At 37.3% G+C, this 72,089-nt stretch overlaps 1 protein-coding gene and 1 long non-coding RNA gene across 2 annotated transcripts in view; both read right to left on the bottom strand.

Annotated features, from left to right (window-relative positions):
* The window catches only part of RASD2 (RASD family member 2), a 12,375-nt gene extending 4,635 nt beyond the window's left edge, over positions 1-7,740 (bottom strand). The window contains exon 1 of the mRNA XM_039353072.1: positions 6,983-7,740. The gene's annotated coding sequence lies outside the window, so the exon portion shown is untranslated. The remainder of the gene's footprint in view (positions 1-6,982) is intronic.
* A 43,395-nt stretch (positions 7,741-51,135) lies between these two features.
* LOC120312422 lies at positions 51,136-71,337 on the bottom strand. Its single transcript, XR_005557894.1, has 3 exons — positions 71,204-71,337; positions 57,208-57,329; positions 51,136-52,482 (listed from the first exon to the last, which is right to left on the bottom strand). It is a non-coding gene; the product is annotated as an uncharacterized LOC120312422 (long non-coding RNA).
* Between the last annotated feature and the right edge of the window lie 752 nt (positions 71,338-72,089).

Below are 72,089 nucleotides of genomic sequence, written 5' to 3'. Positions count from 1 at the left end.
ATTGAGCCAATTGATGGCATTGCTGGTCACTTCCCATTGCAAAAAAAAAAAAAAGAGTTGTACAAATTCGTACAAATTCTTCCAATGCAAATCAAGGCCTTGTTTGGAAATGCCCTTTGTCTACTTTCACAGTTTTAGAACATAGAATTAGAGATGAGATAAAGAATAAAAAAGACAGTTGACTTCTGTACATAACCAGGATGCAAGCATGCTGACCTCTGAAAATGACAAAGGCTCTATGCATAGCATTAATAACAAGATAAATGCAGAAGAATAGTTGTAAGAAGTCACAAAATAATAATGGTATTTTGTTTACCAGTACTGTTTCCCCCCAAAGCTATCATTTTTTTCATACTAATCAACCACAATCAATACTTTGCAAATATTTGCTCACAGAGTGGCCTGTGACATCTGAAAAAGTAGGTGATGTGTTACTTCCTCCCTTCTTCTGATGTACAGTAAAATATAATAGACATATGTCTCCTCCTCTTGAGGATAACCATATGAAAGCAGTGAGTGAGTGCATTTGAAAATTAAATAAAATGTTATGAAAGACAATCTTGTTCTTCATTTATTTTAGATTTTATTTTGCACTTTTAAATTTTGCATTGTTGATGTTCCCATTCTGGTTGCCCACTCTTATTTATTAACATCTTAAAAATACAAGCAAACTTTTCAAATGTGTAAACTCATATTCTACCATTTCTAAGTATCAGTAGTAAAACAGTAATCATCACTAAGGGAGGAAAAAGAAATCTTAGCAAATGTCACTTGGGGGAAAGAAAATTCATTGGATGGCACTCTAAGCATTGTTTATTACCCCTGAATAAATTCAGAATGTTACTTAGATATTTTTGGCATAGTATAATACCTCAGTTAATGCTATATAAAAATCAGAATATGTAAGGGAGGGACAACTTTTGTAATTCTTATTTCAGAGATGCTTCCAGACTACATTAGATTCACAATGCGTTGTGAATTGGATTGACTTGGGTTATATAGACTTTCAGGTAATTAAATTTTGTTTAAATCAATTGCATCATTTTCAACATTTTAAAATGCAGTATGAGACAAGAGACAGTCCCTCGTTTTGAAGTGGGCTTGAATGATCAGTCAGCTAGTATTTTAATATTATGGAAAGGCGTCTGATTGCTAACTATTCATTTATTGTCTTTTTATTGATAGGATTGAAAATAATTCTTGTCATGCCAGCTAATTTAGGACATTTCCACAGTCACTTCATCAGTACACAATCAGTTCTGGATATCTGCAAACTTTAACTATGTTTAGAAATTTATTTCTTTTTGCATCAGCTACGGTGTATCTGGAACTGTAATGCACCCAAAATGCACATGCAGGATGATCTTCTTCTGATGGATCTCTTGATTTACTGTATCTCCTGCTTCCTGGACTCAGTCCAACCATTGCTTCCTTCCTTCCTTCCCCACAGAGTTTTAGGTGTCATAGCATCCAAAAGACATGTTACTAATTTAGTATGATTATATGCCACTAAGTTGTTGTCAACTCTTAGTGACCACATAGATAGATCTTCTCCATAATGATCTATCCCTAATCTGTCTTTTATTTTATGGGTTTTTAAAATGCAATAGTGTCACCTCCTCGTAAATCCTCAGATTTTTTTTTCATATCACCTGACAAATTCACACGGCATGAAATAAAACTATGGGATGTAGAATAGAGAGAGTCTTTCCTTTCTTTGTAGGGAGGTTGCTTCTTTTATATAGGAGCAGAAGAAATTTGATCTAAGGCACCAATTGAATAATAGTTTTCATACATCAACAGTTGACTGGGGAAGGGGTATTGATCAGCTCAAGAGGTTATTTGCCAGTTCTCAGTGTTTTGAAGTCTACAGAAGTAAAAAAGAACACATGTCTATTTCAAACAATTTTGTGAGGGATTGGGAAATAGAAATGTACTATGATCATAGGAACATATGTGGTAAGCTGATTGATTCCAATGATATGTATATATGCCATCCAACCAAGGAACAGCCAGTCAGTGGCATAACGGATGAAAACTAGTTTGGTGGAACAGTTAAAGTGCTGAGCTAGAAACTGAGAAATGGGGACTTCTATTCCTTTCTTAGCCATAAAGGCTGTCTTGGTGACTTCAGGTCATTTGCTCCCTCTTAGCCCAATTTCCCTCAGAGAGTTATTGTTGAAGGGAAAATAGATGGAAGCATCAAATATATATGCCACCTTCAGCTGACCAAAAATCAAGGTGGGATTAAATAAATAAATAATATATTGAAAAGTTATCCTATAAAAATGTTATCCTAGTCTATATTGAAGACAGAATCAAGAATCTTCAGAGTTTTCTACTAGGTGAGCACCAAGCTGTCCATTTAACAATTGGGGATTTGTCTGAGGAATGATAGGCAAGTTATCCTGATTTACTATTTGTCTTAGTTCCGCCTACCTCTTGACTCATCTTTGTACCTGCCTACTGCTTAATTGAAACAATCTGACATGGATGGGAAGAGTACAAAGCTAAAGTATATTAGTGTTTGTGCATGCTTACTTTCTCCCTCTTTCAACATTTGTGTAGGAAAGCTTCCATAACTCATGTTTACTAATGGGAAGACATGTCATCTGGGTTGTACTGATCAATCCTAGTTGACTGAGAGCAAATATCATATAGTTAAATCCCTTGAAACAAAAGTCGACCTATAGTCATCAGTCCTAAATAGATTTGATTGAACTCTTTTAATTGCAAAGAACCCAATTATTGCCATGAATTAAGGAAATCAATGAGAAGCCATTCAAAGTATTAAATAAAATGGTCTCTTCAATATGGTCTCAAGGAGAACCGTGTTTATTAAAGAAATTTTCTTTTAGTCAGAAGCATGTTCATTCAAACAAATATTTCCTAATATTTATTCTTTTCAACTGCACTGAAATATACAATTATTATTTTTAATTTTGAATGTGACCTTTTAGACCACATAAGCTTTTGGGGCTTATGGACTGAGTGTGGAATGGTAGAATCAGGCAACATCCAAATTTAACTTAATGCAATTTTAGTGAAACATATGCATTAATTGAATTCCATTACTATGAATAATCCTATACATTTAGTCATTTCCTTCTTTTGCATTGAAGTTATCAATCTGTAGCCACTTTTAGAAAGCTTTGTGAGTTTTTGATGGATGCTTTTAGAGGAGCAATAGACAGTTCTCTGACCACAGCTTGCGCATCCTCAATGCAACATCAGATTTTATAGTAGATAATTGTAAGGAGAAATTTGGGAATAAACTAACTTCAGGTTAAAACAAAAACAAAAGGTGGTTAATCACATTTGCTATGGGTGGCATTTCCATGTCCTCCTGCATGCATTTCAATAGTAGCAGTGCCTTTTCCTTCTCATTGCATATTTATTTAACAATGTAGATAAACTTATTTTCAGTATAGTATAGTATGCTCTCCCTGCTGTGGCCAATAGCAGTTCTTCAAATTTGAAGGTAGCTTCTTTCTTGAAATTCAAGCTTCTTTGCTGACTGGTTTCTCTTAAAGAAAAATGCGAACCCTTTTGCTCAAATCTTTTAATAAGTATGACAAGGAATCAGGGATTAAGCATATAATTTTCTCCAAATTTCCAAGTCCTCCCACTTTTTGGAGCACATGCAAAATTCTCATATTACAGACAGAAATTTATTCTAAGAAGTTTCTTTTGTGATTGGTGTATCAACTTGCAGCATCACAGTACTTATACAGCCTTTGACCTTTTTCTTGCTAGCAGGGTCCCCTGTTTTTAGATCAAGTGTTGATCCTTTGGGTGACTGGCTTATTGCCTAAGCCTGGTGTTGATACAGCCTTTGAACTGGCTGGAAACATTTGATGAGATTGAAGGTGTGGAAGAAAAACCTAGATGCAGACAATAAAACATCTCTAAAGAAGGGGTCCCCAACCTTGGCAACTTTAAGACTTGTGGACTTCAACTCCCAGAATTCTGGGAGTTGAAGTCCACAGGTCTTAAAGTTGTCAAGGTTGGGGACCCCTGCTCTAAAGAGTGCAGACCAGAAAATGTCAAATAGACTTGGTAAAACATGTTTATTTGGAAGGAGGTCCATTTTAGTAGATCTACTCCTCAATCAATATGCATCTGATTGCAACCTCAGTCCCAATTAAGTCCCAGTGTGCCTAATTTTCTTCTTAAGAAGGGCCCTCTCATTGCTCATAAACAAGGCCATCAGATAATTAAAGCTTTTAAAACTAACCATTTAATCACCTTAATTACTTGTAGGCAATCTCTCCCTTACCAAGCTGTTTTCTTATTCAAAAGAAAGAAGCAGTTATGATAACATGGGCTTGATTAGACAAACACATCAATATTCTTCAGAATTTAGAAAACATAAGCTTTCTGATCCTAATAGACCAGGTGGAGATTTTAGACCCTTTGTTATTTAGTCTTTGGCTGTTTTGTATAGTTGTCTTTGCTATAGTCTGTTCTTTAAAAATCATTTGCTATCATATCTGTTAGTTTCTAGTCAACATGTAGTGTGTTCCCACATGAAACTTTTACAAACCCTTATTCATAAAGCGTTCTTAAGCAACAATTTTGTGGTTAGGCAATAGCTCTCAGAATTCTGTCTAACCCTCAACCAATAATTATAGAACCCAGCTCTTACATTTTTAGATATATGCATCTAAAATGTATTAAATGTACAATTAAAAATATAAATATTACTATGCTTATCAGAAAACCATTTTTTTAAGAATACAGCCAACGGCAAACACCTCCATATTATTTGTAAATCTATTCATAGGTCTCTCTTGGGATTTCTGCCTTCTAACTATGATCTTGCATAATGTTTTATCCTATATATTTATAGGAGTGATCAAATTTCTGAATAAAAATATTTGGATCAATATTTTTCTTCCTTCCCACTCAGGTTTTTTTTTTTTTTTCTAGAACAGTATTTTATCCCTGTTTAAATTTACACAGGGTAGGTTTCAGGGGTCAGATCTTAAGATTATAACATCTGTTCCAAATACTGAGTCCATTTTGAAGCTGTTTTTTGCTCTTCAGCCCTACTATAACAATTGTTTGTGCCTTGTTTAAAATACTTAACACATTCATCTAATCCTCTTGATTTGAAATGTTCTCTTCCTAGATACAAAATATACAGATTAACAGTATATTCTGCAGAATTGATGATTACATCCTAACCAGCTGTTGATATTACTTTCATCTTCATGGTTTGGACCTCACATTGCTATAAATACATTTCAGCTCAACAGCAAAGTGCTACATTCATAATTTAAACATTTTGCACCACCTCATGCAGTTTTTAACCTGCAGCTCTTAAAAATAATAGAAGCAACTTATCCCTTTTCAACATTCCTCTGTGATATAATTTTTAGTTTTGCGAAACAATGTAATAATGAATGATTTGCCCTAGGTCAGTAAAGTCAAAGTCAAAGTCAAAGTAATGGTATTTAGCTATTAAAATGAGATTGTCTGATTCCTTTCAGTGTCTAAGCACCAACTGTACTCCTTACTATCTTATGAGGTATAGCATAAGTAAAATATTAAATAAAAAATAGAGGGATCCATGCAGAAGGGGGGGGGAAGCTTCTTACTACAATTTAGATTTATTAGCATTGCTTTGTACTCATTTTTGTCTGTCCAATTACATTTGCTCTGTTACTGATTCCAAAAGAGATCCTGCCTAAAAAAGCAATTCAGATCCTTCAGCACATTGAATGCTTTTTGTGTGGCCTCTGAAAAGTCCAATAAAAAAATGAGAAGCCACACTTGAGGGATAGCTTAGTCTTTCTTGCACCATGCCTATCCTCCCATTTTTCACTTCTCTGTTTTTTTGCTTTTCTAATTAAGTGATTCAGGTAATGTTTTGGGGGGGGCTGGGTGTGCATTTGTGATGCATTGAAGAGATAAAGGAAGAAGGCTTCAATATTTAATTGCTACAAGTTTAACTTCTGTTTTTTCCCCTGCTCCTATTTTTAATCCATTAAAATATGCTTCTTATTTTCAGTGGCAGTTTATTAGATCACAACCTTTCCCACATGTTGAATGCCAGTATTTTCTTCCAAATATTTCAGCTAGTTTTCTAGGAAACACGAAGATGATGATGCAAAAAGAGAACAATTCTCAGTTGAGTTACTCAGTGAGTCAGTAGATAGTTGGTTTGCTTTCTAAAATGAGTGCCCATTTCTCCTTTTTTTGTGGAACCTTTATTCATCTCTTTATTCCATTTAATTTATAATAATGGAAATAGCAACTGACTCGCTATGGGTCCTTAGCTAAGATATTTTCCAGTTTTTTTAATTGTGCCTTTAATCTTCAGTAGTTCTGAACCCTTAATGGTTTTAGTATCATATCTCGATTCTATGGCTATAGTCAAAGTAGTGTGGAAGCAGTTATCTTCTCAAGAGCATGCATCCATAAAATGGTGATACTAAAGACACACAGTGAGAATAAAAATGACCCATCCAAAACTGACATGCAGAGAGACGGAAAGCGTGAAAAGAGACCGGTGGCAGATGGAGGTTGAACATTTTCTCATTGAGCCCAAATAGTCCTTCCTTAGGACTATTACTCTGTCTTGAGCATCCAAAGCAAACAAATGCACAGCATCTATAGGAGGAATTGTAATTGCAAGCCCCTGTTCTTTCCCACTTTTTTGTCATTCCTGAATGGTTAAATTATAAACCCAACATTTTGCAAATCTAAATTCTCTCTCTCTCTCTCTCTCCCTCTCTCTCTCTCTCTCTCTCTCTCTCTCTCTCTCTCTCTCTCTCTCTCTCTCTCTCTCTCTCTCTCTCTCTCTCCCTCCCTCTCTCCCTCTCTCCCTCTCTCCCTCTCTCCTTCTCCCTCTCCCTCTCATACACACACACACACACCCCTTAGAAAATCTTTAAATGTCTTTCTTTTGAAACATTCATTACTGCTGGGAGCTATTGTTCCCAGGTATAATAAAAATATAAAGCTCATCTCTTACCTTTTCCTTCTTTGAGAAGGGAAATCTTTGATTCAGGTGCAGCCAGCAGCCTTGGTTCAGAGGACTGAATTAGCAGCTGCAGCTGCTGCTGCTGCAGCAGCCAGAGCCAGATGCTTCCTACCTAAGTCTCTTGCTTCTTTACCCCAATCCACCCACACCCCACACTCCTTTGCCAGGCTCCAGAAAGAGAAGGGCAACTGTGCCTCAGTGGCTGTCCTATGCTGAATCAGGAGACACGCATGGCCCAAAATTTGTTCTTCAGGAATCAGCACTTGCCCCTTTGTCTTCTGGAGGAAGAATGCTTGATTGGGGGCTCTTGTGCAGAAGACCTACCCTCTCATCTTAGTTCAGTCCAAAATACAGCTCTCAGTCTCCTCTCCTCCTTGCAGAGTTGTTGCTTTGTAACTTCAAATCCAGAAGGTTTGACTTGAGAGCTCTGCTGTGACATCAACCCATAGAAATCGGTCAATCCATCTCCCTGACCTCTGCCCCCCTCTTGTGCAGATTTCCAAGAGAGAAATGGAAGAGCAAAGGGGCTGAAATCAGTAATATAAATAACAAGAAAATAATTACAATAACACAAAAGCCTCAACCAAAAGCCCTTGCTTTTAAAAAAATTAACACTTAAAAAAATTGCTAAGATTTCTTCTGCCTTTCAGTACTAAAGTGATGCATTTGTGTCTCTGATATAGTTGCCTTCTCTCTCCTCTTCTCCCTTTCAGCTGCTGGTGAACTTCACATTTCTTCCTGTAGCTAATCAGTTCACTCCTCTCTTGAAGACAGTCAGTGTCAGTTGTTGTTAAGGGACAGTTGCCAAGAGGGTGGGATCTTGTGGAAGAAGCAATAGGAGACTTTGTGTCAAAACAAAGTTATTCTTCTTTCCTCCTTGTTTATCCCAAAGAGGAACTAAAGAGCTGTCGTAATGATCTCTTATATGTTTGCTTACTTTCTGAACAGCCTAAATTCCTCTCCCATAGTATTCAAGTTCAAAAAGCAAAATAAGCAATACATCAGTATGGTTCTGCATTTTATTTCAGCCTACAAATTCAGAGAACATCTCTCTCTCCTCTGGTGTTTTTTCTGCTAAAGGGAATCAAACTGACTACTCAGCCTAATAAGGACATGCCGTTAAAAGCTGTGATTTCTCTTTTGACTCAGTTAATTTCCTTCAGTATTTAACCAAAACTACGTACTTATATCATTCTGCTGATAATTTATGAATAGGAGTTATATTATGCTGAGAATCATAAATAGCTTGGAATTTCATTTCCAGGCTATTTCCCTTCTGAGGAATCCATGCAGCTTACTACCATGGTTATGTCTTGAGGAGTTAGTCAACACATTTCCATAGAAATCATCCTAATTTGTAGACTTTGATACCAACACTTTGGTATCAAAGCAACACCAGCTGATATTCTGCTGAAGGGTTTCAGTGGAAGCTGAATGACACACGGAGGCCTAGAAGATGAACAGAGGGGATTCTATTTTCTTGTTGATAATTTTCTGTCTTAAATGATAAACTTTAAGGCATCTTAGCTTTTCTATTTTAATTTTGATTCCATATAATAATGGAAGAGCCTGGAAATGGAAAAGCAAAACTACTTCAAAGCTAAAAAAAATTGACAGCAATTGAAACTTACTCTTATCTTTAAAAAATCCTAGTACAGATGAATAAACCCTGATCAGACACCAGAATTTTAGGACAAACATAAAAGAGAGATGCCTTCCACACCATCAAATTAATCAGTGCAGAGCTGCTTTATACAGAAATCAGAAGTGATGCCAAAAAGTTCATGCCACTAAGACAATTTATAGATTACTGAGCTGTGAAAAATAGTTCTCTTATTTCAAAATAATGAATCTTGGAGGATTGTATTTTTGAGCTAGCTGCAGGATAGAATAACACATCTATCTCTTCAACTTAGATCAAATAAATAGTATTTCAAGTCAGGCTTGACTTTGAGTAATATGTCCATACATTTTTTTGCTACCACATAGAAGTAATTGGTTTCCCCCCTCCTTTTATTTCCAATCTAGCCTGCACCTTGGGATTTTCTGCTGGTTTCTCATACAAGTACTAATACATTCCAACTCTGTTTTTCTTTAAGTTCAACCAAGACCAAGGTGCAACTGCCTGAAGAAAAGAAGTAAACCATGCTAAAATAAAATTAGTAAGATTTATTTATGACCAAACCCAATTCTAACCCAATTTATGTGGTTGGTGACTTAGAGGAGTACAGATTTTTCTGATCCACTAGGAAAATGGGAGATCATCAGTGCAGTCAGCTGATTGGCATTTCCACCACTGTTTCCTCTGAGATTAGGAGAATGTGATCTGAGAAGGTACTAGAATATATGATCTGTCTATGTCTGAAGCCCAAAGCAAAAAGTGTTTTTCTGTCAGTGATTAAGAAGCAAGTTTATTTTTTTTTAAACAATTGCTTTATATTAACGCATATGATTTTATCCTATCCTGTTAATTGACACATTTGGGGGTAATATCAAAAAATTGCCATATGATTTTAGATCATTATGCATTAAAGATGAGTATGTACTTAACAGCTATAGAGCCATATTATTACAATAATAGCTCTATTGATGAGTTAATAAGGAAGAGTTACTCTTCATTAATTCATCAATAAAGCTATTATTTTAATAAGAAAATTAGCTTGACACTCTCTGGTTTGCGGTTCACCACAGTTAAAATGAAGTATAACACAGACAATTATACAATTTACACGACAGAGAAGATCAGTTCATACACTGGATAAATTATAATGTGGGTTTGTTTGGTTTTTGCTTAGTGTACCCTTTTAATTTAGCCATAGTAAATATATCATGATTTATAACTCAGAAGACAATTGTTAGTCAAACTATGAGTTAACCTCATGTGTGAATCTTGTTATAAAATTGAAAAGGAAAAAAGGAAGATTCAATAAGAAAGTCCAATTCATTTTTCATACTGGAAGATAAGATTGGAAAAAAAACCTGTTTTAATATAGATTTAATATAGATTTGAATTTCATTGACAAATCTATATGTCTATAGAAATATAAAAGAACATCCCTCCATTCTTGACAAATAAAGTTGTATTTCTCTGTTTAAAATATGATTTGAGTTTATTATTCTCAGTGAACACTAAGCCTCAGATAGAAGGCTTAGTGTGTATGTGTGCTTTCATGTGTGTATGTATATGAATGATGTTTGAACCTATTGTTCTATGCAACAGTACTGTATGAAGCATAATTTATCATTTGACAGATGGAGAATAATTTCAAAGTGACTGGTTCCAGGCATTACATAGTAAATGTCTAAAACGGATGCATGAGTGACTCAGCATATTTGCTTTTCTTGGCAAGATATGTGAGTCTTATCTGCACACAATTCTCTCTATCAAAGAGATATGTTAGTTCTCTTTTGGAAGTTTTGCCAAAAGCAAGAGGGACAGAGGAATGAAAGGTTATCCTTTTCTCTGTTTTGTTTTGACTGCTCTAGCAACAAAGTTGGAAAATAAAACTCATAAATCTTTCTTTGTTTGACATCTAAGTGGCTTCAGAAGCAACAGTGAGAAAAATTATAAGTTATGGCTGAGCATGAATTTGAAGCAAACCTTCTTCAAGCAGATTTGAAGATCAAGGAAAGTATGGTTAAAGTGATTGAAAATGATCTTAATAGTCTCACATTGTCTAGTACAGTCCTTTTGTTAAAAACATTGATTTCTTTTGAATGACTAAGAAATGTCTAATAGAATAATTTTATTCCTCCTTTCTTCCAGATGAGGACACTGTGTTCCCACTATGTGAAGATAATCTGTAGTTTGCAGAAGAATATACTCATGTATCATATAAACCGTACAATAAATCAGGTTTAAGCAAACCATATATTAAGCGTATGATGTGACTTTTCTCGGGATTTCAAATAGACTGAGACAAAAACAGCTGAATGCTGACAACTTCCCTTAATATCGTATATGGACTTTCTATTGGATTATTTTAAAATATGCTTCCAGACAGAACTTCATCAACCAGATTGAATAGAAAGTGTGTGATCTCTAATAGAAATCCTTTTTAATATAAATTTAATTTCTAGTAAGAATCTTGATTACAGTAGTAAAAACTAATACAAACTAAAGTTTGAGAAAAAAGAATCAAACGTGCAGAAAAAAGCAAGTAGAAAAAGAAAGAATATAATAAAGAAAAGAAATATATAAAAGGGACTTCCAACCTTCATCACAAATATAAACAAATTTAGTAACTCTGCAGCCCCCATAGAGTTACAAACAGAAATCTCTTCATCCCATTACAATCCCTTATCTATAAGCAAATCCATAAAATATCAACAGTCAACAGAAAGTCCATAAAAGGTTGCCAGAAGTAACAATATATCTTGTTTTAACCTTTATCAAACCAACTTTATATGAGTTTTCCTTCCTTTTACTTCTAACAATCTTAAACATTAATTCAATCAAAATTGCTGTAGGATTTAATTTCTCTTCAATTCTTTATCCCATCGCACAGACTTTTTCAAGATTTTAACAAGCTTCCAATAAGAATTTATTTTCCAAATTATACTCTTGGTTTATTATTTGTGTTTTCTATTTAATTTTTACAATTTCAGTCAGTTTCTTTTGTATATCCAATAAAAAGTCCTTTTCAAAATTATTCTCTTGCCTCTCACTTGTAGTTCCATATTCTGTGCTTTCTCTATTTTTTTTCAGATAAAATTTGTTCCATGTCTGTCATCCCTTCATTAACATCTTTTAGACATAATCTGTCCATAGAAGCATCATCATTTCAGATGGTGTTGCATATATTATAGTTACTAACTTCTGGTTTCATTATTCAAAGTTCTCCTTTAATATTTCTGATGTTATAATATTTGGTATCATTTTGTAAGTCCAAGTATTATTTATTTATTTATCAAATGTCTACAATGCCCATATCACCTAAGTGATTCTGGGTGGCTTACAAATAAAAAATATACACAATGTAAAACTAAAATAAAAACAGAGTTAAAAATAGAATTAAAACCAAGTTACAATTAGTGGTTAGAAACTTAAAGGTTAAAAAATTAAAGAGATGGTGGGGGAGTGACTTCAGGATTGCACATCACTCTTAGACAACTTCCTTCCATGTCATTTGGCAGAGCCAGATCCTGATGCTTTTCTGGAAAGTCAGAAGGCCTTACTTTGAAGGCAAGATGTTCCACAGGATGGGGACAATAGATCTCTTCTTAGATCTTGCAGTCAAAATCTTTAACTGAGGGAATCTACAATACATCCTTTCTGCCTGTCTGACCAGGTGGGATGGGTTGACATTGCCGGGATAACCAAAAGTCCATTGCTCATGAAAAGTTATTCATTTTTATAGTTAATTCCATCTTTTCTAATAAAAACAATATTTTAAATTTATCTGAACCCTTAATGCATTTATAATTTTCTTAGATCAAAATCTTATTTAGCTTTTTGCTGGTCTAGTGGTTAACACATTAGGCTAAAAAACGGGACTGTGAGTTGAAGTCTGGCCTTAGTGACTCTTGGGCCAGTGACTCTTTCTCAGCCCAATTCATCCCCCAGGTTGTTGTTGTGAGGAAGAAGGAGCATTAGATATGTTTGTTGCCTTGAGTTGTTTATAAAAATAATAAAAACAGAATATAAAATAAATATTTTTTCTTTTCTTCAGAATTGAAGATAAAACTCATCCAATGACTTTTCAAATGTGTCATTCTGAAGGTCTCTGATAGCTTTAAAACATTTTCAAAAGTGATTAAAAAGTGAGGTTTGCAACTTAGTGTCAAAAATCTCTGCCCTGATTGTGAGCAAGATGGCTAATCTCTTCATCTCCCAGCACTCAAACTTGTGGAAAACCATTCTCCTGCTGTCTGGAGCACAGGAACTGGTCCACTGACTGACAGTAGACAATGCTTTTGCAGAGCTGTGTTCAAGCCACTATAATGCCTCTGGAAGTCTATCTCCAATAGACGTCATGGGCAGCTCACCTGTGTTGTGTGATTCCCTTTTATCTAACTGCTTTCTGTCACCTATTGGCATTTATACTGCTGAGAACAAGGGTAATCTGCTTATCTCTTAAATTAAATTAAAAATGAGAGTCTGGCCAAACTGGAAGAGGAGAAGACAAGAAATCAAGGTGGAATTGTGGACACTGGAAACAGTGGTTGCCCAATTTATATAACTGTATATCTCCAGTTAGATAAAAACTGGGTGTCTGTAAGCAAACCCAAATGTGACAGAATGCCTATAAGCTTACAGTGACTTCCTTTTACAGTGAATCAAATTTCTCAAACTTCTCATTTTTGAGGAAGTAGTGTGATGGAATGTGCACCTGGAGCAGGGTCGAGAGGGGTTTTGACAATCAGAGCCTGCCTAGGGAGGAGGGAGTACATTCCATCATAGAAAATCCTAAATTAAGAGACTGCACATTTCCCAACTGGATGGCAGGGGCAGAGAGGTTCAGAGTAATCATAACATAGAATCTCTCCGGATATATTTAGTAGCTTAGAAGCTTATAGCTTCAGTTTGACAAGATCCAATTTATCCATTTGGGGTAAGCGTATAAAGGAGTGGATTTGATTGGATTTCACTATATTATTATTGAGTTTGGGCCTGACAAATTGGATAAGATTAAGAAACTTATTCCATTCCTTCAAAAGTTAAAAATTAATGATAATCTTTCAGGAATAAGGTTAAAATGTTGCAGGATAGGTAGATATTCTTTAACCCCTGATGCTCCACTTCAGCAGTGGAATGAATGAAAACTGTATAGTAATAATTCACTTGCAGTTTGATAGTGCAGTTTTATGTATAATGATCTGACATGGTCCCATTTAATTCAGTGTGATCTATTTCCTAGTAGATGGACGTTAGAAGTTGAAACAGTAGTCTCAAAATTGTAGCCTCAATTTTGTCATATGTGTTTTGGATTATTATTAATACTTAATGGGTTGGGTCAGCAAATAAATCTTCGTTGGGCCTCTCATTCAAAATGTTAATCTATTCACATCATTTTGATAGAATTTTCTATTATTTTATTTGTTATTGCAGTGTGGGTTATCTCTTATTTGTTATTACAGTTAAACATTTGGGTGGTTTTTATCCCAGTTTGTCTTAGAAATAGAATAGTCAAGAAAATTAAGGTAAGCACATTTATCTATCAAGTGTGCAATAGGATTCCAGTTTATGAGCAATAGATTAACCTAAGGAAGAAAAAGATATACAGTCTGAGGATTAATTATATTTGCACAGCTTCTCTGCCCTTCTCTAACATCCATTCTATCTTTCATCTTCTTGGGAGCTTCCATGCTACTGTTTGATTGGGGATGATTCTTGCTCCTCAGATGCAGTAGCTGGTACCCATGGCTATGATTAAACACCGTTATACAAAATCAGCTTTGAGTAAGTCATGCTGTTTAGAATGACAAGGTGAAACTGATGCTCATTAAACTGAACTAGCAAACAGCTCAAATAGAATGATTTTGAATAAGCACAGCACTGTTTCTGCTTGTATGCAAGCCAAATTGCTGGATCTCCTGTCATTTTTGCCTTGGGCCCTTTTATTTTGTCATGAGCATTTATCCTTTCCATGCCTACCTTACCGAAGATCCTTGTCATTACAGCTTACAGTGATGCTGGGTTAAAATTATTTTTAATACTTTGCATGCCTATTCTCCAAATCTTTTGTAAGAAATAAATAGGGCAATGGATTTAGCACAAAGCATAGCTCAAATAGAAAGTGAAGCACCTCTTTATCCATAAGCTAAATGCATTTGCTATTGGAAGTGAGGTAATATGATGTATTTTGATATCTATTCTTTTCCTAATCTGGTACATTCTGCATAAATGGACATTGAAAATCCCAGTTTCCAGTTACTTACACAAGAAGGCTGTGTAAGGCAATTGGAGACAAGTTATAAAAGATTAACAAGAAGATTAAAGAAATCAAAATCTGTGAGGATCTTTCCTCCTACAGTGATCTATCCTATTCAAATATACACAGCCTGGAAAATAGCAAAATCTTTTTTAGGATAACTCTTGTTTATAGGTATTCTAGAATTTTTCTTGAAACCATGTCAGCTATTTTTCTTTTTAGTATAGCCTGGAAAAGGGGCAATTAAGTCTATATTATAGTTATCTTTTATCAAAATGTGTAAAAAGTATAGCACACCTTTATAGGGTTCTCTCGGTCCTTGAGAATTTATAGGGGGGAAGGATTGCATTGGAGCATGGGGATTTTAAAAGGCCATACAAGTGTTTTAAGCTTTGCAAATGCTTAAAGTTTTATGTCACATTTTAAAGCTCAGGCAACCTCCTCCAAAGTGAATCCTGGCCATCCACTTTTAAGAGGACAGATTTCTATCTGCTGCAAAAAAAAAAAAAAAAAGGCTGGTGCTGTTCTTTTGCTGATGGGAATTATGGACTTCTGTCATGTCTCTTTAAAACTTGGCTTTGGTCCCAGGTCTGAACTGAATGCCTTTGGAGAGGGCCATGTCATACTTTCCTTTAAAGGTTATGTTTACTTTGGGCTGTCTTGTTTTGCTTTGTTTATGTTTTTTAAAAATTGTTTTAATCTAGTATTATATTTTGTAACCCACTCACAGTCCACTGGAGTAGATAACTACATTAAATTTAATAAAATAATAACATTAATAATAATATCTGCCTATCCCAGGTCCTTGGGAAGAACTTGATAGGTGGACAAATACGCCAAATCTGGTCTAAACATCTGGCTGACTGTGTGATGAACAATAATATTCATTAAGGGGTCATCACATCAGTAATGGAGCAAACCTTTTTCTGTTTCCTCAGAGGACAGCATCTGAATTACTGAGTCCAAAGTGCAAAACAAAGATATTTCAACTATGTTGGAAAGGTACATTAAAAAAAATATGAAGTGGTTGTCTTGGTGCTGGTAAGCAATGTTGCTCTATATGTTTTTTGTCTTTGTGATCAACCAGAGCCATCCCTGTCATTCATCAGGGCTTTGGACATTTCACTCCATCAGAGGACAGAGCTGTGTTGCTTCTCTAAGCTGACCTGCCTATATGAGTTGGAGGAAGATGCTACCTCTTTAACCCCAAAGTTAAAAAAACCTTCTGTTATCTTTCCCCTCAGTCAGCAAAAGGCTTTGGGACAATTTTGTAATCAAGTTAACATGCATTTGGCTTGAAGTGGTTGAGTTCATATTGTTCCAGTAATTTCACTCTTTGAAGAAAACACAACTGCTGCAATCTTACTGATGCCTGTCAGCTTTGTAGCCATGTGCAGCTGAGAGGCATTCATTATGTACCCGAGCACCTATGAACCAAATCTCTCTCTTCCAGCCCATGGTGGTAGATATTCATGCTTACTAAGATGAGTAGTTGTTAAGCACTTTCTAGAGTTAATATCTTCATTGTTGCTACCTTTAATATTCTTTAATAAAAATCTTCGTGATGGGGAAAGTGTCCCATTGCATGCTTCAGCTTAATTGTAGAGATATAAAATTGGGTCCACAGAGCTATGGTTGCTATGACAACTCCTATTCTCAATCTTGCTGGCACTTTCCCACACATATAAGCATGTGAGAGAAGGGAAATGCAGATACAGGAGAGATGATGGTATAATTGGCCAACTTATTTTCTTCTTAACAATATCTATGAGAGTTCTTTCCTTCATCTATTCCATGGTTAATGTTTTTGTCCAGTGGAAAAACAGAACTCATAACATGGCCTATTTGGAGTCTTTGGGGAAATAATTATGAGCATAGGAAGCAAGGTTCACCGATGAAGCTGGTTGAAGAGACGGAGTCTTGGAAAACTGATTGACAAGATTCCAATCTAGGCAGGATAAAAGAACACTAGAATTACAAGTATTTTAATATTTTATGGCATCCCCAAGAAATTTTCAGACTTCAAATCATTCAAATTCTAATAAATAGGGCCAAAAAAACCCTTAGGTGAAAAGCACTAAGAGTACTAATATTAAAAACCCCTCCAGGAAAAGGAAATAGAGACAGATCAGTTTCGTAGTAACTAGAACTAAGGAGAAATTTCCTGAGTGTGAGAACAATTAGTTTGTAAAATGGTGTATCTCTGGAATTTGTGGATGTTCCACCATTGGAGGTGTTCAAGAAGAGACAGGACAGTCATTTTTCTAGAATGGTATGGTGTCTCCTGCTTGAGCAGAGGGTTAGACTAGAAGATCTCCAAGGTACCTTCCAACCATATTGATTTATGTTCTATGTTCTAAAGCTTTCAGAAGTCAGCATGCTTAAGACATTTGGGTAATTGTAATCCCAGACAACCTGGAGAGGCCAGCTTGCAGAAGGCTACCATAGTGCAACCATGTAGGAAGAGAGTTATATTAGTATATAATACCACCTTTGGTGACTAATAGATTTTATTAAAAGGCACAAGTTTACAAAAAAGTAAGTCATTTAATAAAATATTTTCATTTATCTAGCTTTGCAGATAAAACTTGTGAGAAAAAGTTTCCCTTTTCATCTGGAATTACAAGGTTGAAACTGATTCATTTGTCTACTCAGTCAAGGCTACAAAACCAATAGTCTCCAAATAGGATCTGCAAAGGACATGAAACCAAGATTTTCAAAGTTAAAGTGCCCAACAATTTTCAAATACAACCTATATGCACAAGGCAAGCAGTGAGCAAATCCATATAAGGCAATAGCAAAATAAATCCATATAAGGCAATAGCAAAACAAATAGCTGTTTTATATGGAATTCAATTTATTTTTCTAACTCAGGAAAGAATTACTAAACTGAATCCAACCTGGGTTAGTCACCGGCTTCCAAGCTTCTAGACTTATGCTGGAAGGGTACTTGTCTTCAGGGTACTTGTCACTCACCAGAACATGAGAGTAAAATATATAAAATATAAGTACACATTCTGGTGAGAGCGAACTTCCCTGAAGATGGGCTCCAGCAAGAGTCCAAAAGCTTGGAAGACTAAACTTTGAGTCCCAGTGACCGACCCAAGTTGGATCCTGCAACATTATTCTGGGGCATGTATATTTGCTTTCATTTATGAGCTACTATATCAGCTGAATTATAATTTAAAATGTAATTATAGTTTTTTGCTTGTTGTTTAAAAACACTTTCTACTTTTTTATTTGCCATTTTGGATGTATTGGGTGCAAACAGTTGGCCAATTAAGTAATTAATTCCAGGAAAGGATTTACTGCACGTTTAGACAGATTCTCTGTGCTGTTAAAAGAATGCCATGCTGGTTAGGATTAATGGACAGTGGAATATGGCAGTAACTGAAGGATCAAAAATGCTACATTCCTATGACAAACCCTAGTCCAGTTTAAAGCTGCAATACTTAAACATAGAATGCTGCTGATAAATGACTGAGATGGTTCTAGTAATATAAAACTGATAAGGATCGAGTAAATTTGAATGCATTTAAAGTGTTTTTAAAACATATATATTTAATAAAGCAGATTCATTGGTGGAAGTGGTTGCAAACAGATCCCGAGTCTTAATTGCAATAGATGGTAGGTAAATTTAAAATTTTACAATTATGTTATACTGTTATACAAATCATACTGCATATTAATTTCATTGCTTTTGTGTACTTTAAGCTATTGTTTTGAGTTTTACTGTTTTCATTTTTAATGTAGTTGAACAGTGCAGTAATAGTTATTAAGAATAGTTCTGTTGTTTGTTTAAAATTATTTATTTTATTAGACAATGGCTGACTCCAAAATTCTATGTATGAATTTATTTTTTCAACTTTTTCAACTAACAACTATAGAAATATCTTGGGAATTTGCAAAAAAATAATAATCAAAAACAAAACCACATATTCTATTAGTACATTCAAAACGTCTATGGAGATTCTCAGTCATCCAGGTCATGGCTGTCCCAAAGATGCTTTTTCAACAGGCAACAAGGCTTTGTTTTTTCTTCTGAATTGAAGACATTTCTTGGATGAGAAGCAATATGTCTTTAAAGAAAAAACAAAGTCCAGTTGCCTTTTGAAAAAACACCTTTGGTACACTCAAAACCTTTATATCAGTTGAATGGATTTAAATGCAGCCACTGAGGTTGGCCCTACACATATTTGGGGAAAGACTTGCATGAATTTTATTTAAAAGAAAAAACAAAGGCCCAGTGATGAATATACCAGCTAATTGGTTAAATGCCACAAAAGTCTGGTGTTGGTTGGAATATGTATAACTAATATGAAGAAGCAAAATTTGAAATAGTCTGGCTTTTTTCCATAGGAAAAAATAAATGTCTAATTAGCCAAGGCTTGAAAAAAAAATCACATATCCTCATTATCTCTTAGTTTTGTGGAATTTTGCAACAGAAAAATCACCCCTTAATTATGAGAAAACTGTCAAATGGGAATAAATCTGAAATGAAGAAGTATTATTTATTTATTTATTTATAATATAGTCATACCTATCCATCTTATGACAAACTCTGGGTAGCTCCCAATCAAAGATTAAAACTACATTAAATCCATATTAAAACTATAAAAAGTCTTTTGCATCTGCATTGCACAATGCTTATATTGTGTGGAAAATAAAATAAAAATAAATTACTATCATTTGTATTCTGCTACAAAAGAGCAGAATTATTGACAAGTAATGAGCAGAAGTTCTGGAGAAAGCAACCAGGATTTTTTAAAAAATAGCATCTGAACTCAATTTTGCTTCTAAGAACAATGTAGCAGTAATTATAAACAAGATTGCAAATGATATAGCTCCCTATTGGTCAATAATTTTGTACTCTGTATTCTATTTTGGGCTGAGTTTCTGGCAAAGAATGACAACATAACCTTTATTAATATTCTTGTGATAAGAGTTTGTCTCATTTGTTCTGGCAGATCTTAGTTGCCATTTCAAATAAATTGTTTAATTAATGTTTCTGGAGGCTAACGAAATTATGGATTCTGTCATGGAAAGTTTGTACAGCAATTTGAATTGTAGTTCTAATTAATCTCATAATATTTAAGAGGTAGAACGTTATTAGTAAAAATCAATCAATCAATCTGTCAATCTAATCTTAAAACAGCCTTCCTCATCCTCCAGATGTGCTGGGATCATAAGTGCAAGAACTTCTAGCAAATATGATTAATGCGAATTCTGGAAAATGTGATTGCAATACATGTAATGAACACCAGGTTTTGGAAATCTACAATACTCTAATGGAACTTGTCCTTGTTTTAATTATTTTTGGGGATATTTTTCATATAGTATGCCATGTTATTAAAGTTTGTATTTTTTCCTGCCTTTTATGGTTTTCTTTCTTAGTCAAAACCTTCTTATTATAATGATTATCCCCTGCCATTTTGGCTACCAAAAATACCTTCATTAATGTTTTGGATGTTCATGATGTTTACGTTTGGGCATTTAGCCCATTCTTTTTATGAAAATTAGTGAGGGAACAAACTTAATGGTTTAAACAGGATTTTTATAGGCATAATTGTACATCAGTTTAATCAGTGCAAATTTAATTAGTTGTCCCAAAATGACAGGAACACCTGGCGGTGGGGAAGCACAATTATTACTTAAGAAAGGAAAGTGCCTGAGGAAAGAAGTTTATAGTCTAACATTGTGGTAATGATATTAGGTAAAGTTAAGGGTACATCCACATTTTCAGAATCCTCTCAGGTACAGTAACTGCTTCTTTTTTCAGAACAGGGACACAAAATGAAATGTTCACTCTGATTAAAAGAATCTGATTCTTTTAAAATCTTGTTTCTCACTCATGCTAGTTCATATGTACTGTACATGGAACATTGAACTGCTGTAACGAGAGCAGTGAAGAAACCAATATGCTGTTCATGAAGAAATATATCTTTGTGAACTATGAATAGTTCCTACAAACAGAACTTTGTAGCCTTCGGGAAACTTAGGAGGTGTTTGGGTAGGCGAAAAGAAACTTTGATGCATGAATAATGTTGGTCCCTCTGAGACAATGAGAACTGAGTAGAAATTACTTTTTAAAATTCCCCAATAATCTGTGGGCAAAGCAATTGAGAGGATGTATTTTGTTTTTTTTCCCAGGAGATGGAAGAATCTATCAACAGTTTCTCAATGGCTTCGCATTGCTCCTGAAAACACAAAATGACAAATGTTCCCTTATGAATTATTCTTGTGGGGTTTAATGTTAGTTCTATGGAGGCTGCAGACATTCTGGAGAGAAAGTTGATTATGCAGTGAAAAACAGGATATTCACACTACCCACTGGCCATGTAATTAAATGTAAAAACAATAGCCATCTGTTGAATCTAGAAGTTTCATCAGAATGATGAAACTTGTATAATTTATTTATTTTTCAAATTACCAAATGACATCACAACACAAGCTCCATCTTTTATATTGAATTCTTTTCCCACCTGCCCCAGAGCTTATGGCAAAAATATCACATTTTACTTTTTCTGAAACAAATTCTCTTCTGTCAAGCTGAATGTGAGTGGATAGATGGAAAGAATAACTATCAAATCCTTTACAACAGTGGCTCTCAACTTGTGGTCTGTGGACCACTGGGGGGACTGTGATGTCATCACAGGGGGTCCATGAAGGCTTGAAGAAATATTATGATTTAAATCTTGAGTTAAGTCTTGGGAGTTTGTGGCCAAAAAGGTATTTAAAGATGTGTGGGGGGGTCCATGGTGAATAAAAGGTTGAGAACTACTGCTTTACATGATGTCAGCAGATAGACTGCATGACCCCGGCCTTAGGGTGTAAAATAAGACTACAAGGCCACATAAAACCGTTTGGTTTGTTTCGTCTGTTTGCAGTATTTGTCTTTTGTTTGCTTTAGTAATATATCTTAACAAGTGATTAGATCATCTGTTGGATGAGTATTACTTTTTAATGTTGTTTTATTTTCTGAGTATTTAAAAAATTCTCAGGGAAGTGGGAAGTGAGAAAGAATTGGGAGAAAAGTGAAAGAAGAATAAGTCTCAGAAGCTACAAAGGATGAAAGAATTGGGTGTTTAGTTGCAATAGGCTTCCTCTTAGTTACAGTAAAGATGGACTTCACTATTTTGGATTTCTGAAAAACATTTTGGTTACTGATCAGGGCTTAGGAAGCTGCAGATGCAAGAAACAACGTAGTTCCATGTGCTTGTCTGAACTAAAATGATGGAATGTTTCAGGATGGGTGATGCATTTGATAGGGAACATCTGGTTAGTCTCTAGAACATCCACTTCATATTTTAAGCAATTGTGTTGGATATGACCTCTTTGGGGGCAGAGAGAACATCAGCTAGCTAAAGTAGATAGCATTGGTATCTATGGATCAATTCTGTGCAGAAGTGAAAAATAGCATCATTTGCTCCAATATGTTTTTGAAATTGGTTAGATAATGCTTATTGTCCTTAATGTAGAGAGATTTAATTGTATCAGCTCAATTCTGCACTAAAACGTGGGCAGAACCATGTCTATCACTGAGCAGAACAATAATTCTTATGGTGAAGAAGTTGGATTCATCCTTCTTTTGTAGCTAAAATGTTTTTTTCTCCTGTTTTGAATAAGTATGTTTTTTCAATATTATCTGCATATCACAAGCTTTGCTTTTAAAAAATATGTCTTTTGATGAACTTGTTCAGAAAGTATGGCTTTTGTTTATGGCAGTTGTGGAGGCTTAACTATTACAGGCAGATGGGAAATTTCTTAGTTTCCATAGCACTGCTACCATTTAGTTGAGGGATGTTAAAACTCCTGCACATACACTTACAACACAGACCGAAGAGGAAAAAAGATTACAGATCACTTTATTATTGGAGCCAACTCAGATTCCTCCCTCATTAGCTCAAGAAGTCCAAGAGGCCAGTGCAAACAAATTCATGTTTATTTTGCCCACATTTCTATAGAAATCTTCCTGTAGGGGTATTAGCATCCAGATTTGGGCTGCCATCATTACCTCTGTCTTTATTGTGTTCCTGCTTATAAAACTGTGGATGGACTTCAGGTTCTGTTAGTTAATTACAAGTGGAAAACATGTTTAAGGATGAAGAGAACATTGTTGGTGTCTCATTAGAAATCACTATTAGTTCTAATGCACCATAGATGTGAACTTTCCAACCAGACTAGTCGCAATACAAGATTCCACCTTTGGGGAAATTAATCACTACACGTGGTCCACAACTTAGACCAGAACTGACTCCAAAATTTCTGTTGCTAAGTGAAAGGCTGTTAAGTGAATTTTGGCCCATTTTATGACCTTCCTTGCCAGAGCTCTTAAGTGAATCACTATAGTTGTTAAGTTAATAGCACAGTTGTTAAGTGAATCTGGCTTCTGCGTTGACTTTGCTTGTCAGAAGGTCGCAAAAGAGGATCACATGACCCTGGGACACTGAAACTGTCATAAATGTGAGTCGGTTGTCAAGCATCTGAATTTTGATCACGTGACTCTGGGAATGCTGTGATGGTTGTAAGTGTGAAAAACGATCATAAGTCACTTTTATCATTTCTGTTGTAACTTTGAATGGTCACTAAATGAACTGTATTCATGACCAAAGCCTCACCATTTTCACTGTCTCCTCTTTGGGACATGCCTAATAGTGAAGCAGATCCCAGTGCAGTCTTCACAATGTCTTCCAGCATCTCTTCTGAGTCCGAAGAAGTGTATCATGGTTCCGACTAATGAAACACTTCAAAGAACTTCCAGGCCTTGTTTATCCTAAAAGCCTTTATTAACAGTGTAACAGATTGACGGCACGTCATGGATGGATGCCAGAATCTGAATTTCTCTTGCTTGTGTCTAACTTTTCTTGCTAAACCCCTCCCTGATTTTGCAGTCATAAGTTACATCTTCCAATTAGCCCGGAGGGCAAAGATTCACTTCCGTTCATTTTCCTGGGGCTTTCTTTATAAATCTCCTCCCTTTCTCTGTCATCCGAATTAACTCTAAAAATACCAGACAGTTCTGCATATCTTGTCAAAGCAATAATATCCTATATTAACAGCGTTGATATCTGGCCCCCCTTACAAAAAGGACAGATCCTGTAATATAAACAAAAGCATATGTTAATGACTAGTTTTTGGTTTGTTGGGGTATTTTGCATGAAACCTTTTGATGTGCCTGTCAGCTTTCACCTCATTGGATTTCACCCAGATGGCTTCAGACAATGGGTATCCCTTCCATTTTACTAGGTAGTGCAATTTCCCTTTAAAAATTCTAGAGTCAAGAATACGTTTCACTTCATAGTGGGTCTGTCCCATAACTATGAGGGGCCCAGGTGCCTTCTTCAGGGGAGGTCTTAAAGTGGAGCCCCGATAAGGTTTCAACAAGCTGCAATGGAAGATTGGGTGAATTCTCCCAAAAAGTCTAGGGAGTTTTAGTTCTATGGTGACCGGATTGATGATCCTTACTATAGGGAAAGGCCCCAAGAATTTTGGCCCCAATTTCTTGCTGGGCAATTTGAGATGTAAATATTTAGTTGACAACTTGGAATGTTCTTTGGAGAGCCCTCTTTCTATCAGCCTGCTTTTTATAGGTTTCAAATGTCTTTTTTAAAGCAGTTTTTGTGTTTCTCCAAACTTCTTCCCACCCCCTCACCCATTGGTCAAGTGTCTGGGAAGTGGAGGGCACTTGAGGGTATTCAGGTATTGGGCTGAACTCTTCCTGTGGCCACTCTGAAAGGCGTGTAGCCGGTGCTGCTTTGCACAGAATTATTGTACGCCACCTCCGCAAAAGGGAGGAGGTCAGTCCAATTCATCTGTTGATAAGAAACGTAGAATCTAAGATATTGCTCCACCATTTTGTTAGCGGATTCTGCAGCCCCATTGGTGACTGGATGAAAAGCAGATGATAAACCTTGAGATGATCCAAGTAATTTAAGAAAACTCCTCTAAAACTTCGCTGTGAACTGCATCCCCCTGTCCAAATTGCAGGAACAATTTGGTCAGTCGTTGGGCAAATGGGAGTCCTTTGCAGGTGATGAAATGAGCCTGCTTCGAGAACAGGTCTATCACAGTCCAGATGACAGTATTTCCTCTACTTTCAGGTAGGTCTACTATAAAGTCCATAGCTATTTCTTCCCAAAGTTGAGAAGGGTCTGCCACTGGCTGCAGTAACCCGGGGTTTTTCCCTGGGATTCTTTTCATTGTGGCACATACAGTACAACTTTTTACATAGTTTTCCACATCCCTTTTCAGCCCCGGCCACCAAAATTGCCGGCAGGTGAGGTGTAGGGTTTTCAAATATCCAAAGTGTCCAGCCTGTTTTACATCATGGCTGTGTTTAAGAGCATTAAGATGGAGTCTTAATGCTTAATGGAGTCTTAAGTCTACGCAGAGATGAAGAGACCCATCTTTTTTCTCTTTGAACAACCCAGGAGCTCCCACAGTAGATTTGGCCTGTTCAATGAACCCCCTCGCTAGGTTTTTGTTCAGGTATTGCTGCATCTCCTCCATTTCGAGGGGGGACATAGCATACATTCTTGGCTGTGGGAGTTTGGCTCCTGGCACCAGTTTGATGGAGCAGTCATTGGGTCTGTGAGAGGGCAGGGCATCACATTCTTTTTGACTAAAGGCCTCTGACAGGTCCCGATATTCATTGGGGATGAGTGGTTCGCCTGGCGGCAGTGAGGCAGCCATGTGCGCTCGCTGATTGGGTGGCCTAATGTGTCCCGCAAAATCGGTTGAATAAGCAGGAGGTTTAGGTCCTACAGGTAGTCTCACAGTTCTCATTCCTTTCTCCCACCAGATAAATGGCTTCCATTTGTCCAACCAGGCTAGCCCTAGGATCACAGTCTCAGTCATTTTTGGAGCCACTAGGAAGCGAATAAACTCCCAGTGCGCACCTATTCCTAGGTGTAAGGGCTCAATTAATTGTGTGACAAAAGTCCCTCCCATCAGGTAGCCATTGGCTTGATCAAACCTCACAGGTTTGGAAAACTGTTTTGCCCATATGCCCATTTTCATGGCAAACGGCAGACTAATAATGCAGCGGGGGCATCCAGAATCAATTAGCATGTTTAAGTCCATTTGTACCCTAGACTTAGCGATTATAAGTTTGGCGCCCAGTGAAAAAGGCGAGATTTGTCGACTCACCATCGGGTCATTCTCTCCTTCATTGTCGCTGTCAAAGGAGGGTAGAGCAGGGGCGGGTCTATCCGGAGTCCCAGCATCCTCTTGTGTGTGGGGTGTAACTCTGTTACTCTCACTCCAGCCTAGGAGAAAGAGGTGGGGGTAATGCATCCCCAGTTGTTTGAAAAGGTTTTAGATTCTGGCATGATGTCATGGTTCCGACTAATGAAACACTTCAAAGAACTTCCAGGCCTTGTTTATCCTAAAAGCCTTTATTAACAGTGTAACAGATTGACGGCACGTCATGGATGGATGCCAGAATCTGAATTTCTCTTGCTTGTGTCTAACTTTTCTTGCTAAACCCCTCCCTTATTTTGCAGTCATAAGTCACATCTTCCAATTAGCCTGGAGGGCAAAGATTCACTTCTGTTCCTTTTCCTGGGCTTTCCTTATAAATCTCCTTCCTTTCTCTATCATCTGAATTAACTCTAAAAATACCAGACAGTTCTGCATATCTTGTCAAAGCAATAATATCCTATATTAACAGTGTTGACAAAGTGGTGTTTATGGTTATTTTCTGCTTATCTGTGTAACTTAAATATTGGTAATATTTTGTCTATGGAGATTCTCAGTCATCCAGGTCATAGTTATAGCAAAGGTGCTTTTTTCATGAGGCAACTGGACCTTCTTGTTTTTCTTTGAAGACGGTTCACTTTTCATCCAAGAAGCTTCAGCTCTGACTGGATGGTGGGTTTATACTCCTTGCAGACAGCTGTTCATTTGCATTCTTTTAACAAGTCATTAAAGCTACCTGGAGGCTTATCTGTGTCTTCAGGGTTACCTGAGTAGTGCAAATGGGTGTGGAGCCTTCTTGGAACTGTTGAAAGAACTAGGTTGTAGACAGAAGATAGATGATGTTGGAACCCTCCTCCTCTTTGAGAGACAGCTGTTCAGTTTTGACACAGGTGTCCTCTTTGACCCTCTTTCAAACCAGTGATCCTATCTGTACAAAATATGGACAAAATGTGTAATATTTTGATGTGTTGGGACTGCACTTTATTTCTTATAAGGCACATGGACTGCAGTGGTGCATGGAGTACGAAGTGAGACTGTGGCAAGTAGAGATTCTACTTTTCCCTCTTTGTTTTTGGTGATGGTGGGGAAGAATTTTTCTTTGTTTTTTTAAATGGTTAAGCTAACTTTAGGCATATAGAATGGAAACTGAAATTTGATCAGAATTCTGGGAAGCCTTGAAGGTTAGATGCACTAATTGCTACTTCTATTAAACTTGAAATGGTGTTGATGAAATTCGAGATTTTATGCAGATAGATCATGTACCTTCCCCCTTAAAACTAAAGTGTTTCTCATAGTTTCTACTTCCATCTATGCATAGTCTGTGTTCTTTCAAGAAAGTAATGCGTGGTTGACATAGAATCCCTCTTGGGAGGATGCTTTGAGAAAGGACTGACTAAAAGAATTCTTCAGTGATATGATAAACCTTTGTTCATGCTATCAAAACAAATGGACATAGTCATAAAAAGTGAAATAAGGTAAATCTTGCAAGAGGACTGTGGTATCTCATAGAGATTTTAAACAATGCCAACAACTGCTTTTGAAGATTTTCTGAAAAGTTTGCTCACATCTTTATCCGAACATTATTTACAAAAAAAATCAGTGTCTAATGATAGAAATTCTCTGACGGATTATTTATTGACATTCTGTATTTTATTCTTCTGGTTGTTATTTTAGCTGGGTTAATGTCTTCTTTCTAATATCCTCAACCCCATCTAGTAATATGACATTCATAAGATATTCCTGCACAAATTTTCTTTTCTTTTTTTTTAAAAAAATTTATTTTTAACCAACAAGACAAAACAGAACAAAGCAAAACATAACACACATACACACACAATATATACTCCTCCTTTTTTTTACAGCAATTATGTAACGGTAATCTAATATTTACATTTCCCCCTTATTCTTCTTTAAATATTTATCCTTATAGCCCCATTATTTCTTATTTATATTTTTCTTCCTTCATGTTCTACTTCTTACTAAGATTAATTCATATTATTATACATTATTGTACACATATTTTCACTTTTGACCTTTCCATATTTATTCTCCTCTATTATTTCTAGTCTCCAGCCAGATATACACCTTGTTCCATACTATATAATACTCTGTGTCTTCCTTTTCTTTTATCTCTTTTGTTAATTTGTCCATCTCAGCACAGTCCAGGATTTTTCTTATTACTTCTTCCTCTGATGGTATATTCTCATTTTTCCAGCACTATGAATATGCTATTCTTGCTGCCGTTATTATATGTAAAATTAAGTACCATATTTTTTTACTATATTTTCTATTTAAAATACCCAACAAAAAGATCTCTGGTTTCCAGTCTACAGGTTGGTCTATTATTTCTTGGATCCATTTTCTTATTGTAGACCAATATTTTTTTGCAACTGGGCATGTCCACCATAGATGATAATATGTTCTATGTACTTTTTTACATTTCCAAAATGTTGGTGAATTATTCTGGAACATCTTGGCAAGCTTTGCAGGTGGAAGATGCCATCTGTAAAACATTTTCAACTGGTTTTCCTTGAATGCCGCCGACATAGTCAATTTTATATTTATTTCCCATATTTTTTCCCATTTCTCCAATTCTATATTATATCCGAAATTTTTTGCCCATCTAATCATTGTGTCTTTGACAACCTCGTCTTCCATTTTATATCTCAATAGGTATTTGTATAAATTGCTAATTAATTTTATTTCTGTTCCATGTATAATTTTATCCAATTCTTGCGGCTCTTTTTGGATTTCATATAATTTTTTGTCCTCTGTATATTTAGATTGAATTTGTGTAAATGTCCACCAATCAATCTCTCTGCCAATGTCTTGTTCCAATTCTTGTTTTGTTTTCAAATTTCCCTGTTCATTTACTAATTCCTTGTATCTAATTATCTTATTTATATCCAATAGGTTTGGGTATTTCAGAGCTTCTGTTGGGGATAACCACATTGGAATTCTTGTATAATGTTTTTGTTTTATTTTTTCCCAAGTCTGTAGCAATGCATTCCTAACTATGTGTCTTTGAAAATATCTGTGTATTTTATGTTTTTCGTCCCATAGGAATGCATGTCACCCTGCTTGCAAATCATGTCCTTCTATTGTTAAGACTCTAGTATTTTTCAAATCCATCCAATCTTTTAGCCAAGTTAAGCTTGATGCTTGGTAGTATATTTCCCACTCTGGTAACGCCAATCCCCTTTTATCTTTCGTGTCTTGCAAGAGTTTTAATTTAATCCTGGGTTTTTTCCTTTGCCAAATAAATATACTTATACTTATCTTTGTTTTATCTTCCAATTCCCTTTCTTGTGCCTTTGTAAGATTTTTTGTTATTAATTTGGATTTATTCCTATTAATCTTAAGTCCGGCTACCTCACCAAATTCTTTTATTTTTTGAATCAATTTAAAGCCGGTTTCTAATGGATCTTCCAAAATAAATACCAAGTCATCAGCAAAGGCCTGGACCTTATATTCTTCCTTTTTAATTTTTAAACCCTTTATTTCTGGGTCCTCTCTGATTTTTGTAAGAAGTATTTCTAATGATAAAATAAATAGAAGAGGAGAAAATGGGCATCCTTGTCTTACTCCTTTGGTTATATCAATTTTTTCTGTCATTTCCTCATTTATAATTACCCTAGCTGTTTGTTTAGTATATATTTTCTCAACCATCTTTCCAAATTTTGTCCCAAAATCCATATAGTGCAATTGTGTTATAATAAAATTCCAATTCAAATTATCAAATGTCTTCTGGGCATCAAGAAAAACCAGCGTAGCTTGTCTTTCAGGATGAACTTCGTAAAATTCTAAAGTATTCAGTATTATCCTCATGTTATTTTTTATTTGTCGTCCTGGTAAAAATCCATTTTGATCTGGGTGAATATAATTATTCAAAATTTTCTTTATCCTTTCTGCTGTTATTGTTGTAAATGTCTTATAATCTGTATTCAGTAAAGAAATCGGTCTATAATTTTGAATTTGTTGTAGGTCTGAGTCTTCCTTAGGAATGAGGGTGATGATTGCTTCAGTCCAAGTTGTCGGTATCTTTGCCTCTTCCAACACCTCATTGTAAATCTCCAACATTATCCATTGTAGTGACTCTTGTGTATTTTTATAAAACTCGACCAGAATTCCATCTGGGCCTGGTGATTTGTTGTTTTTTTGTTTTTTCAATGCTATTTCTAATTCTATTGCAGTTATTGGTCTATTCAACATTTCCTTTTGTTCTTCAGTAATTTTACCCATTTTTGCTGCCTCAATATATTGTTTGACTTTATCATCTGGTATATCTTCCTGATGGTATAGCTTTGAAAAGAAATTTTGTATTATTTTCTTTTTTTCTTCCCGTCTATATTGTACTGTTCCACTTTCATCTTGTAGTTGGTGTATTGTTCTTTTGCCTTTTTCTTTTTTTAATTTATAAGCCAACCATCGACCAGTTTTATTCGCATTTTCAAAGTAATTTTGTTTTGCCATCCTGATTTTCTGTGCCATTTCTTTTTGTGTTGTCAGGTTAATCTTGTGTTTTATAATATTCCATTTTTCTTTTATCTTTTTATTTTGTGGGTCCTTCTGTAGATCACCTTCTATTTTTTTTTAATTCTTCTTGTAATTTCCCTTGTTGAAGTCTCCTATCTTTATTTTTCTTTGAGTTGTATGCAATTGTCAATCCCCGAATGTAAGCTTTTGTAGTATCCCACAAATTTTGTGTTGATGTCTCTTCCTTTTTATTTACCTGAAAAAATAATGTCAACTCCTTTTCTAGCATCTGTATATATTGTTTATCTTTACATAGTCTTTGATTCATTGACCATCTTTTTCTCTGTTTCTGGCCTTTCCATTTTATTATTATTGGGTTGTGATCCGCCCAATCATTAAGCCCTATTTCAATTTCCTCTATCCCTTTTTGTACGTCTGTTGTTGCCCAGGCCATATCAATCCTAGACCAAGACTGATGTGGATACGAATAGAATGTATATTGTTTGTCTGATCTGTGTCTCTCTCTCCATATATCCTGAAGATTGAGTTCTGTTACATGTCAAAGAATGATTTTGGTAATATATTTTTCTTCTTTTTGTTCTTTTTACTACTCTTATAATCTTTCTTAACATCAACTATTGCATTTAGATCTCCAATCATACAAATATTTTCATAATCCAGATCCACTAGTTTCTTATGTACCTTTTTAAAAAAATCTTGTTGATTATTATTTGGTGAATATACTGCCGTTAATAAAATTTGTTTTTGCTCTAATTCTATTTCCAACATTAAAATTCTCCCCTCTTCATCAGAATATATTGATTTTTATTTTATTTTTTCTTTGACATATATAGAAATTCCTCCTTTCTTGTTTTGTCTGCACAAATTTTCTATACAGTTTTCCAGTAAATCCCAGGAAAGTATTCACACTTATGTAGCGATGAGTCTGCACCAGATGAAGCAAGCACTGGAACAACATTAATTCCTTCCAGGGACATTATGGTTAAATTTAAACAATAGATTTAACTTGGTTATTAAATTAAAAAATGAAATAACCAAATGTGCTAAAGTTATACAGTATACATTGCTTTTCCTAACTGATCCTTCTGATCCTGCTAACTATAGAAAGGCATCCCTGAAAGAGCTTGAATAGACAATATCATCCTTTGCTCACTCCAAATCTAGCACGGAGGCAGTCTAAAATCATGCTATCCTACTCTGCTTCACAAATCACACATTGCAACGTGTACTGGCATGGGTTCAGCTGTGCAGTTTGTTGAATTTATTTAATCTAGGGAATGACTACACAAAATTGTCAACATTCTCCCTTCTGTGTGGTTATCAGTTGCTGACTTCCATGTCCATACTGAAGATGTCTACATATGAGAAGAGGAACATGTTCATTTTAAAGCATCAGTTCTGATGTGTTTGTATGGCAGGTCTCAGATGTTACATGAATTCCTTCTGTATTTCCAATAAGTAGTGCTCTGAAGCACTACTTAATTCACTTGTTTACTGTGTTTCTATCTGCACTTGCAATTACTGTAACAAACAATTTTAAAACCAGCTTCATTTCTAACTGGTTTCAATACCAGCTTAAGACTGTCATATAGAAGAGTCTTAAAGACAATGCCCCCCCAACAAATCAGCCTGTGTTGGTTGTGCTTTACAGAGTCAGCATATTTGGGTCCTATTTTACTAACCTTGGAAGAATGGAAGGCTGAGTCAAACTTAAATTGGTAAGAATTGAACTGCTGGCAGTCGGAAGAGTTAGCCTGCAATACTGCATTCTAATCACTATGCCACCACACCACCAATTATATAATTATGATTTTAGTGTTCATTTACAACTTTCATTACCTGTTTGTCATTATCATAAAGCAGAATACAAATCAGGCTCAGAATCAGGCTCCTGATACCTTAAAAAGTAGTAAATTAAATTCATAAACTTCTTAAGGAAAAGATGAATTTTAAACAATATGACCCTCATATCCTGACTGAGTACCTAGTGATTTATGGGTATCTTAACAATATGCTCTGATAGGCCACCTTTGTCAGCTCCTTTGGGCACTAGGAACCATTTCCTTATTTCCATTTCCTTGCATGCCACATTGTTAGTTCTCTTGTTTGGTAACAGCAGCATACTTGCTTTAGAATCCAGTCTTCAAAAGAAGGTAAACATCATTAAGATGAATTGGTTCCCTTAATCCTTTGAGGGAAACTGTGAGTGTCAGTCTCAAGCAAAAGGTGCTAGTTGTTATTACTATGAAACACAATCCCTCCTCCCAACTCAACCTCAGAATTTTGCTCCTTTTCTTAAGCAAGGCAAGGAGAAATATAGATAATATGCTAAAACACAAATATAGGAAAGAGATATACTTTGCACAAACTTCATATTAAAATTGCACCTCAAAATACTGGCAAATAATTACTTCAGACAATGGATGGCAATCTTCTCTGTTCTGCCATGCCATTTGGTTGAGTGCCATTCCTTTTTCTGGGAGGACAAAAGCATTTGGACCTGTCTTGCACTTCTGAAATAGCCTGTTGTTCTCCATGTGATGGAGGATATTGTCCTGTCCAGCATTAAATCAGTTACAATCTATCTTATTCTTGTACGTGGAATTGGGAAAGGGTTATCTTGTTCTTTGCCTTTGGCAACAAAATGTCTTGAATTAGTTCTGGTTGACACAATGCATTTATTACGTAGAAAATCAATGATTGGCTCAGTGGATATTTCACTCTTTAAATAAATGTGTGGTAGGATGGCAGAGATGCTAATTTGGGCACAGCAGAGTTTTGATTTAACATGTGCCTTTATTTTTCCCTCGAATCATCACTTAAGTTGGTGGAAAATGACAAAGTATTGTCAGGCTTCCTAAAATGAGTCACAAAACAATCATGTTACTACTCACAGTGTGATGGAAGAATTTTGGTGGCAAATTATAAAGCTATATACAAAGCTACTTATTTGTAGAACATAAATATTAGGGGGAAATATGCCATCGAAGTACTCTTTAAAATAGCCAGGCAAAACACAAACATCAACAACAATTAAAAACCACAACACACAAATACATGACACACAGATCTGGTACTTCAAGTGACTTTGGAGTTATGCTCCCAAACTTAGCACTCCAACAGTGTCACATGCAATTCCTTTAAAAATCTAAAGCAGATTGTGACAAACAATGGTGATCTCATTTGAAGAAAGATTTCTGTGAACTTGCCTGTGGTGCTTGGGTATAGCATTGATTGTTCCACAAATAAGCAGCTTTTCTCCTGAGTAAGAATATGTACTGTATATTATACATTCATGTCTTTTAAATAGTTAGAGGAAAAGAACAGTAACAAGCAACAAACAATTTAAGGGAGAAACTTATTATTTTTCTCCTTTTAATATATAGCAAATGACCTTACAGTACAAGCTTAAAGTTTCATGTCAGAACATTGGTTCATTTAGCTTAAGACTGTTTATGCTTACTGATGGGATTTCTACCCATTGTACAAAGTCATAATGTGGTTTGATTGAGTATAGTTTAATTTATTGTGTGGAACTATCATTGCAATTTCCGAGTCATGGTTTACAGATTAATGAACTGTAGGAACCCAGTCAAACAATTCAGGGCTTAGCCAAATTTCTAAATCAGAGCCATAACTGGCTTTAGTTCTCCATGATTTCAATCTTTCACAATCCTATCTGAAGATGCCAGGGTCTTATTTATGTAAACCAAGCATTCTATTCTTGAGTTATACACTTTCTACTTAGTGCTTAGATCAGGATATACTCATTGATGTATAAATTGACTTATATATTAATATTCTATCTTCTTTACTTAAATCTGGGTGTGGGAGGGCTTACTTGAAACCAATAAAGGAAGCAGGAGTCGATGTGTTGTTTAGAATAGTGCCATGACTATCATTCTTTTGTGTAATACAACTTAAAAATACCCCCTTTTTTACAACACTGTTGACATTGTTCTTACTTTCTTAGGTGCTACAAATGCCTTTTGGATCAATACTCTTTTCTTGAATTTTCTTTTCTTCTAGAAAGAAGAGTGGTAAAATAGAACAAAGAAATACCAATTTATTCCCCTCTCATCTCTGACTGTTATGGTGAAGATTCATGATGTCACTGATACTAAACTAATATTTTTCTCAACTCTATCATAGCACAGAATAACCTTTTCTTAGGATAAGCTAGGAAACAGTTAAGAGTCACACAGAGAAAGTGAAGCAGTGAAACATATGAAACTGCTTATTTTCATTCCTTAGTTCATGTACGGGTTGTATTCTTGGATATATTTTCTTCCTATTTCTAAAAATAAAACTCTCTATCTTTTTTCCTTCCACTCTCTAGCTGCTCTTGGGTCTTTATTGCCTGAGGTAAAAGTTCCATGTTGCCAAAACATGACGTGTGGTTTATAAGTTATGTCCACAGAAGCAGGTGGTGCTGAATGTTTCTTCTCACAGATGGTGTTATATGTGGTGTTTGGGTTTATATTCCCAAAATTAGTACTACAAGAATGTCATAAGGTAACTCCTTTAGAAATTAAAGATTTTCAAAAGCAAGTTGTGACAAACCATGGCTATCTTATTTAAAAGAAAAATAAAATCAATGAATCAGAATAGAGCTAGAAGGGACCTTGGAGGTCTTCTAATCCAGGGGTCTAGACTGGTACTGGTTCATGGCATGCTAGCAACCAGTCCACACAAACAAGCAAAGCCCCATCCATGGGATACAGGCAGCACACAAAACCACGCTTTCTCTGCTCTGTGGAAAAACCTTTCTCCATGGAACCAGTCCCTGGTGCCCAAAAGGTTGGAGACCTCTGTTCTAGTCCAACCCCCTGCTCAAGCAGGAGACTCTATATCATTTCAGGCAAGTGGCTGTCCAGTCTCTTCTTAAAGACCTTTAGTGATGAAGCACCTACAACAGACATGTCAAACTCGTGACGTCACGTGACGTCGCGCAACGTATCGGGATGGTTTTGTCATTGCCAGCAATAGGGTGGGTGAGGCTTCCAGATAATGCGTCCGGCCTGCAGGCCGGCAGTTTGACACCCCTGACCTACAACTTCTAAAGGCAAGCTGCTCCACTGGTTAATTGTTCTCACTGTTAAGAAGTTTTTCCTTGATTCCAAGTTGCTTCTCTCATTGATTTGTTTCCATCCATTGTTTCTTGTCCTGCCCTCTCTGGTGATTTGGAAAATAAGTTGACCCCCTCTTCTTTGTGGCAGCCCCTGAAATACTGGAATATTGCTATCATGTCACCCCTAGTCCTTCTTTAACCCTGACAACCTTGCCTGTGATTCTTTTATCTTTTGGGGCTAAAAGAAATATAGAGCCCTTAAAGATGGAATTTAGAAGGGGAAGACTGAAGCAATGACTGAGTGGAGAAGAACATCTCAATATATGTGCACTGAAAATCATCTCATTATTGACTTTATTTCAGCTCCAACAGGAAAAAAGTTATAGTTTCCTATCTCTTTTTCAAGGATAATGAAAGCAACTGATGACAATTTTAAGGGGAAAAACATGTGGATTAAGGATAAATGTGTAAATTAAGGATCAATGTAATGATTAAAGATTAATATTTTTTTACAGATTAAGAAGAGATTACAAGAACACAATCAAGCAGTCAGACGAGGAGACCTGGACTCATTGGTAGCCTCACATTGCAGTGAATGAGGATACACATTCAATTTCGCAGCTACTAAGATTATTGTCATGCAGGTACAAAGACATCCAGGGAAATGATTGAAACCTGGGAAATGGGCTCTTGTCAATCAACAAGAATGCAGATTTACTACGAGCTTATCAAGCACTTAGGAGCTGCAGACCTGGTAGCACAAGAAAACAACAGTCAATCAATGGTCATCAACTGACCAATCAATCAATAGGAAGGTACCACATAAGTACGATTCAAAAGCACATATTCTGCTAGAGAGAAATTCCCTGAAAATGAGCTCTAGCATGAATCCGAAAGTTTAGAAGAATAAATCTCTGGTCCTGGTAACCAACTCCAATTGGATCTTGCAGCATTAAGAAGAGAATTTAGCATAAATGATCTTTTAAAATTTACCCCCAACTGGATGATGAAATTAGATGAATAATTTTTCCAATGAGAAAAACTCCAACAATATCTCAAGGGCAGATTTCCCCCTTAATAGTGATAGAAACTCTTAAGAAAGAAAAAAAAAACAATTACAGGATGATTGGGATTCAACTGAATTGCAAAAGCCAGATCAGCTGCAGAGTCCTAGAGAGCTGGTGTATTTGCAATGAAAGACAGGAAATTAACACACAACCTTGCCTTCCTCATGACTAAATACATACAAGGATATTTTGCACCCATAAGAATTCCTTCTACATGCTTTCTCTTTTGAAAATTTTCACAACGTTGTCTTTTATTAAAACGAATGAAATTTCTTTTAGAGATAAAAGTCTCTTTCTTTCTATATCTCTGTTTTTTCTTTCTGCATAACACTGATTAAAACACTTTCCCCTCAACTGATCTTGTTTTAATTTGTTATTGCACTGATTAAAAATGGAGGAGTAAAATGCTCATTATGAAAAAGGATAAGTACGGTAATGTTTGCTTAGAAATGTGAAAATGCAATAACTTTAAATTCATTACTTGAATTTTTAGTCACCCTCCACCCCCGCATTTTCTCTGCTATTATATAGGAAAGCTAGCCTAATAACTGTTATTGGAAGTGGGGACAATGTGTTGGATGGATTCACAAAGTTCAAGCAGACAATTGATTGCCATTACTGAAATTAAAAATCACATAAGAAGTCTCACAAGTAAACTAATTAAAATGAAAAGGTTATGAGAATTCAAATTGCTGTTCAAAGAATAAATTAAATAAAAACAATGCATAATAAAAATTTGCCCCCAAAATGGACTCTAATAAACTGTTATAAAGGTAAACTGGGAGTCTTACTGAATACAGTTATTAATATCGCAGAAAACTAGTGCCTAGTTAAAATCTTCTGCTTAAAAACAGAATGCATACAATTGTAAGCTTGACTATTCTACAGACAAGAATATTGAATGTAAAGAATTATTTGTACAAAACTTGGCCAATTGTGACCTTACATTTCCTGTTATATAGAGAACAATAAAACTGATTTATGACTTTAATTAAAAAGAAACATTGTTCATTAGTTCAGGTTAATAATTTTTGAATAGAACACGATCTTTTGCAGCAAAAATGTGCACTTTTTCCTCAGGCAAGAATAAACTTTTGAGATTGCTTGGAAATAACAGCTGGAATAAAAATGCTAACTCATTTGCTAATAAGGCCAATCACTGGATTAGACTTCAGTACGTCGGCTTATCCCAACATATTTTTTAATGTGTTTTGGGAAACAGAATTTTAAAGGAGTGCTAGAGTGTTGGATCAATATGCTCAAAAACCCTTATAGAAAGAATCTGCAAAAGAGATTTATTTTGGAGAAGAAAGCAAGGGCAACAGGTGATATCTCAAAGGCTTTAGTACAACACTGGAAAAATTCACAGTATCACTCAGCTGTAAAACATAACTTGTGTGGTGTTCTTCTGAGGATCGTGGACTAGCAATTTGAAAATAACCCATAATGAAAGGCCAAAAGTCAACAAAAATGAATTCTCCTGAGATGTGCTTCAGCTAGTACAAAGAATGCTAATCCTTAATGGCAAATCTGTTTCACATGGAGTTTTGTTTATTTGCATGATAGCCCTGTTACCTGTCATCTTATGAGCCATTGCCAAGTTATGTCACTAGTTGTTTCCTAGCTGGATCCCTACATTTTTCTTTCTAGAAAAAAAGTACACATGGGAAACATTATTTAGCTTTATTATATATTACTCTTTTTTCCATAGCACAGAAATAGTCATATGCTTCAAACATAAATAAATATAAGGTTTTCCTTTCTTTCGCCAAGACTGCATCTTCCAGAGTCTCCAATCTGTCTTTGAAAGTAAGAGTGCAAATCTGGCTATTGTCGTATGAAAATAAATAGAGGGCTTTGATTAATTGAACAGCTGCATTCTGTGTTGGTTTAATTCTTCAGTTTGGAAAAAGAGGAGAAATATCCCTATTTCTGGATAATATTACACAGCAGGTCTAGCTAGTAGACATATGCAATAGAGGTAAACATATTTCGGAACTTAGGCAGGCATAGGCATAGCACTTCTTTGCTGATCATTAAAACAGGTGGTCTGTTTCAGATTTTCCAAATGGGATCCAGCTACTTTAACAAAAAACTACAGTATTAAAATACAAAGTTGCTCTTAAGAAACAAAAGGATGCAAAATAATTTCTTAATTATATATTATATATACTATATATTATATATTTTCTTAATTATGGTGCAGTTGATTGTTTAATTGATTAGGTGCCATTGTCATTTTTGACTCCTAGAAACCACATAGATATTATTTCCATGACAATTTATCCCTAGTCAGGTCTTTCAGGTCTTCTAATAATTCACTCACCAGTGCTGTAACTGAGTCCATCTACTTTTCAGATGAAATTGCTTTTCTTCTCTTTACTTCCACTTTCCCCAGTATTAGAGTCTTCTCCTGTGAATTAGGTCTTCACAGTATGTGTCCAAACTTGAGCCTTTGAATATATACCCACTATATATATATATATATATATATATATATATATATATATATATATATTCCATTTTGGAATATAAAAATAAAAACAAAATTGTTCACCTGGGGCACAAAGACAATAACTCTATGTAAAAATAGGAAAAATCCATTCTATTGTCTTTTCTTTCAGCAGCTGTAGAACATCTTCGGGAACAATATTAGTGCAATCTCTAGCTAGACATTTAATTAGATGTATGGGGCCAATGATCCAAACTCAACATCAAATAAAGTTTCCTGTAGACACAAAGATTTCAGTGGCTTACATGATGTTTTGAATAGCTCACTGTAAGGTTATATTTTGTGTCCATCCATGATAAAATAAGACAATGGTATATTCTTGTTTATGCCCATGTTACTTTCTGTGTTAATTCAAAACTATGAGGTCTATGATTTTAGTGAGAAGCTTCTTGGAAGCAAACCTTATTGTTCTAAAGAACATGGACCAGTAATACAGATTCAGTAATTAAAATGATTTGCCTCCCAGAGATATCCATTTCCTCTGCCAACCTCTTTTTGGGGGTGGATGGGCAGGTTTGAGTCAGTTTGGATTCCAGGCAACTGCACAGACTAGTTCATTCAATATTCTTGGGAAGATTTCAGAAGTGGTTTGCCAGTACTTGCTTCCCAGGGCTGAGAAACAGTGACTGGTCCACGGTCAATCAGCTAGCTTTATGCCTCATTATTTCCTGGTTTTTAATGTTGCCTTAACTACTACACCAGATTGCCAACCTCCCAAAGTAGTCCAATGAAAATCAGTCATTTTGTCATCCAATTTCAGCACTGTGATCTTAGGATACTACAGTTAGGATATGTGCACAAATGGACAAATAAGGTTGTTCATACCTGCATTACAATAGTGGGCGATGACATGCACAGCATTGTTGTTCAAATCCTTCTCTTTCTATATCTCATAGTTTTAATTTGTATCTTCAGTCTTGTACTTTAAGACTGAAAACCAGCACAGTTGGAAAAAGATGATAAAAATGATTTTCTAAGTCCAGGGACAAGAGTAAAACAACCAAAAAGAGAGTAAACATGTTTCAATACAAGTTCTTAAAATTTTAAAAAGAAGGACAGACAAACAGGCAGATAGTTCCTTAGAACAACAGCCCCCAACCTTTTGGGCACCAAGGACCACTTTCGTGGTGAGAGGTTTTTCCACAGACTGGGGGGGGGGGCGGCTGTGGTTTTGCATGCTACCTGCATCCAACAGAACAGGCTTCATGGCCTGGTTTCTGGCATGCCACGGACCAGGAGTTGGGAACCCATGCCTTTGAAAACTAGCAACTAAACACATCAGGCATAAGAATGGTTGCCCCAGTTATCAAACATCAGAACTTTATTGAAATCAATATAGAAACACATTCATGGCTCTTGCAAAAATATTAAAACCAAGATGGTAAGTGAATCAAAATAATGTATTTTATTTTACCAAATTATGACTAATAAAATCATAACAGAAAGACATTTGCACAGATCATTCCAGTGTCAGATGTACCTGAATCTGGTAGCAGTATCAACCATTTTTCAGTCATAAATCTGCTGAAGTCACTTGCAGGTTATAATACTAGCAGGGCCAAAAGTAATTTCAGCAAAAATGCTACTATGCCAGAAAATATTGTCACCCTTAATGCCAGGGCAATGGTTAAAAAAAATCATTGAATGATTGTGTTGCAAATAGCCAAAGTTACTTGTCTCAGTTCTCATTCAGGACATCATGGCAATGTACATAATATGCCTCTACAACATCCTGTAACATAGTTACAATAGACCCTAGTCTGAGACCATCTGATATTGATCCTATGGAATAACTTCTTCTGCATAGAACGGTGGTTCAACATTGGTATTTTAAAGCCTCATATTTTTATGATGATTTTCTCTATCTCTAATACTTTGGTCCATTTCAAAGATTTTTTTACCAGGACTGTGCAAATGAGAAAGGGTCATGTGTGTGTCTGTGTGTGTGTGTTGTGTATTTAATGAAGCTGAAATAAAGTATCTAACTTTATGAATATTAATCAGAAGTAATTCCACCCTACAGTTTCATTGTTGAACTAAATCAACCTTTGGCTTTTATTCTAACAAGAATTAGAGGTGATGAGTAGAACTTAATATTTTCTCTTTTATTTTTTCATCTTCAAATTTATTCTTGCTACATGGTTGTGGCTGCTCAAGCAGGTGATTTGAAGAAAAAAAATGTGAAAGAGGATTAAATATGATTAGCCCCATATCTACTCTGAACCTGATATACAATAAATTCCATTTGATTGTATAAGGGCGAGAATAGTTTGTCTAAATGTAACAGGCACTACGAAAGCCCAGTTACCTGAGATTGGAAGACTTCCAAATATCTAGTTAATGTGTGTATCTCTTCAAAGCAGCCCTAGTGCTTCTTTAAGAGTTAAATGGAGATGACCTTGAAAGCCATTTGGAAGATACAGCTGGTGCAAAATGCATCAGCATGGGCATACCTTGGCAAGCTCATGTTCACTTGATGTGCCACAAGTTGGATTAATTGCCTGTTTGCTTTTGGGTACAATTGAAAATGCTGGTTAATAATTATAAGCTGGGCAGAGTCATTTGGAAGTCAGCTGTTCTTCTAAAGCTAATAAAATAATAAATCTACCCATTTTTCTTACCTTTTTTATGATCAGTACAGAGATTGCACATTTGAGTTTCACATATGGTCATTTTAAAAAAAATCTGTTTCTGAAAGTTGCTATAGCAGCAATGTGCACTCAAAACTGGATAGCACCACCTTCCATTGTTCAATGGAAATGTTCAGTGTCATTGCTCAGTTAACAGTCATTTACTGTCCAATTAATAGCTGTTTTTTGTCTCTTGCTATCTACCATGGCAATTAGTATTCTTGAATATTTTTAAAAACCTTCTCACTGTGTTGAGGATGCTCAATACATGACTCAGAATCAGTCACTACAGGAGCAGCATATAAAGATGGCTAAAGAAATGAACAGGTTTTCCCCATCACCACCTTCATTCCATTCAGCATGGATTTTTGAACTAAGTAAATTGTTCTCAGACACTTTGTTACTTGGCTCTTTAAGCTGCAATATGAAATACAAACTTCATACTAAGCTATAACGTGCATTTGGTATAGCATGAAACTATTGATGTTTTATTATGTTTTTATATTTTATCATGCTTTGTTGCTGAATACAATATGTGAATCATATTATACTGTTTTTTTTTTTCTGCTCTCCAATAAATGGAAACTTGCCCACTCTGTAGTTTCCCAGATCTTTAGGAACACTGAATGAAACTTCCCAATGGATTACATCTATTCTAAGGATTTCATTTGTAAAGTCTTCCCCATAGGTCTTCCTCTGCCCCCATTTCTCAATTGGCATGGCATCTTTCTTGTGGGAAAAATGTACAATTCTATTATGATCAGCATACCACTTGTATTATAAATTAATTATCCCTTTATGATGACAGATTTTTGGTAATGGAAATTGTAGGACAGCTATTGGAAAAAAGCCCAGGAAGCAAAACATCTTTTTCTATATTTTATAGAAATGGGAAGATGCAGGATATTGTGAGTCATTGTTGAATCCTGATCCCTCTCCCCCACTTGCCATTCCTATCTTCATTTTAAAGGCTGGGTGGATGCCATTATTTGACCCTTTGCAGACTTGTGGGGGTTTAGTTCTAGATTTCCATACCCGGCAGAGCCAGTGCTGATAGCAGCTGTCTGACTCTATAGAACATTTATACTATTAAATAATTTTATATCTGTTTAAATGCAATTTCTTTCTTCCTTGGCCCTATTTTATATAAGAAGAGTGAGACAGCTAATTCAAGTAGCTTTTGGTGTACACTAAAACAATTAGTTCTTTTAATATATTATTATATTTCATTAATGGGTGGGCAGGAAGGATTTTAATATTTAGAGTGTGTTGGATTTCCTGCCTTAATGTTAAAATGCTAATATTTGGGTGTAAGCATGTTTTGCTATGTCACTGTCAATGTCAATGTCAAAGGAAGGAGCTTTTATTACAAAACCTTGTAACCTGATGAAAATATTAAAAATTGTTCTTCCACCACCTAAATTCCCAGATTCCTGAAACTATCAATCCAGTTTGCATCTTTAAGGTAAGTATATAATTTGTATGTATCATGCCATCCTATGTCTGTGCCCAGAATTTATTCTGTTGTTGTTTTAGGTTTTCAGTTGAAAAAAGGAATAGCTTTTGGGTCCACCTACCTTCAGCATTTTTGCTGAAATGCTAACCTAGCATTTTCTAGGAGTTGAAGGGCTGTCACTGAGTAAAAAGCCAAGATGTCATGCAAATAGAAAAATAACAGTATTTTAGTGGAAAAGAGGTTAAGCAGAAGCAAGATGAATATTTGCTTGAGGTTCTGCACTGAACTGATTCTCCAACTTGGTTTGTTTTGCCAGCTTCCTTGATTTTCGTTGACATTATGAAGAACGTCCTCCTATGAACTTTTCCAGAGGAGGAGGACCAGGAATGGGGGTGTTGTAGAGTAGGGGTCCCCAACCTTGGCAACTTTAAGACCTGTGGACTTCAACTCCCAGAATTCCCCAGCCAGCATGGCTGGCTGGGGAATTCTGGGAGTTAAAGTCCACCAGTCTTAAAGTTGCCAAGGTTGGGGACCCCTGTTGTAGAATATTAGGAATTTATTGAACAAATGGCAACAATACCTAGTACCAGGGACATTCATGAGCGAAAGAAGTGAGTGTAAAAAATTAAACATGACCAACATGAGCAGGGAGCACCAACTCAAAAATATAACAGAATAAATGTTGAAGGAATTCTAAATGCATCTGCTGGGAAGGAATTTATCTATGGATGTTGCAGGAGCAGGAAGGATTTTAAGACAGTTTGGAAGTATTTTGAGATACAAATTTTTGGTGGGGTGGTTGGGTACAGTAAATTCATAGCCTTTCCCCTTTTTTCTTTGGGGAGTGGGCTTTTAAAATGTTAGATCTACCTAAATGTTTTTCTCAGGAATGGGGAAACACTGCAGCAAGTTTTCCAATTTCCTTTGCAGCCCTAGGGAGAGAAATACTCAAAAGTGACCCACTGATTTCAGGATCATTACTGTTTTTTATTTTGCTTTCCATAATACATAATATTACATAATTGTAATATTATGTATTATATTATTATATATATCTCCTAAAGAGAGCTCATAAGTACATAGATAAAACAAGTATGAAGGAAATCATAGTCCCCTTCTTATTTCAAAATATGAAGCAGATTACCATCAAAAGATGAATAACTGTATTTTTTTGCAAAAGGATAAACAAGATGACAAAGAATGAAATTCTGGTATAATTTGTTGATGTTAAGAGATGAAGGAAACTCATATTTTATGTTTCAAAGTCTGATTTAGTTGTTGTACTTCTTTCCAGTCTTCTTTGATGCATTGTGTTTTTAGATAAAATAAAAAAAGTAAGAATCTTTGAGGAACTAAAAGAAATGTTACAGAAACAAAAATGAAAGTATTAATAGGGCTTTTATATCATAACATACCGTGTTATGTTTTAAGTTGATTTGTTGAATAACCTATAAGGGCTAGATTCGCACATATGCCAAATTATAAATGACAGTTGGCATTCATAATACTCACTGCAATAAAACAAACCACAAGTGAACACAATTGTAAGCAAAATATGTATCTAAAACATTTTGATGCCTGAAACAGAGAAGCAGGCAGGCTTTGCTCCAAGTTAAAGTGGAAATTCCAAATCCAGCTAAATTGTTCTGGAATGTAAGTCAAAATATCCTATTTGCCTTGCACCTCCTGTGGTAGTAAAGACTACCACAGGAGGAGGGAGTAAGGAATTAAATAATGAAACATTTGCTGCTGTTCAGTGGCACCTAGGTTTTTTTTGCTTGAGTCTGCAGCCTCACACTGCTACTACCATGCATGAACCCACTGTGTCCTTAAATATAACATGACATTTTAATGTCAAGATTCATGCTCCCTATCCTGGGCTGAGGTGGGCCCTGATCGGCTTGTTTTAGAATCATGCTAACAAGTTCTATATAAAGTAATTAATATCCCTCTTTAATTATTAAATAAATTAAATTAGTTATTAAACCAAATAAAATTAAATTGGTTATTAAATTAAATCAAAATTAGTATAAGAAGAATCAGCTCTTCAAATTTCAACAGGCAGCAGTTACTCTGCATTCTTGGAAGGAAAAACCATACTTTCAAGGTCACTGTTGCAAAGACTTTTTTTGGGGTCAGTGAGTCCTTTCAAATCATTGTTGATTCCTGGTGACTGGCTGGACAAGTCCTTGCATATTTCTTGACACAATTTTGGAAGTGGCTTGGCATTGCCTTCTTCTTTCTAGGGCTGAGAGCAGGTGACTGGCTCAAGGTCACCCAGCTGGCTTTGTGCCTATTATGGCACTAGAACTCACAGACTCCCAGTTTTTACTCTGATTACTTAACCAGGACAAATATAAGTTTTACACACAATTCCATAAATTATAAATGGTGCCTATTGTCCTACACTGATACATTAGCCAGGAATTATGCTGAATAATATAATGGAAATAATAAAGGAATAAAATAATGATGCAATCCCTGCCCACTGTCCAGTTATGTATCATATCTCTTCTATGAACACCCAAATAGGGGAAAAATATTTATAGCTAGTCATACAGTCAGCCAGATGTTTAGACTGGATTTAGCAGTTTTATCCACCTACCTAATGACTGGAATTGCCTTGGTGTTAATTGCCTTGAGGGTATTTCCTCCACTGACTTTGCATTTTAAGATCTTCTTCACTCTCCTGATGTATTCACTTCTAATCTTCTTCTTGACTACAGTGAGCTTAATATTATCAGTTTGAAGGATGCCCAAGTATTTGTAGTGATTATAGTATCTTCCTCCAGACTCTTACGGTTATTTCCATAGGGCATCTTCATTCCTTCGGTTTTCACTGTTTTGTCCATTCCAAACTCCACTGCAATATCTTGGCTGTACCTATGGACAGTGTTGACCAGTGATTCTCTTTTAGATGGTATTTTTCCATGCAGCTTTAGATCATTGATATAAAATAAGTGGGATAGCCTGGCAGATGTTTTTGATGTCTGATAGCCATGGCCTGAATTGTTCAGTATTATTGACAGAGGAATCTGTGCAATAACAAACAATAATGGTGGTAGCAAATCTCCATGAAAGTTTCCTCTCTTGATATGAACACTTTCCCAGTGTATCACCATTGACCAGCAACTGCATTTTCCATTGTGCTAATGATCTTTGCACAAAGCTTTTCTAGGTATCTGATTATCCTATTATGTGGCAGGGAGTCAAATACTTTCTTGTAATCAATCCAAGCTACATTCAAGTTGGTTTTCCTTCCCTTGCAGTTTTCAAAATCATCTTGTTAGTTGGAGCTGATTATTTGTTCCTCTGCTGTTTGGGCAGTTTTCTTTCTGTTCAAGAAAGAACCAATATCAGGTACCACATTAGTTAACAATTTGAAGGTTCTTGGTAAACAGGTAAATGGTCTGTAGTTGCCTGGTTCTGTTCCTTTTGCTGGATCTTTCATTATCAGGTAGATTTTATCAGATGTTAACTATTCTTCAATTTCCCCTCCTAGCAGTATGTGGTTGGCAATGAATGGGTCTAGACCAGTCAGATGTTTCAACCAAAACCATGCAGTTCATCTTCACCTGGTGCTGACTAATTTTTTTATCTTCCCTGCCCTTTTCTCCACCATTTCTGCTGTTATTATAAGTTCTTTCATTTTGGCTTCTTTTTTTATTCTTATTATTATTGACCTTATAGTCACAAAGAGAACCATGTTATGATTGTTCCAAGTACATGATTAAGAAGATGCAAACCCAGTTACAGCTGCCAAATTTTGGTTTATATTTAATAAAAAGCCCTTTGTTTTAAATTATCTGTGTTGTCTTCCAGACCATTTATTCTGAATGACCTCAAATGACTTTGTCCTTCAATTTAACATGTCAAGTAATCGTGTGTCTGTAACTAGGTATTGCAAAGCAATGATTGTGCAATGTGACTGTTGAACTGCACACTTTGAGATTGGCTAGCTCTGGAAATAAATCTGGTGTCTGTACAGCTTGTGCTTATGTAATGTTATAGGACACTAAACAAGTCAGAAACTCTAAAAAAATACCTGCAGATTAAAAAAATAAAAAACTGAATAAACAATACATACAAGAAAAATATCTAAATCACGTGTCATTAAGATATAACTGGGATACAAACATACTCAAAGAATAATTTGCCATAAGGTACATAGAGTCACCTAAAGTAAACTTGCTCTTTAATGACCCCACAGATGGTGACCTTATTGTACTTTTCTGTTTGACCTAGAATGTTAGCTTCCTATAAAGTCTCTTTCAGTTTTTCATCCAGCAGAGATGGGAGAATAGAACACTGTGATCTTGAAAAGAGATTTATTTGAGAGTTATATTAATGTGAATCGTGAAGCATGCAAATTCACCCACTCGTATGACATTAATTTTTCTGAATGTGAAATATTGAGATAATGGCACAAAAAACAACATATATCTTTGAATGGATCAACAATATAACTTTTTTTTTTGAAAAAGTTTTTTTTTCCATTTGTACATCATACAAAATACAATTTTGGAATAAAATAAATTCATAACCATTGGTACCGCCTGCCCATTCCCCCCAGGCCGCGTCCACCCTCTCTAAAACCTTCCCTACTTCCCTCCTCTTTCTCTCCTCCCCTCCTACTCTCTTCCCCTCCCCTTCTCCTCTTGCCATCCTACTTCCTCCCTACACCTTCTTCTCCTCTTATCCCTCTCAAACATATGAACGCAGCATAGGGGAAATGCCCAGGCCGCACCTTTCTTATAAACTACCATATATATATGATTTTTTCTCTTTCTTTTTCTTTTTTCTTTTTCTTTTATTGTCAACTTGTTAATAACCCTGTATTCTGCTCTGGGAAGTGAGGGGAGGGGGGTTGGGGGTGGGTGGGTGGAAGAGTGGATGGGTAAGGAACAATATAACTTTTGATCTAAAATTTGTTGAATGAACCAAATTTCTGGGTGGTCAAATAAAATTTCAGAGCTTGCAGTAGCAATTAACAAATTGAATGCAAGAAGAGATATCAAGGATGAGGGTGAAACCTAAATATATGTAATTACAGAAATAATGTAGACTACTGTTAATTTTAGAATAAAAGTTGGATGTATTTTTACTTATCTCTGTACCAAAGAGAATTGAAAGCCATTCATTTTTTTCCTTTCCTTTTTCTTATCACATCCACATCTTGCTTTCTGGTTGATTTTTCTTTCTTTTCAACTTTCTTTTTTGTTTACTTTTTATTCGTGTTTTTTTTAAATTTAATAAACATGTATTAAAAAAGAGAAATTGGAATTGAATGGAATTGGCAAGAGCAGTGTTATTTCAGAGAGAATTTTATTGGAATGAAATAGAAAATCTCTTATTTAGTGCCGTGATCCTGATTGGATTTAAAAAGAGATTGCTATGCATTCATTACTAAACTTTTGAGAAAAAATTGAATGTTTGAACATGGCTATCACATCAAGCTTGCATCACAGAGAGTCTCCATGAATTATATCTTATGCTGGAAAAAAATGCAGTCCAGTGTTTAACTGAGACAACTTGAGGGGTTACATTTGGCCTTTGAGATGCCTTGTCAGGTCCCTTGATTGAAAAGATAGGAAGAACTGGGTCAAAGGAATAGACAGATCTGGGACTTTACAAAAATAGTGATATTAAATTAATATTGTGTTAACTCTCTCCATGCATTTAAAGAGTCCCCCCTTCTATCACATTAAAAATGCAATAGCAATTTCAACAAGTTTTGAGAAAACATACCCAAAGCTTGGGGTAGGCCATATATACCTCCTTTTGCTGCCCGACACAAACATTGATTTTCAGCTATATATGGGAAGCTTTGACATTTATTGATGTGTCTTAAACTGTACTTTCATCCTGTGATAAGTTGTTTCATTTTCTTTTTTTCTTTTTCCAACCCAATAGCAATTTGTGTCACTTAATCCACACATGCAGTTTCTGCTATGGGATGTCAGTCTTCCATTTTTAAAGTCGTGATTTAAAATAATGTTGAATCCTTCTTACAACAGCCATAAATAGTGGATGCTGTGCCAAAAAGTAATCTTTCCAAAAAGCAGTGAGAACAGGATGGCAAAGCAAGTAATGTTTTAGTCGTAGTTATAAAAAAAAAAAGGATAATACAAAATAGGAGAGAAGTTAAAGCACTGAGTGGCAAAAGAACAAGGGAGAGAAGGCAGAGGGACATAAGGTAAGGCAAGGTAAAATAAGGTAATGTAAGGCAGCTACAAAGCCAGCAGCAACAGGAGAAGAATGCCAACAGGCATCCCAAATGTCATCTTTTTGTTTTCGATCTCTGGTTTACAAAAGATTGTTTTTGAGCAGGAGGAAAAAAAGCAAAGAAAAGCCCCATTAAACCTGGATGATTTTCTTTTTTAAAAAACAGCTTTTTGTGGGTAGTTGGCATTGTGGTGTCAAAAATGTATCATTCCATCATAAAACCCAAATACATATTTTGTAAGGAGGAGGAGGAGGAGGAGGAGAAGGAGAAAGAAAAGAAGGAGGAGGAGGAGGAGGAGAAAGAAAAGAAGGAGGAGGAGGAGGAGGAGGATTTCCATTTAATTGAACAATATGGATATATTGATAAGTTCACCAGGAAGCCAGCTGAACTGGGACACATTCTCTACTCTTCATTTATTACTTGTTTTGTTAACTATAACTGCTCTCTCTTTTGTTTACCTAGAGGTTGATGGCTTTTCTTGGTGCATAGTTGTCTGATTCTCTGCACATTTGGTTCAAAAGGTTTGCATGGACTGGTACACTTATAAGTCTTTTAAGTTGTTCTATTTGACTTTAAAACAATCAAAGCAGGAACTGTTGGGTTTATGTAATCCACACCAAAATACTTGTAATTGTGAGCATTAAAATATAATAAATATTAGAAAAAGCTGCTGGGTCCAACTTATTTCTGAAAGTACAATATAATAGTAATTCAGTTGGACTGTATAAGCTGTCCCTCATTAAGCTAAACCCAGTGTAGCAGAATCCTATTTTATGAGCCTGTGTGTCTTAACAGAATTTAACAATAAGACTAACATAAGTATCCTTTCAATTGGTATTCCATGCAAAGCATTGATTTTAGAACAGCAATCAAAATGGTAATCGGTCAAACTATTTACTTTCTGCATTAACATATTATGTTAAACTATGATTTGTTTTAACTATAATTTGTAAAATAAACTGCCATTGGGGCTCCAAGCCAGCTGGCAGAACCAGTTTTAAGCTCTTCCAGAAGATCAAAAGGGTGGGAGCGTGTTTCCCCAAAAATAAGCCTCACCCCTAAACTAAGACCTATCCTGATTTTTTTGGGGGGCTAATATAAGCCTTACCCCAGAAATAAGCCCTAGTTAGGACTCTGCACACTCTGTCCCACCTTGCTGCCATAATGGGGCAGGAGGCCACGCAGCACATTGCGCCACTGCCGCCACAATGAGGCAAGGCAGGTGGGGGAGGGGTGGAGCTGCCCAATGAGCCCACATCCACTTACTGGTACTTCAGCACTCCCCCCCACCAAGCCATTCCTTGATCGGCGACCTTTTACTCCCCTTCCAAGCCAGACTGCCATGCTATGATGGATGGGATGGGCAGGGTAGGCCTACTCCCCCTCCGCCATTTCGGAGCCGGTGGTGAGTGACGGCGAACAGTTGTCCTCTGCCAACTCTCCCATCGCTTCTGCCATGATCAGAGAGAGAGCACAAGCCTTCCTTTACCAGCTAAAAAAAAGTTCAGTCAGATCTTCCAACTTCTCCAAAATCTTTTTTTTTTCATGAGAAGTTGGAAGGTCTGACTGAACTTTTTTTAGTCCCACAAACTCCATTTCCCTGCAGCAGAAGAAAAATGCGCCAGAACTGGAAAACAGGTTAGCAAAGAAATGCTTTCGGGAAGGGGGAGGAGCTGTGCTGGGAGGAGAAGTGGCAGGAAATGGGACTGCAGTTTCCAGAAGGGAGAAGGGAGACACGAGACAATGCAGGCCACAAGCAAGTGCTGTTCTCTGCTCTGCATCCCTGCACAGAGCCACTGTGTTCTCTATTCTCTACGAGACAGGTGACAAAGGTGGAGGCAGGCAGCAGGGGAGGCTTGTGCTGCCTGGTCATGATGCAAGCCACAGGAGAGTTGGCAGAGGACAAGGAGGCAGTGGCTGTGCCCGAGCAGGTGATCTCCGGGGTGAAGCTTAAAGAAAGCCCTTCCAGAGGTGCATAGTGGCAGTGGAGCTGTTTGCTGTCACTCCCACCTGGCTCCAAAACAGTGAAGGGAGACCAAGCCAACCCTACCCATCCCATTCGCCATAGCATGGCAGTCCGGCTCAGGAGGGGAATGAAAGGTTGCCAGTCAAGAAATGGCCTGGCTGGGGGAGGGCTGAAGTACCGGTAAGTGGGTGCGGGGCACGTGGAGAAGCTCCACCCCTTCCCCCACCTGCTTTGTCTTGTTGTAGCAGTAGTGGCATGATGTGCTGCACAGTCTCCTGCCACAAGTGGCCGCAGAAGTGGGTCGGCAGCCACATGGGCTCCTGGATAGGGCTGTTGTCATGAGGCGAGGCAGGTGTCACAAAAAATATAAGACACCCCCAAAATTAAGTCTAATCCCTCTTTTGGAGGCAAAAGTAATATAAGACTAGGTCTTACTTTCAGGGAAATACGGTAGATCTCACCTCCAGTGGCAGATCTGTATAATACACCAAGTCACACAAATCACAATGGCTGGCTACAGAAGTAGCATAATAATTGAAACAAACTACAGTATGATTTAGAGTGCTAGGTGAACCAGTCATTTTGGTTGGACCTGTTAGAATATTAAAGATGGAGGCAAATCAGAAACATTCTGCAATCCTTAAAAAAAATCTAGGCAAAGTCATATAGTGAGACCATAAGCTAATAAATCTGACCTCTGTTCTATCAGTTTTACATTTTTTTATTTTGCAAGTATTCTCTGTGTTCAGTGCCATATTTAGAGAGATGTTTTTGCAGTTATTTCATAAAGCAAACTTCCCTATCTATAAATAATCTATTTTCCACTTTTTTCTTTTTCCACACATAAGCTCCAGAAACAAATCCCTCAGATGTTGTCTTCATTGTATTTGTTTGCCTTTGGTGACACTTGTCAAGACTGTGGGCTAGTTCAAAATCTGTCTGACATATCATCTCCATCCATTCAAGTTGCCTGATAGACATGCAAGCTCATATCTAGAAATAAAAAAGAATCCCAGGCTTTATGGCAGCACACACTGAGAAGCTAAGCACAGATAACATCAACATTACCTTTCAAGTCCCATGGAAGTTTAATTCTTAATATAAATGAGAACACACACATCTTACATGAGCAAACAATGATTACCTTGGAAACTGTTACACTCAGAAAGAACAAAAATAATAACTACATGAAAGTCATCCATCCTTTATCTCCATCATCTCACTGTATAATGGAGCTATGAGGTTTGTGGTGTTGTTTTTGCATCTGTGACTGAAAGAGCCTTTGATTTAAACTAGCACTGCTTCAAATCAGCTCTGCAGCAATTGCAAGTAATTATTGGCTGGGATGAACATACATCTTTTCTGAATTCTCTCTGGCATTATAGGAGATTTGAATATGATTCTCCTCACCAATTAGATCAGTGGTTCTCAAAGTTTGTGTGACGGCGACCCCCGTCACACAAACGTTCTGCGCATGCGCGGCACCGCGTGCATGGGGGCGCCACCCCATGCGTGGCGCGCGTGCGCGGCGGCGCCCCCATGCGTGGCGCGCATGCGCGGCAGCGCCCCTAAGGGGAGAAAATGGTGGATCGCCTTCTTTAGCGACCCCCGAAAAATGGTCTATCGACCCCAAATGGAGTCGTGACTCATAGGTTGAGAACCGCTGAATTAGATGAAGTCAGTCCAATATCAGTTCCAGTGAATGAAACAGTGTTCACAAGGTGATGGTAATTATGGATGAAATGTGTTCTTTCTGTTATGCATGAATTATTGTAAATATTGGAATAATGAAAATGCAGGTATCACTTTATCACTGTGGCAATATATTTTATTCCTCATTTTCTCATCTAGTAACATGAGATCGTATCTTCAAGTATGACTTTATAAGATGGCTGGAACATAGTGTCCTCCCTTTGTGTGGAAAAATTTAAGAATGGCATTCGCTGATCATTGGCCAGAGGCAGCCGTGTATTCTCCAAGGGCTTTTTGTGAGCCAGTGGCATGGATGACCACCCCTAGGTACTTAAAGTAGTTACCTGCTCTATTTTGTGGCTATTTAAATACCATGAGTACTGTTTTGGCCTTTTTATAAAAGCCATAACCTTTGTTTTCTCATAATTTATGTCCAGTTTATTATATTTGCAATACTGGACAAGGGCTCGCAAGGCTCTTTTAAGGCCAACTGGAGTCCTGGAGAGGATCACAGCATCATGTGCATAGAACAGCAGAGCAATGCTTTTGTCACCTATTTAAATAATTTGGATTATTTAACCATTTTACCATATCATTTATGTAAAAATTGAAGAGCAAGGGGTCCAAAATGAGCCCCTGTTTAACCCTCTTTTGAGTTTCAACTGACCTCGAGAGAGACCCTTGCATATTACACCTCACCTTGAGGGATGTTTTGGTATGTAAGGCATGTAATAGATGGAGGAGTCTGTGATCAATTGAAGCAGCTTCCAGCTTCTCCCATAGCTTAGTCCTTGTAACTGTGTCAAAAGCTGCCTTAAGATCTGTAAAGGCAGCGTATAATAATACAGGTCTATCTGATGCATATTTTTCAATCAAATGATGAAGAACTAAGCATTGATCTATGGTGCCTCTCCCCTCTCTAAACCCAGCTTGTTCTTCAGCAATCAGGTTCTCAAGATCCAGCCACTCCTTTAATTTATCTTGAAGATGTTTGGCATAGAGTTTGCTGATTATATTTAGCAGGCCTATTGGTCTGTAATTGGCAGGGTTGTCTCTCTTTCCCTTTTTTAAAATTGGGACCACAATTGCCAAGCCCCAATCCTCTGGGACATGGGTGGTGGAGTCAATATAGGTGATAGCACTGCCAGGATGGGTATCCACCACTCCATATTTTTTTTAATAATTTGGCCAAAATGAAGTCAGCTCCTGGAGCCTTCCTGATCCTGAGTTGGCCAATGAGGGATTTAATTTCAGACTCTGAAACTGGAGGCCACTCAGGTAACTCTTTCATTATAGACCTTGTACTCTCATTGGAGGGATCTTCATACATTCTCCGAAAATGAAATTCCCAGGTTATAGGAGATATATGACAGTCGAAAGGAGTATAGATTCTTTCAGAGTGGCAAGCTATTAGATGCCAAAATAAGGAGGAGTTCTTTTGCTTTGCTGCCACGATGAGCTGTTCCCAGGAAGACCTTGTGTCCTGTCTCTTCTTGAATGCAATCAATTGCTTGAATTGTTTTTTGAGTGTAAGTAACTGTTTAAGAATTGCTTTATTGCCATATCCAGTCTCGCTTTTGTACTTCTTGTATGCCAAGTTAAGAGCTTTCTTGGCTTCTACACAATCCTTATCAAACCATGGTTTGGAGGCAGTACAGGACCTCTTAACTGAGAAATTTCGGTCATGTGCTAATAATGATTGTAGCTCATAAATTAAATTTTTATATAGTTCTAATAAGTCTTGAGTCGGGTTGGCTGATGTAAAGGCTGCACGAATTTTTTGAAAATTATCCTCTGTTAGGGCTTTCCTTACCTTCTGATCAAGATGTTAGGTCCATTTGACCCAACATCTTGTTAAGCTTGCTGTAGAGATTGCAGGGATAAAATGGTTCTTGGAAGGTATCTGCCCGATAAAGGGCTTCATGTATATACACAGAGGTAGATGATCACTTTCTATATAATGTACTAAGTCTATAGAAGTTAAGATGTAGTGAGTGGTGCTAGTTTTGGACCCTGCCATAAATGTAAACTTGCCAGGATAACCAGGTCATGAGCAGTTAGATATGAAGAAGTTAAATTTATTTGCCAACTTGGCAAGACAGAGGTCAACATAGTTAACTTTAATGTCTTTAGAGAGTCGTATGAGGGGGGCATTGGTTTGTATAGGGACCTCTGATGGTGGGTATTGATGATGTTTCATGAATAATGTATAATCATCTGGTCCCAATCTGGCATTAAAGTCTCCCTCTAGTAGGACCCTGGCATTTGGGTGTTCCATGAGTTGTTTATTAACATAGTGTTCCAACTCAAGCCATATAGCAGTGGTTTCAGCTTTTTTTAACAAAGGAGGGAGATAAACATTAATTATCAAAAGCAGGACTGAGTCCAACTTGAGGAGAAGAGCCATAGCTGAATGGTTTAAGGGGTAATTAGTGTGGACTCTGCTCTCAAGTTGGTAGAAATAAATATACCCACACATCCTTTCAGTCTCCCTGGGCCTCTGCCTGGCCTTGCTTCCAGCTTATATGAATAATAGCCATTAAGCAGGAGATCATCAGCAGTCCAAGTCTCTTGCACCAATATAATATCCTTACCTTTCAGAGGATCAGAGTGATTAAGGCCTCTAAATCGATACCACCCGGCTACATTCCATGATATGATGTTTAAAGTGTTTAAAGTGTTTTTCTTGCACTGGCCTTCATATAGTCAGTTCAAGTTCTCCATAGGGGCACTTGTTGGAAGATAATAATAATTGTTATTTGATGCATTAGATTGAGTAGTTGTTGTCAATGCTTTTCTGACATGCCCTCAGCAGAATCAGTGACTGTGGGTAACTCAGTTTGTGGATCACTTCTCTGCTTTCTCAAGGTCGATTCAGCTGCCCCTGCTTCAAACTTATCAGTATGAGGTCTGTTGCCACTTGGAATTAAAGCAATAGTTCCCTCATGGAGAGACTGAACCAGGATTGGCCACAGGTTCCCTGAGCGGAAGACACATATTGGAAATATTGAAAAACTGCTCAGGAAGTGCTTCATTCTAAAAAGCACTGAGGGAATTATGGACTGCTTGAAGGATTAAAAAAATCATATACATTGCCTTCTTGCTGGCAACCACTCTGCATGTAATAAATCAATCTGAGTATATTTGCAGCTGGCTCAGAGACTGCCTAACCACTTTTCTATCACTCCAACATCCTCTATTCCTTCTGTTGTCGTAGATTTGCAAGGTAATCTGGTTGGTCTGTAAACTGAGGTTATAATGGTCGCCTCTAGAACTATCTGATTGAGTGTTGTTTAATTTGTGGATATTCTTTCCTCTCTCATTTATAGAAGGGAGAGAGGGGCCTATTCTAGTTTCCATTTCTGCATTAGCCATCCCATGTCTGTCATTATGTGTCATCCTGGGTCCTTCTGCAATGTTTGTTTGACTGCTGATAAACTTTGCAAAAGACTCTTTCAAGCAGTCAACCTTATTTGTGATAATTGATAAAAGTTTGTAGACTGAATTTACAGTTTGAACTATGAGCAAACATTGTCTGGAAAGGAGATCTGTTTCATTCTCCCTTACTAAGTTGGTTACTATCCCATCCTGTGCAGGAAAAGCGGGTGCTGAATTCCAGGGAGGGGAGCTATTTTCTGTGAGAGAAACAGAAAGTTCTATATGCTGTTAATAAGTTTGGTTTGTGAATCCCATTCCAATGAGTCACATACAGATGAGTTACTTACTGAAGCAGACTGTCTATTTGCAGCGAAATCTTCCATTTTCTGCTGCTTCAGTGGTTTGGAAGAACTCTGTGCTGCCGAGTGAACACGCTGTCTCTTTCTCCTTTTCCCCATTCTTGGTATATGTATATGTATTTTATAAAAAGTTTTTGACTATTATAAAAAGTTAAATAAGGGTTAAAATATTTAAAAATAGGTTAAAATGGGTTAAAATTGGTTTAAAATGGGTTAAAAGTAGGTTAAAATACAGTGTTAAAAAGGGTTAAAAAGTTAAAATAAAAATAAAATAAAATAAAGCTTTTACTTTTGAAGGAGCTCTTTACAGCCTTTGCTGCCTGTCCACCATCTTGGCTCCTCCCCTCGACAGCATCACATGAAAATTCAGGAATGTGGGGCCACATGTTGGAAGTACAAGGAGAAGAAAACCTATACAGAAAGTGAAGATGTCCAGAATAAAACCCACATTTTTCATAAAACCCATTTTTAAAAAATATAATTTCACTCATCTTACATTTTCTCAACTGAAATCTGCTAAGATTAATTTTATTTTACTTGCCAAAAATTAGAGCAACTAATTATGAGTGGGGACCACATCAGAAGTCTACATGCAGTCCCTGGAATGTGATTGGTATATCTGTGCTCCGTGTCGTGGATGGGGAACTTTTTTATTTTCTTTTAATGGGAAGCTGAAGGCAACAGGGATAACCAGTAAATGATATATCCAACGTGGGATTTTGAGTGCAGAAGAAATTGGAATGGCTTGCTTGCTTGCCTTATTTTTAGATATCTTAGACCTGAGAAAGAGTGATTTGGTGATTTTTTTTTTGATCTGGTCATTATTTTCTTCTAAAAAACACCAGAAAACAGCATAAACCCTTTGTTATTGCCTCCTTCCTTGGTTCAGTCATTCCCTCTCATGCCTAGGAAGGAGGCAATGGAAAAACACGTCTGAAAAACCTTGCCAAGAAAATTGCTCGGATTTGTCCAGCCAGTCTCCAAGAATCAGACATGCTCAAACTAACTTGGTGCCTAAGGAAGGATTTGAACTCACAATCTCCAAGTTTCTAGAGTAATGCCTTAATCACTATACCAAACTGGCTCCCTTGGGCTGACCCTGCCAGACCCTAGGGAAATATCTGGGTCCTAAGCCATGAAAGACTACAGATGATAATTGCCACTCTGAATTGTATTTGAAAGCCAATTTGTATATCAACTCTTCACACTTAAAACAGGATTATTATTTTCTTTTTAAAATATTGCTAGAAATGACTAAGAGCAGTTTTGAAAGATTTTGTAACATCTATGCATCATGTTTAAATATCATCAGATAAATCCTGTTTAAAAAAAAACCTTCCCCAGCACTATTTAGACAATTATTTTTCAAATCAATAATTCAGAGGCTTAAATAGAACTCGTCAGTTTTTTATGTTCCATACAGAACTTTGAAGAACTGAAGAGTCCAATTTTGGAATAATCAAGGTTGTCTTTTGAAAACGCGTGCAACATGGAAGTGTGAAAGCAAACATGACTCATTCAGTTTCAGAATTCTAAAGGGAAAAAATGAAGAGGAGGTGATGAAAATGGGGCAGATGAGATGATTATTACCTAAATGGTTGTGCATATCGTAATAAAATGTATAATATTGCAATGTTTATTTTGTCTCCTGAAGAATTTTTTTAAATGTCTTGGGAGCCTCCAACAGTTGGTGAGGGAGAACTAAGGTTTCCTACAGCTGGAATGCTGATTCTGTTAACAAAACAAGAATCACGTAGCATCAAGCCTAAGAATTACCAAGCAAGCCATGGAAAAGAGAGGGAAAAAAGTGTCAGATTTAAACTGCTCTTGGCATAAGAGGGAATTGCATTTTCATAGTGACAGAAGTGGCTTTCTCTAATATTCATTAAAGACTTTGTATCTATCAGAGAGTGCAGAGAAGAGCAACAAAGATGATTAGGGGACTGGAGGCTAAAACATATAAGGAACGGTTGCTGGAATTGGGTATGTCTAGTTTAACGAAGAGAAGGACGAGGGGGGGATATGATAGTTGTGTTCCAGTATCTCAAGTTCTGCCACAAAGAAGAGGGAGTCAAGCTATTTTCCAAAGTGCCTGAAGGCAGGACAAGAAGCAACGGGTGGAAACTAACCAAAGAGAGAAGCAACCTAGAACTAAGGAGAAACTTCCTGACCGTTAGAACAATTAACCAGTGGAACAACCTGCCTCCAGAAGCAGTAAATGCTCCAACACTTGAAGTTTTTAAGAAGAGCCTGGACAGCCATTTGTCCAAAATGGTGTAGGGTTTCCTGCCTGAGCAGGGGGTTGGACTAGATGACCTCCAAGGTCCCTTCCAACTTTACTACTACTACTACTACTACTACTACTACTACTACTACTACTATTATTATTATTATTATTATTATTATTATTATTATTATTATTATTAAATGTCTGGGTAGCTTCTTCCTAGTTTGAGAATGTGAGTTGCCTTGCTTATATTTCCTATCTTCACCATGGCTTCTAATTAGAAGATCTAAATGTGAATAATTTCTGTGCCAGAACCAAATGGCAGCACCCTCACAAAAATGGTTTTCACTTGTCCTTCTTTGAAGCCAGATATATTGAATATTGTTTTAACCAAAAAATACACCTAAATCAAGAATCAAGATTTTCTGATAAGCAGAACTATCTAACTTGGAAGACAGCAAGCTAGATATCGTGTCAGCAAAAGCTAGATAGCAGCTACAGTTTTTTAGGTGAAATTACTGACTTGCTGTCTTCTAGAATTGTTATGAGCATAGCTGCAGAGAACACCAGGCCTCTGTTCAGAGACTCTCATATCTTTTTTCTTGGGTATCTTGAGATATTCTTTATAGATCCAGGGTGAACATACCAATTAGGACACATTCCAATACTATAATCTTCCTGAGTAGGGTATCTCCTAGAGCAGCGGTTCTCAACCTGTGGGTCGCAACCCCATTTGGGGTCAAACGACCATTTCACGGGGGTCGCCAAACAACGCAGTCCGCCATATTTTTTTCCCCTTTTCCTTAGCTGTGCTACTCCCTCTTATTCTATTGGCTTTTGAAAGCCAATAGAATAGACTCTATTCAAGAGACTCTATTCTATTGGCGTTCAAAAGCCAATAGAATAGACTCTCTTGAATAGAGTCTAATTCTATTGGCTTTCAAAAGCCAATAGGAATTGTCCAGGCTGTCTCTGCCCTGCTGAGCCCGCCAAAAGTCCCAGTCTGCAAACGGTGCTGCAAGTTGTCTGCAGCTAAGGCGAGCTTTCTGGATGTTTCCACCCCTCCCTGCTGAGTAACTACTAAATGTAAGTAAAAGAGGGCCAGGGGTGGGAGGTGGGAGGCTGGCAGGCGCAGGGAGGGTTGCTGGTGCACGTGGGGCCCGGCGGGTGGCTTACCTCCCTTGGGCTAGGCCAGCTGGTGGCCCAGCCAGTGGTCGCCCTGTGCCCTTGCTGCCGCGTGCCATGGCCGCCCAGGAGCACCTGGGCCTGCCTGCCGCTGCACCAAATGTTCGATGGCTAAGGTAAGGCTAGCGGGGCAGCGGCGGGTGCAGGAAGGCTTGCTGGCATGTATGGGGCCCGGCGGGTGCCTTACCTCCCTTGGGCTGGGCCAGCTGGTGGCCCAACCAGTGGTCAGCCTGAGCCGTTGCTGCCACTTGCTAGCTATGCCTCGGCCAGTGCAGGGAGCGGCACCACGCATGCGTGGCACTCCCGGGCCAAGGTGGTTGCTGGGCGATGGCCCGCGTGCAGCCGCAGGAGAGGAGGCAGAGCGTGCGCGCCTCCTCCTGCCCCGCCCGCAGGGAAAAACAGGTAGTCCTCGACTTACGACCACTGTCCTAGAGGGTATTCTTAGGTATGCTACCAGGATCCTCCACTTTCCCTAGTCTCTCTCCAACTTACTTCTTCCTAGGGGCAGCAATGAAACTTTCCTCCTTTTCTGAGATCTCATATAATTCTAAATTGGTCCTATCAGAAACATGATGACATTCCTCTTGGGATAAACCAAAATTGTTCTCTGATGAGTAGCTATAGATATCTAAAGTCTAACCAGTTGTTTGAGGGGGCTTTAGGACTAAGAGTCAGAGCTAATCATGAGAAGGTTTATATTTTTCTCAGGTTTCACTATAAGCAGTTTCACTATGATATTTGGGTAAGTGACAGTCTTGCTCTCCTAATTAGTACTGTTTTATTCTATCCCCATAACAGTAAAAATTGTCACTGAATTGGATGTTTGTTTGGTAAACGATCTCATTAGCCAGTTTGGTGTAAAGGCACCATGCTAGAAACCAGGAGATAGTGACTTCTAATCCCACCTTAGACACAAAGTCAGCTTGGTGATCTGCACAAATCATACTTTTTGCTCTGGGAAGGACAAACTCTTCTGCAAATCTTATCAAGACAATTGCAGGGAAGAGTCCAGGCAATCACCTGGAGACTGACTTGAAGGCATCCACACAACCCCTCCATTATCTTTAATGATTAAAGGAATTCTATGGATTATTTATTTATTTATAATTCAACACATACAAGAGGCTATCATGGTCGGTGAAGGCTATCATAGTAAATATTTTACCATTGAATTAATAGAAAATGCTCAGTATGCCAATGTAAACTGCTTAAAATGGATATAATTTTTTTATGCTTATCATATCATGTTTGTCTCAAAACTGCTCTCAGTGCCATAGCAACTAAGAATGTTACTTCTCCGGTGTCATTTTTTTTAGAATGAGGGAGGCATGGTAGGTTGGGAGAAGAAGCCATAGAGCATCATTTGCTTTTCATAGCCAATGTGCCAAATTTCTTGCTGCAATTATACTATTTTTATTTTTAGACCCAGTCTCTTGGGGGTTTTTTCTTTCTTACACGTTATGTAAATTGATACATAATTAATATTATATCAATGTTTCCCAACTCTAAAAATACAAATGAGTTTTCATATCACTAATTTAGTAAAGGTGCTTTAAAAGGGGCATGGATGAATAGGAGTTAGGGAGAGAAAGGGAAGGAGAGAGAGAGGGAGAGGGAGATAGAGAGAAAGAGAGCCAGCAAGAAGTAAAGTAATGAGCTGACTAACATTTATTTTCTCAGACCTAGTTATAAAATCTTCCTTTCTGACCTGCTCCTTATTTAAGTTTCATAGAGCATACATCTCAGCAACTTCTTTTGAGATGAAACATTTATAAAGCTAATTAAGATTTAATGATGCGCTGGTATGAATCAGCATTTAAATGAGCTGGTATCTAATTCCAGATCAATTACTGAATAACCAATCTATTTGTGATAAAGTCTTGTGCTCCAAAGATTATAATATATTGTTAATTTTATAGGAAACTGAGAATGGAAATGGAAAGAACGGAGTTGATAAACAGATAGGGAAAACGCTCTATGGTTTTATGCTGACAAGGTATAGAGAGTCCTATATAATCATATGTGTTGTAATTTCACAAACTCCTTTGGTCATGTGTCATGTTTATGGTGAGAGACAAGTAGGTGGGAGACAAAGACGGGATGGACCTCTGAGACAGATTCTCCTGTCATGAGTCCTGACCTTTATTTGCACTCATAACTCTGCACAGCAATCTACTTTTGGCATAAGTCACCAACACTCTTTGAAAATGAGATCAGTGTGGCCTTTGAAAGTCAGCAAACAAGAGCTGAATGAAGCTGAGTGTTCAGATAATTACAATAGTTGCTAGAAACCCATGATAAGAAAGAAGTATCAAAAGTAAAGGCATCCAAATAACCTTTAAAAAAATCCTTTGATTATTCTTCCATTCCGATCCCCAGTCCTATATTTTTATTACTGTGCTGACATGCTCAAGGAAGAATGCAATTTAAATGCAGCTCTTGGTACGGTATAAATAGACTGAAAAGCCTTTTTAATTAAAAAAAAGAATTGATTCTAATTTAGCAATTGTTTGTACAGTCATTTCAATTGTTCAGAATGAAAAATAGTTTATTGGTAAAATTCTGTATTGGGGTTGATACCTACCTGTAGGTTTTCTAACTTCCTCAAATATTTATGTATATTTAAATGTTTCTACAACTGGGAAGTTTCTAGATGACTTGATTACCTCTAATGTAATTCTCAAAGAATAACTACGTCGGTATGATATATTAAGAATCTTTACATAACTCTAGGTTGGGAAATGTTTGAAGATGTTCGGAACCATACATCTAGTATTGAAACCAAGAAAATTCTTTAACTGACTTGTGTGGTCTTATTTTATTTACTCAGAAGTAAGTTCTACTAAATACAATATTGTGAGGATATGTATGTAAGATTACTGTCAAGTCTTCAAAAATGCTTTTACGTTTAGCAGAAATGTAATATCTGCCCTAATTTTAATATAACCATCGTCAGAATCGTTTTAGAAAATCCTTGCAAAAATTGAAATTGAGGTCTGTAAATGATGTTATCTGCTAGAGAAGTATGGGGATAGTTGCATCAATTTTCAATTTGCTATTTAAAGCTTCATAGTTTCAGACCAAAGTCTGGAGTAAGGAAATGTTAAGACTCTACAAAGCTTTGAATCAAATTTGAATTCATATATGAAATGGACACAAAAAACATGAAATATTGAATTGCTTTGATTAGACAGTGTCCTGCTTCTGATTCCAATTATAATTCACACACACAGTTGCTATAGAAATTAGTTTACTCCAAAGAGTAGTTTACTGAAGGTCAAGAGATAACAGCAAACAAGGAATAGCAAGAGCACTTAGACTTATATACCATTTCATAGTGCTTTACAGCACTCTTTAAGCGATTTACTGAGTCAGCATATTGTCCCCAACAATCTGGACCCTCATTTTATCAACTTTGGAAGGATGGAAGACTGAATCAACCCTGAGCCGATCACAATCGAATGTGGGAAGTGGGCAGAGTTAGCCTGCAATACTGCATTGTAACCACTGTGTCATCATGGCTGCAAACCAAAACAAAATTTTTGAAAGAGGTTTGCCTGACTACTTTTATTTTTAACTGGAACATGAAGAAAAATAGCCAAAATTCAGTCTAGAATTCCAAAAGCCAGGCCAGAATCCACATAAATATCCTGCAGGAGTGGTATATTGGACAGTTAATTCTAAAGATGGAACATGACTTAGGTCTATCTCTTAAGTCAGGCTACAACCAGCTGACTTTAATTTATTTATTTAAGCCTATTTCTATGTTCACCCACTCACTCTCAGTGACTTTGGGTGGCTTACAAAAATTATCACGTTAACAGACATAATTGCTTATCTACAGCAAATTTTAATTAATTTGATAATAATAGCATCAGTATTATCATCACATTTTATTAGTTAATGGTGCAGTCTTTATAGAAAAAATCAGTCAATGTTTGGGGGAAAAAATACAAGGCTAGCCAGTTTCATCTTTATGGCCACATGCAAGACAAAATAAGCCATCATGTATGACTGACCACAGAAAAGCAATATGCTTCTCAGGCTAATGAGCTTCTGATATCTTGGAACACAACTATTGGATGGGAAAATTGAAAAAAATGGAAAGCAATTCTGAATTCTGTATATGACATTAATAATAATAAACAGTTTGCTTTCAGGTAAGATTTTTTTTTTCTAAATTCCACTCATAGTTTTAAAGTACAGGATCAAAATCTTATATTCTTCACCATATAAGTATAATTATTTTGTACAATGTCCTATAGCCTAATAAATTTACATATCGTAAATGTAGTCAAATGCACAGGGTTAGAATCTGTAATATTTAGTATGTATTTGTGAAAAATACCCTGGAATAGTAGTTGATTTTAAACTGAATATAAGCCAACAGTGTCATGCGGCTGCATGGAAAGCAAATGCAATTTGAGGCTGCAGTAATAGAAAGATAGTTTTCAAATCATGGAAATATTTGTTCTGCTATATTCTGTCTTGGTTAGATCACATCCTCTGTACTGTGCCAAGTTCTGAGCACATTTTAAAAAGGATTCAGAGAATTACAACAAGTTCAGGGAAGAACAACAAAGTTTATCAAGAATCTAGAACTCAAGCAGTATGATGAGAGATTGGAGAATATAGGTATGTTTAACCTCAAGAAAAGAGAAAGGATGTAATGATTCTTCAAAAACCTGAAACAATATCACATAAATGAAGATGCAGACTTGTTATTTCTTGTTCCAGAGTACAGGACACATAATAAAAGATTAAAAGTAAAGAAAGGAAGATTTTTGACGGAATGTTAGAAAAGTAGAACATTTGAGATTAAAACAGGCAGATGGTACTCTCCCTTTTATTCAATGTGTTCAAATGGAAGCTAGAATGCCATTGGTCTGGTCTGCTTTAATTTGAATTTTTGCACTGACAATCCAAATAGCCCCTATCAACTCTATGATTCTATTTGTTGTTGTTAATTGCAAAGTCGTGTCCGACCCATCGCGACCCCATGGACAATGTTCCTCCAGGTCTTCCTATGATTCTATAGCGTTGGCATAAAGCCACATTGCAGTTTTTGTCACCTCTCATAGCTTTTCAGTCACAATTCTGTTAAACACTTTCCAAGATATGTTTAAATATAAATCCTCTTGTAGATTTGTAGTGGCCGTCGAGTCAAACTCAGGCCATCAAACTTAATTCTTACTGACTTTCAAAATTCAAAGGTTAATGTACTAGGAGAAGCCATACTCAAGGTGCAGCGTAAGGCTTTCCAAGGCCTCTTAAATGTGGTGGTTGTTGGGGGTGATTGTACGAGTCTAATTGGACTTGATTGGTTTGAGGCCCTGGGAATTCAGGTGACTGGTCTGAATAGTCTACAAACTCTAGGAATTGCAGAAGTCTGCAAAGAGTTTGCGGATGTGTTTAGTTCAGAGCTTGGTTCATACAAGGGGCCTCCCATTGCACTGCGATTAAACCCAAATATCGCACCAGTTAGGATTAAGCCTAGGAGGGTCCCATTCACCCTCAAAGGCAAGATTGAAGCTGAACTGGACAAGCTGCTCCAGCAGGGCATCTTGGAACCTGTGGACTCAAGTCCATGGGAAACCCAAATTGTGATGCTTTTAAAGGCTAACGGGGAGTCCGAATTTGCATGGACTATAAGTGTACTTTGAACACAGCTTTGCAACAGCATGCATATCCTGTACCAGTAGTGAGTCATATTTTGGCCTCCCTTAAAGGGGGAACACCGTTTGCAAAGCTTGATTTAGCACAGGCCTATCAACAGCTACCTGTTGATGAGGCAACTGCTGAAGCCCAAACAATAGTGACCCATAGGGCGCTTTTAAAGTAAAAAGGTTACAATTTGGGGTGAATGTTGCTTCTGGCATATTCCAGAGCATCATGGAGCACAAACTCAGGGGTATTCCAGGGGTTTGCCCCTACTTTGATGACGTCCTCATTGCAGGGGAGTCATTACAGAATTTGGCTGAAAGATTAAGAGCTGTGTTGATGAGGTTCCGTCAAGTGGGCCTCAAATTAAAAAAAGACAAATGTAAAATTGGTGTTACTTCTACAGAATTTTTAGGCTTTAAAATAGATGCTCAAGATATCCACCCTGCAGAATCTAAGTTGAAGGCCATTCAGGAGGCCCCAAGTCTAAAAGTGAACTTCAGGCTTTCTTGGGACTTCTTAACTTCTATCATGCTTTCCTTCCCCATAAGGCTGCTGTGGCTGAGCCGTTACACCGGTTCTTAGACAAGCAAGCTCCATGGCAGTGGACTAAAGTCCATGACAGGAGTTTTAAAGAGGTCAAGGCCTTGCTCTCATCAAATGCGTTATTAACCCATTTTAATGAGCAACTGCCTGTATGCATCGCTTGTGATGCATCCCCTTATGGGGTGGGTGCAGTACTCGGTCTCCTAAAGGCTGATGGAACACAAGTCCCTGTGGCTTACTACTCAAGGACCCTGTCATCTGCAGCGTGGAATTACGCTCAGATTGACAGAGAAGCCTTGGCAATAGTGGCTGGCATAAAGAAATTCCATGATTTCTTATATGGCCGTCACTTCACGGTCTATATAGACCACAAGCTGTTGCTGGGGTTGTTTACAACGACCGAACAAACTCCTCACATCATTTCCCCTCGTATGCTGAGGTGGTCCATTTTCCTGTCAGCATATGACTACACGCTCATTCACAAACCTAGCAAAGAAATGGGCCATGCAGATGGCCTCAGTAGGCTACCTCTCACTCACATAGAGGCAGATCCTGCCCCTGCTATTAATATTCTTTCTATTCAGCAACTACCTGAATCTCCCCTCAATACTAGGAATGTGGCTGCAGAAACTGACACTGATCACACGCTTACACACGTGCTGACATGGATGTTGTCAGGATGGCCTGACATGTGTCCAGATGCTACATTTCAAAGTTTCTGGCAAAGGAGACATGAACTGTCTACCTTTAATGGGTGGCTTTTATGGGGGAGTAAAGTAGTTATCCCAGCCTCACTGAGGTCTAGAGTCTTGTCCTCTCTGCATGAGGGACATCTGGGCATTGTGAGCATGAAAGCGCTTGTGCGCTTGGTGGCCTGAGCTTGATAAAGCTATCAAAGCCCAGGTGCACGGATGCCAGGTGTGCCAACATGGCCTGAAATGCCTCAGGCTCCTGTACACAGGTGGGAGGAGACACAAACCCCTTGGTCAAGGGTACATTTAGATTATGCTGGGCCCTTCCGGGGGCAATTCTTTCTTATCCTTGTGGATAGCCATTCCAAGTGGCTAGAGGTTGTACCTGTCTCCTCCACTACTACTGCTAGGACCATCTAGGTGCTAAGAGGTATCTTTGCAACCCATGGCCTTCCTGATGTTCTCGTTTCTGAAAATGGTCCTCAATTTACATCTTGTGAGTTCCAGGCTTTCCTTCAGGCCAACTTGATATGGCATGCAATGTCAACTCCCTTCCACCCTTCCACCAACTGGCAAGCTGAAAGAATGGTGCGCACCACCAAAGACGCACTCAAAAGACTAATGCATGGCAGCTGGCATCACAGGTTAGCAGACTTTCTTCTTGCACACTGCACCACACTTTGCACTGCCACCGGGAAGAGCCTAGCTAAACTCCGCTGGGGCCACTGCCTCATCATAAAGTTAGACAGATTGCACCTAGACCGGGTGTCTTCACAGGTGTCACAGCCACCGGCTCCTAGAAGACTCCAGGTGGGTGATCCGGTCTAGGCAAGGAACTATGGTCCTGGACATCTCTGGGTTCCTGCTGTCATCTGTAAGATCTCTGGACCTCTATCATACGAAGTGACCTTGGGAGACGGCCACGTCCTGCGGCATCACATTGATCAACTATGCTGGCAGTTGTCCCCTGTTGATTCCACCCCTGCCTCCGCTCTGGGGGGGGGAGGGGGCCCAGGAACTAAGTCACACTTCAGATCAACATTTTGAGACCCAGCCTCACTGTTCCTGGGAATTACCGCAGGTCGCTAGGGGCTTACCAGGGGAGGAGCAAGGGCATCCTCACGGTTCAGTTATTGCACTGAACAGGGAGTCATGTGTATCCATAGAGGCGGCTCCTGACTGTGGCACCCCAGCCACTTACACGGGGGAATGGAATTATTGGGGCAATGCAGGTCACGTCCAAGACTGGTCGCGGGCTCAAGGGACTAAGTTCCCTGGAGCCATCCAGAGTAGTTGGGGAGTCCTCAGCCACTCCAGAGGATTGGGAAAATTCCTCTGCTCTAAGGGAGCTTGGAGAGAGCCCCAACAACTCTGCCAGTCTGCCTCACCAGGGGTCATCTGCAAAATTTGTGTATAAAAGTCCTGGTCTAGGGACCCCACCAGACGGGCCCGTAGGCTAGGCGCCCTTAAGTACAAGTCCTGGTCTACCTAGCCGACAGGTGAGCTGACAGGCCAGGCACCCTCCCTGACTTTGCATAGGTCACAAAGGGCTAAGGCCCCTTCTAAGCATCTAGGTGAATATGTGAGGTTCCTTACTAGTAAGTCTAGGATAGGAGATGGACCTATGCAGGGTAGAAGATAGACACAGGAAGTCCACATTAAAGGGTAAGTTGTTTAGAGAACTCTATTATTTTATAAGAATGTTGCCTGTGTGTGAGCAGGAATATTATTTTCTTTTTTTTTTAGTATTATTGTGAAAAAATTGGAAGTGTGTGTGTTCTATCTAGGGGGGAGGGGTGTTGTGTCCTGGGCCTGATGAGGAAACTCAGCAGGCCCAGAAATGTTGCAAATGGTCCTGGGCAATCTAAAAGCTGCCTGGGACCAGACTGGCTGGCGCCAGACTACTGCGCATGCGCAAGGCATGAAGAAAGAAGGATTCCTATTGACTGGACTGCCTGGGGGTTGGAAAACTATAAAAGGCCTGCGTGCCTGTTTTGCAGTTGCTTGGAGTGGAGTTAAGGTGAAATAAACTTGGTTTATGATGTGCCATGCTTCAATGCCTCGAATCTCGAAACACAAAAAGAACAATGATGTTCAATGAGACTTCTTGCTAAACAGAAGAGAAACCTTCATAACTGAGGGCAGCTGGCTGCAGCCAGAATTAAAAGACAGCTTTGAGTCAGGTTTCCTTGTTGGAAATAACTGTGTGATCTCTGGCTCTTTTGTGACGTTCTTGTTGATTCTGTTCACAAAACTCTAATCTTTAGACTGGCTGACTAACATGATTTGGCTCTCTGAACTCAGACTAGATTTGGGACTTCTCTCCTGCTGAAAGCAAAACCAGTAAGGCCAGCTTTCTTCCTCAGAGTCTTTGTGTTGATTTATGATCCTCTCTGCTCTGCTGTTATCTGTGTAACTTTGAAGTAAATTACTAATTCCATAGCAACTATGTCTGAGTGTGTTATGTCCTGGGCCTGCTGAGTGACTCAGCAGGTGCAGGAAGCTGCAGAGAGCCCCAGGCAGACCACGTGGTTGCCTGGGACCAGACAGGCTGTCTCCAGCCTATTGTGCACGTGCAAGACGGGAGAATCCGTTGTATTGATTGGCTGACACTGTCCCTGCAAAGAGGTATATAAAGGAATCCATGCCATTTTGTTTTGGTTCTGCTGGAGATTCAATAAAGAAGCATCTGTTGTTCTTCTGCCTCATCTCAATGCCTTACCAATTCACAGAACAGAACAGAGTGTGTAATTCAGTGGTTCTCAACCTTTCTAATGCCGTGACCCCATAATACAGTTCCCCATGTTGTGGTGACCCCCAAGTGGGTGTGGCCACCAATAAGAGGGAGTAGGACAGCTAGGGAAAAGGGAAAAAAATGGCGGACAGCATGGTTTGGCGACCCCCGTGAAATGGTCATTCGACCCCAAATGGGGTCCCGACCCACAGGTTGAGAACCACTGGTGTAATTGAAACCTGAAAGAGGACATTTTCAGACAACAGGACTACCCTGCCCTCCTGGCCCAAATGCTTGAGGAAACAGCCAGGGTTTGTATGCATTCTATTTATTTGTGAGATGTCAAGGCTGCCTGAATCCATGATTCTGGGTAGCTTAGAGATAAAAAGAAACATAGTACGTAGAAAAAGAAATGATTGACTAGAAGAATAAAACATACAACTATAAGCAAATATTACTAATATGGGTTCCACAACTACATGTCCCAAGGCCTGAGAGAACAACCAGATCTGTTATAGTTTCCTCAACATCATGAAGGTGCAGCTGCACAAATCTCATGGGGATGGAGAATATTATTCCTGAGGGCAAGCACTGCAACAGAATAGATGCACTTCCTGGATTCTATAAAATGACACTGTTTAATTGACAGGATCTGGACACATCTATCTGGTTTGGTCAAGTTAAATAACTTGCATTCCATAAGCAAACATACATCCATATGTTCACATTCTTCCAATTATCCCATTAACATCTGCAACCTTATCATTTTCAACATCCTCACAATACTTATGACTTCCTTTCTGTATTATTTTTCTTGGGTGTTAATGTTTGGAACATTCATTTCATGTCAACTGTTTGATGTTTCATTATCATTTCCATATAATTTTCCAAAATAATTCTTCCAGCACTTCATTAGAATTTAATCTCATTTTATATCATTTTCATTCAAGTTAGTTCATTCTGCTGTAAAATCCATATTTAGCTATTTTTATTTACAGTAGAACCTTAGTTAGTGTAGCATTTGTGAGAAGGGGATATTCCTTACTCCAATTATCCATTAAATCAAAGAGGACATAAGCTGCAGTGAAGTCATTATGCAAGCAGTGTTAAATGAAATAAATAGCAATAGAGTTTCATCCAGTACATCAAGGCCCATAAAATCAAGGTTTTAATGAACTTCAAAGCCATGTTTTATTTTTATCAAAATTATTGTAAATTTTCTCTGCTATATTAATTTTACCTGTTCCTAACTGTTCAGAATCTTCCTCAGGATCACATTAATATGCTTTCCTCCAGTCTTTGAATAGCCAGCAAAGTATATTGACATAAATTTCTCCTTCTTTACAGATAAACTCTTTCTTCCCTAATATTCACTCTTGACACAATCAAAAATGGTTTGTCCCCCATTTAGAATTCTTCTATCTTTCTGGATCAGTCACTAATTCTTTCAATCATTCATTATAAATAATCAACCATGCTTCAAATTTACCTTTGTTTCCTTTGCCATCTGCGCTAATGAATGGTTAAACTGTATTTGAAACAAAACTTTCCCCAAGCACTTATTGACCAATCTCCAACATTCATTCCCACTTTTCCTATGCAGACTTCTCTTATTCTTATCCGTCCATTCAGATCTTGCTAAGGAATAAATTGTTTTCCTAGATTACACTCATTCTGAATATTATGCAATTCCCCTATACCCAATAATCAAATATCTACTTTTTTATTATTACAACTCATTGGAATATGAATGCAATTTTTGCCAATCTACTATTACTTTCATATGTACTTACAACCATTTTTTTATAAACAATTTTTATTAGTTTTCCATTTTACACCAACAGAAGCTTAAGAGCCAGCGTGGAGATATGGTGGTTAATTACAAAAGAAACAATAACATTATAAATATACAATTCACATAATGTTTCTTAAATTTCCCTCTCTATCTATGTAGACTGTTATAATCAAATAGATTCAAATAAATTCATTCATTAATATATCTAAGTATAAGTTTCCTTAATCAATAGAAATTTTCAATCGCTCAATATCAATGTAATCATCAAATTAGTACAATCCTATAACCAATTCATCCATTAATATATTGCTATATATAAATTAAATGCTTA

Source organism: Crotalus tigris, unplaced genomic scaffold (genome assembly GCF_016545835.1).
Source record: "Crotalus tigris isolate CLP2741 ecotype Arizona unplaced genomic scaffold, ASM1654583v1 scf7180000018491.14276545383:2951260, whole genome shotgun sequence".
Classification (NCBI taxonomy): Eukaryota; Metazoa; Chordata; class Lepidosauria; order Squamata; family Viperidae; genus Crotalus; species Crotalus tigris.
Note: the sequence above shows the minus strand (reverse complement) of the source record. Positions and strands in the feature narration are given on the sequence as shown.